The 63,675-nt window shown below is 37.3% G+C and overlaps 1 protein-coding gene across 3 annotated transcripts; it reads left to right on the top strand.

Annotated features, from left to right (window-relative positions):
• The first annotated feature begins 3,394 nt into the window (after positions 1-3,394).
• On the top strand, positions 3,395-60,910 carry st7l (suppression of tumorigenicity 7 like). Of its 3 annotated transcripts, none has more exons than XM_012961092.3 (15): positions 3,395-3,749; positions 7,632-7,714; positions 17,043-17,205; positions 19,215-19,269; positions 21,900-22,015; positions 22,861-22,939; positions 23,244-23,398; positions 24,758-24,855; positions 28,170-28,284; positions 29,285-29,357; positions 32,649-32,751; positions 42,904-43,054; positions 47,505-47,597; positions 50,334-50,473; positions 60,477-60,910. In XM_012961092.3, the coding sequence occupies exons 1-15, from the start codon at positions 3,581-3,583 to the stop codon at positions 60,570-60,572; spliced, it is 1,689 nt and encodes a 562-aa protein (XP_012816546.1). In that variant the 5' UTR covers positions 3,395-3,580; the 3' UTR covers positions 60,573-60,910. The 3 variants fall into 3 exon arrangements, with proteins under 3 accessions (XP_012816546.1, NP_001011286.1, XP_031751779.1); XM_031895919.1 differs by lacking the exon at positions 3,395-3,749 and adding an exon at positions 3,792-3,939; NM_001011286.1 differs by lacking the exon at positions 24,758-24,855 and having other exon boundaries at positions 3,571-3,749.
• The last annotated feature ends 2,765 nt before the right edge of the window (positions 60,911-63,675 follow it).

Here is a 63,675-nt window from a genome sequence, read left to right as displayed (position 1 = left end):
CATTAGCCCTCTTGTTTTGTCCAAGCTGTCCTAAGTTCCTTTCCTGTAAGTCAGTTCCTGCCCTTGTCCACCCTGGTTCTGACTGGTTTCAGACCCACAGCCTGTTATTGGGTTTCCAATTGTCTGCTGACTACCCTGATCTTGTGCCCATTTCATGCCTGCCCTGTCTCTGCTCCTAAACTTGGACTGTTTTCTGCCTGCATTATTAAAGGGATACTGTCATGCTTATTATGGTGTACTTTTTATTTCTAAATTACACTGTTTACATAGCTGTACTGTGACGGGTTTATCTTAAACAATGGCGGAATTGATTTAATTTCTCTCTGATGAGATTAGGGACTGATGCCCAAAGGCTCCAACACTTCTGCCCCAGCCTGATTGGAAACAACAGGCAGATAATCCAGTTACCTATACGTCTCCCCACTCCTGCATAGAAACAATAGGGGCTTGCTGGGAGGATGGGCCCACAGGGACATTAAAAGGGCCCCAGAGAGAGCTTGGAAGTCAGTCTTCAGAGAGAGAGAGAGAGGAAAGGATTCCTGCACTTCGGATCAACCGCTTCAGTGATTCTTCGGCCATTACTTTCTTCAGACTGTGGATATACTTCTGTGGGACTTTGGAACTGCCCCTTTGCTATTTTACAATTTGTCGCTGTGTGATGTCATTGGACAAAAATAAAGTGCTGGAATGCTACACGGTTTCTCTCCAGTGTTTGAGCATAAGGTCGTTAGGTCTTTTTCATGACATCTACCATTTAAAATTTTATTCTTGAACCAATAAATGTATTTTTTGTTGTAGTAATATTGGTGTGTAGGCAGCCAACTCAGAGCATTGTGCATGGATTTGAGCTTTTAGAAGGAGCCAGTGCTACACATTAGGGCTCTGGTACACGGGGAGATTAGTCGCCTGCGACAAAACTCCCTTGTTGCGGGCGACTAATCTCCCCGATATGACATCCCACCGGCGAAAATGTAAATCACTGGTGGGATGGCATACAAGGCGGCGCAACTTCAGCGATTTCCGCAAATCGTGCCGCCGCGTATGCCATCTCATTTCGCCGGTGGGATATCATATCGGGGAGTTTAGTCGCTTGCAACAAGGGGGATTTGTCGCGGGCGACTAAACTCCCTTGTGTGCCAGAGCCCTTAGAACTGCTTTCAGGTAACTAATTGTTTCTCCTACTCCCATGTAAGTGGAGGAGTCCCAAGCCAGACTTGGATTTCTTACTATTGAGTGCTATTCTGATATCTACTGGGAGCTGCTATCTTGCTACCTTCCTATTGTTCTGCTGATTGGCTGCTGGGGGGGAAAGGCAGGGGGTGATATCACTCCAACTTGAAGTACAGCAGTAAAATGCGACTGAAGTTTATCAGAGCACAGGTCACATTGTTGTAGCACCCTGGGAGATAAAGAATATGGCTAGCCCAATGAGAAATTTCAAAATTTGCGAAAGGTTACAAAGCTCTGTAGGCAAGAGACAAACTCATTGACTGAATGGAGGGGTGCCTTTTCATCATATGTGATTATCATTTGTGATTGCCATTCAAGTAAATATGGGATAATTATGACATTATAGGAGGCAAGAAGAGAGTCTTTTTTCTGCCAAGCAGCCTGGTTTATCAGCAGGTAATTTCATGTATTTATGTTTTTACCTTTCCAGGCAGAGAAGTGAAGCAGGAGAAAATGTCAAAATTAGGTAATGGGAGACTGATGCATGGGAAGTGGGAGAAAGGAGGACAGAATATCACAAAGGCAGTGAGGAAATTATGGGACAATAGCAAATGGGGGTGATAGAAAAAGAGTTGAAATTAACACAGGGTTCTGTACTGGGTCCACTTTTTTTTAATTTGTTCATAAATGACTTAGGGGAGGGTATTATAAGTAATGTATCAGTGTTTGCAGATGATACAAAACTCTGCAGACCAGTCAATTCTATCCAGGATGTGGCATCCTTGCAGCAGGATCTTGGCCAACTGGCAATCTGGGCGGCTAAGTGGCAGATGAGATTTAATGTGGATAAATGTAAGGTCATGCACCTGGGATGTAAAAATATGCAAGCCACTTATACCCTTAATGGGACTGCACTAGGCAAATCCATAATGGAGAAGGACCTTGGAGTCCTTGTAGATAATAAACTTGGCTGTAGCAAGCAATGCCAGGCAGCAGCTGCAAGGGCAAACAAGGTTTTGAGCTGTATTAAAAGGGGAATAGATTCACAGGAGGAGGGGGTTATTCTTCCCCTTTACAGAGCGCTGGTAAGGCCCCATCTAGAATATGCTGTTCAGTTCTGGTCTCCAGTGCGGGACATGATTGAGTTAGAGAGGGTCCAGAGAAGGGCAACTAAGCTGGTTAAGGGTATGGAAAGTCTCAGTTATGAAGAAAGACTGGCCAAGTTGGGTCTGTTTACGCTGGAGAAGAGGCACTTAAGGGGTGACATGATAACTATGTATAAATATATAAGGGGATCATTTAATAACCTTTCTAATGTTTTATTTACCAGTAGGTCCTTCCAACGGACACGAGGGCACCCACTCCGTTTAGAAGAAGGGAGGTTCCGTTTCAATATTCGGAAAGGATTTTTTACTGTGAGAGCTGTGAAGTTGTGGAATTCCCTCCCCGAATCAGTTGTACTGGCTGATACATTATATAGCTTTAAGAAGGGGCTGGATGGATTCTTAGCAAGTGAGGGAATACAGGGTTATGGGAAATAGCTCTCAGTACAAATGAGGGAATACAGGGTTATGAGAGATAGCTCTTAGTACAAGTTGATCCAGGGACTGGTCCGATTGCCATCTTGGAGTCAGGAAGGAATTTTTTCCCCTCTGCGGCAAATTAGAGAGGCTTCAGATGGGGTTTTTTTGCCTTCCTATGGATCAACTAGAAGTTAGGTAGGTTATTTATAGGCATTTTGGTTGAACGTGATGGACGTATGTAATTTTTCAACCCGACTTACTATGTAAGAAGAGGTAGTTGTGTGTGTGTGGGGGGGGTTAGTGGATAAGAGGATGGAGGGAGACAGGAAAAAATGGCTCATTTGGGAAAGGTGATTGAAAAAAGTCATGAGTGTTAATTTACTCCACAAATCACCATGTCTTTTGTGCCCTATACTGACACATGGGGCCCTAGCTTTCCTTTCATTGACACCCAACTAGGAAAAACCAGGGTGTAAGGGAGCCCTGTACATAGCACCTACAGTTTACTGTTGGGATTCCCTGTGCTGCACGCTTATTATATACTGTTTTTTCAGTCTGACAAAAACGCACACAAACCCTGGGAACAGTGTGCAAATGAAGATTTTATATCGGCTTGGGATGATAGAAAGGCAAGAGCATAATCTCTGATTCGCTTCGGACAAGGGGGAGCTTCATTTGAGGAGCCAATCGCATGCTTCGCCACGCTTCACCCGCGCCCAAATAAGCAAAAAGCCGCGCCTACCCACAACTTTCAGCAACAGCCAGACGAACTTCTACCAGTAAAAGAGCCTATTACTGTAGTCCCACCCACACACCAGCTCCGCTCCTTTGCAATGCGTCTGGCCACGCCTTTGGTATTGACTACCTTGAAAGGATAAACAATCAACATGGCCGACTCTGATATCTCTGGCTTTTCTAATACAAGATTTCTGAGCCGATTGAGAGGTTGGGTGTCTCGCTGCTGGGCATACGGTTGTTTAATCTTTATGGTATTTTCGGCAGTGACCCTCTATTATTTCAGAGTACCCCTCCGTCTCTATGACAACTTGGCGGCCGGTGAGTACAGTGTGGTACTAGGCCGCAATAAGGGAGTTGTTGCATAGCAACGGGAACTTCCTGCGTCCTTGCAGGAATTACGCGTTCCAGCTGGGGTCAGCACCGTTGCATAGCAGAATAACTTTTTTTTTTCATGCTTCAGATCATCTTGCATACACCTAATACTTGCACAATAGAAATTGCTATTTTGGTTAGTTTATCTGTGGTCAAATATGTTTAGTTATTTATTTTATTTTTAAATTGAGCAAATTGAGTGCTGTTTATCTACTTTTCCTTTACATAAAGTCTCAGGCAGATCTACCAGGTTGAACAGGTTGAAAGCTGGCGTGCAATTGCTGATTTACACAAGTAAACTGATGAGCATGTGCAAGGCCACCACCAGGAATAAGGAGAATTGGTCAACTGAATAGAGGGCCCTGCCAGCAATTAAAAAAAAAATCTGCAATATTATTCCTATTATACCAAAAACCCTGCTCACAATCCACAAACCAGACACTCTTGCTAATAGAGACATACTTGTTTGTGACTGTAAAGCAGTGTATCATTTCATATACAGATTTTACTATAAAACACCATCTTCCCCTAATTCCCCACCCCCAATTTATTAGGGGAGCTGCAATTGTGCCTGTTGCATAAAAACTAATGCAATTGCACATGCATATGGTAGCTAATCAATTACATCTTTTCAGAGTCAGGACTGCATCACTAAGTTTTTGCATAGTGAATAATGGGACATTTACTCTTTACTCTGAATTGTTACCAGTCTCTGTAAAAAAAAAACCCTGCCCCTCAAATACAGTATTCCTTATAATTAGTGTTAGGGTAATATTAATCTGCTGGGAGTTGCTTTTGCTGGATTTGTGTTTGAAATTATTACATTCATTTTGGAAGTGTGTCATTCTTTCAATTAATCCTTAGAATCTGAAACCAATGTAGAGATCAGTAGGCTGCTAAGTGGCACTGTTACACTTAGGGGCAGATTTTGCAAAACGCAAGTTTATAGGTAAATACATAAAGACTAACCCACATTCAGTTGATTCCTATGATATTTTTAGAAATGTATTTATCAAATGGTGAACTTTCATACACTGATAAATAAGTTTTTCAAAATCCCATAGAAATGAATAGAAAGTCTAATGGAAACTCATTTTTTAATGGAAGTCCTTGGTTTCATTCTTCACAAGAATTTTTTCAGGTTTAGGGATAATTTTTTTTCTGCAGATATGTAGGACCTCCATGGGTTCTAAGGTCGCCCCAGCCTATGCCAATTCTTTTATGAGTTGGTTTGAGGATGAACACGTGTATTCGAATGGGCTGTTCACCTTGCACTGTTGTGCGTGGTGGAGGTACATCGATGATGTGTTTCTCCTATGGCGGGGTGACCTGGAATCCCTGTCTGTCTTCCGTGACCAGATTAATAAGGTCCATCAAGATATCAAATTTACTATGACAGTGGACATCCAAAAAATTGTATTCTTAGATGTAGAAGTTACCAAAAGTGATGATAAGTTTCACACACGTATATACACAAAACCTGCTGATCATAATTAGTTACTTAAATTTGATAGTTTCCATCCCACTTCTGTAAAGAAATCAATTCCCATTAGCCAATTTTCTCAGGTTTGTAGGATAGCTAATGATCCAGAGGTTATTAGAGAGGATTTGGGTAAGACGGAAAAGAAACTATTGGATAGAGGTTACCCCAAACAGGTTCTCCAAAATAGCCTCTCTAAGGTATGGGGACACAAGGCTATAAATAAGTACAATACAGCAAATAAGAGACAACGTGTTACATTTGTTACTCAGTATCATGCACATAGTGACCGGATACAGCTTGTTCTGAATAGACATTGGCATTTGTTAAGGGAATCTTTTCCCTCTAATTCAGTGTTTCAACAACCTCCTATGATGTCATTTTGTAGAGGTGGGACCATTGCTAGTAGATTGGTAGGAGCTGAAGTTGCCCCTGTGTCTAGGAAATTCACCTTAAAAGATTCTTTAGATTACAATCATCCAGGAGAGGAATCCGCACTCACAGGTCTTATGTGCAAATAAAAAGTCTTTATTGAAGAACAAACACTGACTATGGCTCCACGGAGGAGATTTACATAAAGGCGTGCCAGGGTTTAATCATACCCGCTGTCTTTGGTGTATATATACACTAAGATATAAACTATCCGTGATTGACTGACGCACAGTTCCTAATATAGTTTTGTAATTTATAAACTAACCCGTGACTAACGGGTGCACGGTTCTTATTAAGCCTCAGTACCCCGCTTTCGTATTATCACTCTACCGAACTTCTTGCAACAAATAGATAATTACATTTCCTTACCGGTCTTCAAGGTTCCCAGACTCTGGTATGGACATGCAATGTAATACTTTTTCTTGCCTTGCTTCTCTACGGCACTGTTCAGGTACTTTCTTCTTGTACACGATTCTGATGACGGGTTCCCCCCAGCCTACCTCTTGACCCCTCTACTGAATACCCCTTCATGCATAGTCTGTATTTATGGTTATATTTTTTCTTTATTTCGACTTATTTTGTACTCTGTATTTTATTTTTTTTTCTTTCATTTTTTTTTTCATTTTTGAAGTTTTATGTTAGGTTTTCCTTCCGTTAACCATTATGTACGCTTATCTGTACTTAATGTATTTGCTCTACAATATAGACCTTGAACGAGGGTTCGTTGTCTTTTAGAACAAGCTGTCGAGGTCTTGAAATAACGGCAATTCACTGCATTTTTGATGTTTATACGGGTGGGATCTCTTATACTTGCGATACAAATGTTTTTCTGAATGAGGCAGTTGGTGATATATCAAACCTGCTACATACTTGAAACATTGTTTAGTGCAACGAAACAATCACATGAGTTACAAACGGAGATACATTGTCTAATGTTTGACTTCTGTGGTGCGAATTTTGGAACTTGTGGTGTATTGAATTCTTTATTCTTTCTCGTGTGTACCTGTTTATTTTTTATGTTACTTATGTCACTTATTAATTCACCTGCAGGGTTACGTCACTAACCGGTTTTCCTTCTGCTTTTGTGGGATGTTACATTTGGATTTGTTTCCCGCCATACACTGTATTTAAGGGTTTACATCACTTTGTATGTTTCACTTTGAGAAAGGCTGTAGCACCGGCCGCAACGTCAGTGTTTGTTCTTCAATAAAGACTTTTTATTTGCACATAAGACCTTTGAGTGTGGATTCCTCTCCTAGATGATTGTGTGTGTATGTGTGTGTGTGTGTATATATATATATGTATATGTATGTATATATATATAGAAAATAATCATCTGTGGCCAGCACACCCTTCAATGTTTCATCAAAATTTTTTTATTTTAAATATATTGTTAAAACCAACGTTTCGGTCCTTATTAGGACCTTTCTCAAGGATCCTAATAAGGACCGAAACGTTGGTTTTAACAATATATTTAAACTAAAAAATTTTTGATGAAACATTGAAGGGTGTGCTGGCCACAGATGATTATTTTCTATACAGACATAATTTTGGCTAGCACCCCGCAGAATATTGAGCCTTGGAGTGCGGACACCATTTGGATTGATATATATATATATATATATATATATATATATATATATATATATATATATACTGTACCTATGGTTTTGTCTTCCCAAGAGACAAGGGTAATGAATATGATGCATATCGAACCTGAATGTATAATTTTAGAAAGTAATGAAAAGTCCTATTGTATTGGCTTGAAACAGCTAGTGGTGGTTTTAAAACGGGGACGTTGTGTTTGGAAAACATGGCTATAATCTAAATGCAACTCTTTATGAAGTAATGTTAACATGTTTGGAGCTTATGTAAGTGCTGTCAGCTCTGCTTAACCGTTTTCTTTTTATTTTTAGTGGTGGTCTTCATCAACACGTTGACTCCAAAGTTCTACGTTGCTTTAACAGGAACCTCTTCTGTTATATCAGGACTGATACTTGTGAGTATGGAGCTAGTTGATCTCTTACCCTCCATTTGAATCATTTGCTGTGCTCTTGCACTGATGTATTAAATTGGATGTAAAGGCTAAAACCAATATTCATGTGCTGGTGGTAAACCTAAAAAGAAGCTTCTTTGCAATACACTTCAATTAGAAATTGAAGGAGGGAGAGGAGAGGAACAGCTTAACAGAATCGGTTACAAGCATTTCATGCAATATTGTTTTAGCCTTTACACCCCCTTTATAGGAAAAGGAAAGGTGATAATAATAAGTAAGTTTTACCAGAAAGGTAAATACAGCTATAAGCACTACACAGGCTGTCTTGTCTTTTTTTGTGTACTTTTGTATCAGATTTCCTCTTTTTGAAAAATCCTTCATTCCTGGGGCCTGAGTCTGTAGCTCTCTCCTCTCCCCCCCCCCCCAATAAGAATGCATAAGAATTCACTCCCCCTCACATCAGGGTGTGTGATCTATGCTACCAACAGCAGGAAGCTAATGAGACCAAGCTAAAATGGCAGCTGCTATCTTAAACAAACAGAGGGAGCTTCTAGCACACTATACACAGGTATGGTAAAGCTTTCTGCAGAATAAATAGAGTGTTCTAGCTTACACTGATGTGGCTAATTTATTGGCAGTAAAATGCCAAAATGACTTCCCTTCTCCTTTAAGCTGAAACATGCTTGTTCAGTATTAATGGAATTGTTCATTTAAATTCTTATTTCACATCTTGCTATTTTTACAGTATGTTTAAATTTTTTTTTTGTAAGGCACTTGGCTCTGCCCCCACCTCTCTTATAAATACAATGTACCTCAGAGCCTGACCTCAACTGCACCTGCACTAACTAAATACTTTTAACACTAGCTGATAACTTGCTTCTGAAAATTTACTGCAATGTGTTTGCAGTCCTACCGGCTCTTAAAAAAAAAATGATGGTGATATATAAGGCGGTTTTAGTGAGATGTTACAGGTGCAGCTCGCATTTTATACCTTTCCTTCTCCTTTAATGAGCTGTTATGCAGCCTTTCAGAGTAGCTGCATACACACAGGTACTCCATAAAGTCACTTTATACATACAAAGTCAAAACATTTGCCTATAGGTCACACCTTCGCTTTCCCGAAGTCGCCCGAAGTGGTCTCTCAATTTCGGGAAACTGAAGTGGCACATATGCCATCCCACCGGTGATTTACATTCTTGCCAGTGGGATGGCATTTTGGGGAGATTAGTCGCCCATGGCATCGAAGATTTATCGCTTGCGACTAATCTCCCTGTGTGCAACCGCCCTTAGGAAATTCCTTTTGAATATTTCTTTGATGCTTCTTGGATGATACCCATCTAACTATAGCCTGATTGAAGCTATGTTAGATATTAAAAGTCTACACATACCTGCAAAAAAAAAAAAAAAAACTGAGATAAATCCCGTCAGACCTTATTCCACATTAATTGCAAAATTGCCATGTGTACAAAGGAGTTGAAAACAAATCAGAAAAGTTTTAGTGAGGAAAGAAAAAGCAAAAATCTGGTTGTTACTTTGCACACCCTTTAATAATCAAGATGTGGCTGTATTTCAAATCAACCAATCGCATGCAGTTAAATCTCAAATAGTAGTTAGTATACACCTGACATCAATTAAGGTTGCTCTTATTAAGCTCAGATAAAGTTTGGCTGTTCCCGTAGGATTATTCCTTCTGGTTATACTCCAAAAGCCATGGTCTACAAAGAGCTTTCAAAACATGAAAAGGATCTCATCAATGAAAGGTATCAATCAGGAGAGGGATACAAAAAAGTATTCAGATCATTAAACCTCCCATGAAGCACAGTGAGGCCATCAACAAACGGAGAAAATATGACTCAACAGTGTCTGTACCAAGATCAGGACGTCCTTGATGAGAAGACAGGAAAAAATTGGTTAGGGAGGCCTACAGCAACATTAAAGGAGCTGCATGATTTCTTGGTAAGTACTGGTTGTTCCCTACATGTGACAACAATCAGTCATATTCTTCATATGGCTGGGTTGTGGGCTAGGGTAAAGCTGGCCACACACGTGGCGATTTTCGATCTTTGGTCGCACAAAAAATCGTTCCAACCCTCCACTGACATTCAGGGCTGAATCATTCGATATGGAGATAGAAACAATAGGATTTCTACCTCCTTCTGCTGATTCAGCCCTGAACATAGATTTTGCTTGCGTGCCTTCAATGGCGCCTGATCAACATTTTCTAACCTGCCCGATCTGTGAGTCGACCGATATCAGCAGCCTCCTTCAATATTGGCCGCCTCGCCAACTTGCCATACACGCACTGATACTGATATTATCGGTGCGTGTATGGCCAGCTTAACAAGATGAAATCCTTCACTTGCAAAGAAAAACTTCCAAGCCTGGTGAAACTTTTCAAAAAGGTTTAACCCTCCCACAGCCATGTATAAAAATAGATTATGGTCTGATGACACTTAGGGGCCCATTCATTAAAGCACGATTGACCACGAATAAGAAAAAATTGTATTTTTTCCAATTGTTAGAACTTTTCGTATTGACCACGATAATATTGTTAAAATCGTACGGTTTTCGTTAAATTCCATATAAAAGTCGTATTTTTAGCAAAGAATACGACCATTTCGTAATTCATTCAAGCTTTGGTATCGTGACTTTCTTTTGGCCAGGTTGGAGCTGTAGAGTGCCATTGAGTGCTATGGAAGGCTTCCAAAATCATGCAGTGAAGTTTCAAAGCCAGAAAGGTTTTCGTGCTGTTTCCGATCGTTCGAATACGAAAATACGGATACGTTCGGATCACAACCACAACATTTTCGTACAACCAAGAGAATAAAAACCTTTAAAACCTTCAAGCATCTGCTAAAAAGCTGGACATGAACTTCACCCTTTAGCATAACAACAACCCAAAACATAAATCTAAATCAACTAAGTAATGGTTTCACCAATGAGGATCAATGTTCTGGAATGGCCCAGCCAGAGACCAGACCTTAATTTGACAAATTATTGAAAATCTGTGATTTGACCTGAAGAGAGCTTTGCACAGGAGATGCCCTCGCAATTTGATAGCAAAATCACAAAGTCTAGATGTGCCAAATTATTAAGTGTTGTAATAAAATCAGAAGGTGCTTCAACCAAGTATTAGTTTAGGGTGTGTGCACACTAATGCAACTAGGTTTTTGTATGATATGATGATCATTGGAAGTCTCCAATAACAGTGCAGGGATAGAAGACTTAAAACAGTCCTGCACAATTATCTTTTCCCCCATGGTCACACAGTTATTTCAAAATAGAATTGCAAAAGAAAGCAATATACGGTATGTATGTCTATTTACATTCACTGCACTGTTGCCTCTGACTCCTGATACATGTTTCAAGTCAGCTGATTAACAGACATGGGCAACAAGTAACTCCTGTTAAATTGTTAATTTATTTAGACCCACAGAACAGAAAGGGATGAACAAACACTGCTTGCAGTAGCAATAACTAGTGATGAGCGAATCTGTTGTGTCTTGCTTCGCTGAAAAATTCACGAAAAACGCAGGTGCCGTGCATCATTTTTTGACTCAACTGTACATTTTTTACCTCTTTTTTTTTTTTTTTTTATCAACTGTGCCTTTTTTTTTGATGCAACCTCAAATTTTTGCTGCAAAAATGTGTTAAAGTTTTGCGAAGTTATTTGGCAATGCTGGAATGCTAAAATTCGCTGCAAATCCATGCCTGCCAAAAAAATTTGCTCATTACTAGCAATAACATTACAGTAGACCCCCATTTAATGTATTTCAAAGGACCAGAAAAAAAAATGGTGTCAGGCAAAATGGGAACAGGCAAAATTAAGGAAATACATTATATATTGGTGGGAACAAAATAATCTGTAAAATGATGGAAAACAAAAAATCAGGGTATGTAAAATTTAGGTTTCACTGTAGTTTTAAACTGTAAAAATCCTTTAATGAATACAAAAATTTTTGGGTGGAGGACCCCTTTAATAATGTTTGTAAATAGAAACAACTAAAAAGCAAACCTCCCATTGGTGAGCACAACTTTCCCTTTTTTTGCCTGTAGCATAATGCCATGATAAAGGCCATAACTAAGCTTGTGTATAACAAAAGCTATATGATTAAGGTGGCAAATCATTATAGGTTACCTGCCATATGCCAGGAAGGCTCTAGAGTTGAAAGTAGCCTGTTAGGGCTTGCTGTTTTTGGTTGCGGAAATCACTGTGATGCCAGAGGCAATTTTTGTAGTTGTTGTAAAAATGTACAGAATTCAGTTACTGGGGAAAAGGCAAATCAGTACTTCTTTGTTGCTGTCAGGTAAGCTACATGCACTATGTGGTGCTTAAGAACAAAACTAAGAGGTATTCTTATGACATTTTCTTTGTTTAATATTTTTACATTGTACCTCTAGGTGGAGCCATTTCTCCATAAATATTAACAATACATATAGATTTTTCAACAGTAACAAGAAACAAACCTTTGAGAAATAGTTAGTTTGCCCTTTTAAATTAATAAGTGAACTGTTAAATAGGGTTAGTGGTATAGAAATAACAGAGCCTATTCTATTCTAATGTGGTACTACACTTAACCACCAAATGCAGGTAAGATGCAGCATTTTACTTTTCACCTGGATTTGGCAGTTCCTCAAGGTGCCATGGCTGCTGGGACAGAAGACAAGAATGGGCTCTGTGTTTCTGTTGTTAGCTTTTTTTATTCATTCCACTGAACAGGAATGTGTAAGGGTCCTAAAAAGTACGACTAATTTAGTCCAGTCCCTCTTAGGATTCATGTGTGGAATATAAGATTTTGTACATTTTTTCCAACATATTTGTGGTGTTCCACTAAAAAACAAAATAAATACAAATGGGAATACCATAGTATTGTTACCTTTTAACAGTTTTCTGGCAGAACTAGTTTGTTACTTAAAATGTTCAAAGGTGGCCACTTCTGTATTTAGAAGCTTGTTTTACCTTCTCTTCCAAAGTGTGATGCTGCAGCTGTTACTTAGGAAGAGCAATCTAAAATTACTTTGTGGGGGTCTCAGATGTTGGACCGTGGGTGGGAATGGCATAGGCTAATGGACAGCCCAAATGACTGATGACATGTCTCCTGATGCCCCATGTACTTCCATAGACTGGCTAAACCTGACTCCAAGAAAATATCCCTGTTTTCCATGTTCATTTATCTCTTTGTTTGCAACTTAGATTGCATTCTCAGAATCCTTCCAGTGATAGAAAACTATTAGGAAAACTAATAATATTGTATTTAAGTATTAACATCTAGTATCCCTATAGGGCGCTAGGAGTCTGGATCTAGGAAACTCTTAACTTATGATTAAAGACTTCATGCAGGTCAGCCACTTCTCTTGTTGCCACTGAATTATGTGCATCCATGGCCAAATTATATTTCTACTTTTACAGATATTCATTTTTCATTACAGCTTAAATGTCATTTTTAATTTCTAGTAAAATTACAATGTATCTATGACAGGTCTGTCATTTCTTCTTGCTGTATGTATGACAGGTACATTTAAGTGCTGTCCAACATTTAATTAATTAGAGCAATGCTGAAAAAAGCTTCTCTGTCTTGGACAGAAGAGTAGTTTGTTACCCTGTTATTTAAAGCTCTTGCTGGTGAGCAAAATATTTGTTTCATAATAATCAAAATAATCAAAAAATGAGAGATTAAGGGTTTATTATGTAATATTGAACTATTTGTATTGTGAACTCATGTACATGGAATAAATGCCTATGTGTGCTACACTTATTGCCCATTAGCTCTATTCTCAGTTATAGGTACATGTTTACTAAAGGGTGAAAGTTGAAATTTGGCGTATAGCACGAAAAATAACATTTACTAAAAAATGAGCAGATTTATGTGAATATTTACATCTCTTCAACAGGCAACATTTCTCCAGTGAATTTTTGCCAATTTACTTTGTACAGGTATAGGACCCATTATCCAGAATGCTCGGGACCAAGGGTATTCTGGATAAGGGGTCTTTCCGTAATTTGGATCTTAATACCTTAAATCTACTAAAAAATCAATAAAACATTAATTAAACCCAATAGGATTGTTTTGCATCCAATAAGGATTAATTATATCTTATTTGGAATCAATTACAAGGTTCTGTTTTATTTCTACATAGAAAAAGGAAATCAGTTTTAAAATTCTGAATTATTTGATTAAAATGGAGTCTATGGGAGACAGGCATTCCGTAATTCGGAGCTTTCTGGATAACGGGTTTCCGGATAAGGGGTCCGATACCTGTACTAAGAGCACAAGAATTAATTTTCACCAAAAAAATGTCTCCAGGTTCAGCATGGTAAAGATGCCATAATAAGGATAGACTAGGCAGTTTTGCATCTCATTATCTATATCACCTCTTTCTGCATTCATCATTCTCTAGAAAATTTTCTCTACTATAATTGTGTGGGAAAAATACACTGACAACATTTTGGGCAAATGAATCTAGTAATCGGGGAAGGGCTTCTGTGTAATCTACTAAAATGTTAGGGGAAAGACTTTTCTTGTCCTTTTAAACGTTTCCTTGAAGTTATGTGACCTGTAAGTGCTCTCAGTCAATGTATGTGCCTATGGTCCTAGAAGTTACAAAGGAGTTCTAACATCCTTATGTTTTAGAAAAAACTTTTATCCCATACATATGTTTGATTGTGTTTGCATTTCTATACACAAACAAAGCAAACATAAGCAAAGATTTCACATTTCTTTTTGCTATGACCACAAATTTATCTTGACTATCTTATATCAGTTAATGTATCCTTTGTTTTGTACTGTATATAACAGATCTCATGGAACGTTACAAATTATGTTTAGCCATCCTTTAACACTTTCCATACCTCAGGAGGACACAAAAGCAAATTCCTAAAACTTGGTGAAGTACCTAGGGTTTCTTAAGGGTTGTTTCCCTTTTATTTTATTTATTGTTTGCAGTTCTATATTTTTTATGTATGTCTTCTTTGCAATATAATTTTTGTATATAAATGCACAGTTTACTTTTGTAATAATAAATATAACCATTTAGTACGTTTTGGCCTTGTTGCTATAAGAAGAACCCTTAGGCCATGGATCCCCAACCTTTTTTACCTGTGAGCCACACTCAAATGTAAAATAAGTTTGGGAGCAAAACAAGCATGAAAAATGTTCATGAGGGTGGCAAAGAAGGGCTGTGATTGGCTATTTGGTAGCTCCTATGTGGACTGACAGCATAAATGAGGCTCTGTTTGGCAGTACAACTGGTTTTTATGCAACCAAAACTTGCCACCAAGCCAGGAATTCAAAAATAAGCATGTGCTTTGAGGCTATTGGGAGCAACATCCAAGGGATTGGGGAGCAACATGTTGCCCATAAACCATTGGTTGGGGATCACTGCCTTAGGCTAATGCCAGGGTGTAGGCACACAGAGCAGATTTTGGCACTGAAATGCATACTTGTATGTTTCGATGTTAAAATACGCTCCTAGTGCCTGCCCCCGGGCCGATCCAGTGGCTCTGGGTGCAGGCACAGGGAAAGGCTGATGCTAGCGCATGGGCTGATTCTCCATCTACATTTATGCACAGGCCACAAATAAACCCTATGTGGCATTAGCCTTAGACTGTATGACAGTTTGTATCATTATGCAGGTGTACTGAAAGAAAAAGTTATCTATTGATGTGTTAATTAACTAGTGGTGATTTAATGTAACTCTTTGGCTGCTGGAGTGCCTGTTGAATTAGTAGAATTTAATCTTGACTGGTATAAGACCAGTTATCCAGGTTGCTTGGGACCAAGGGTATTCCGGATAAGGGATCTTTCCGTAATTTGTATCTCCATACCTTAAGTCTACTAAAAAAAACCGAAACAAAACATTAATTAAACCCAACAGGGTTGTTTTGCATCGAATAAGGATTATTTATATCTAAGTTGGGATCAATTACAAGGTACTGTTTTAATATTACAGAGAAAAAGAAAATCAGTTTTAAAATTCTGAATTATTTGATTAAAATGGAGTCTATGGGAGGTGGGCTTTCCGTAATTCAGAGCTTTCTGGATAACAGGTTTCCGGATAAAGGATCCCATACCTGTATTTGATACCTGTTCTAGAGAGCAGGAAAATAATCATATTAGGTTTCTGTCCACCTATATGTTAAGGATAGATGGTGGCATTGAGTAAATTTTGAAGGTTGGAGTAAAAATCGTGGTCATACTGGTGTAAAGCATTTTCTTCATATTCACAAACCGAAATCTACTTAAATTTTGACTCAACTGCCACTTTTCAGTTTTTGGTGAAAGAAAGACCGTTTGCAGGCAAATTTGTGAATCTGTATTTAAACAAAATTCCCAGTCTTCATTTCATACCTCTTGTAGAGGCACCATTGGGGATAAATAGCATACTAATAAAGATTAGCAGCCTATTGTCAGGAGACGAGTTTCTGTCGAACCCTAGAACCCTATAAACAAGTAAAACATTGATTAAACAAAAAAGTGTAATTTATACAGTCTCGTATATAAACGGTTTTTACCTCATATTTGCTTTTTTATGATAGTTTTTAGTTTAATGAATGAGGCAATAACGTTTTGAGTGAATATATTGTATAAATCTTTATTTAAAGGAAACGTAAAGCCTCTCGGGCACATTTTTAGTTTGAGCAGCGGTTCCCCCTGTTTAATCACTTCACTGACACTTGTCCCAAATTATCTGTGCCCCCATAGCATTTCCAGAACTACAGAGATGCTTGGCAGCATTGGCTAGCAGCTTTATGTCACTCTTAATAACAGGAGCCATCTTGGTCATCAGCAAGTAGGACATGCACACTTAATTTCCCTTAAATCTTGTTACAGAAGTGGAATTACACAAAAATTTAGAAAAAATAAGAGTTTCTATGCGAACCAGTAATGCCATGTCTTCATTGGCTGCTAGACTGGAGGGTGTGTTTAGTAATCTAAACTAGAAAAACTAAGCATGCCCAGGAGCCAACAGCCAAAGTAAACTACTGAGGGAGGAGGGTGGAGTGGTTTAGAGGAGGAGAAGGAAATCTAAGTGATTATTTGTGCTGTGTATTAGTGACTATAGAGAGTACAGACCTTGCCACTTGACAGGCAGGACTAGGGATGTATGGGACCCACAAGAGAGGCCAAAAGGCGGTGGGATCCCGGTGACCATAACTTAAGAAACTGGGAGGGATTTCAACAGGGGATACATTTTTTTGTTATACCCACGGTTAAGTGACACAAATGACAACACTAATAATGGAGTTACAAGAATTTATGTTTAATGATATTCTTGCATAATTAATCATTAAATCCTAAAAGCTACATGTTTTTTTCTTCTTTCCATTAAGGTTTTTGAATGGTGCTATTTCAAGAAGTACGGCACATCATTCATTGAACAGGTTTCTGTAAACCATTTACGTCCGCTGATGGGAGGGACTGAACCCGCATCATCCTCAGTGGGTTTCTTCCCTAGCATTGGAGAAAATGAGCCAAGCAGACAGCCTTTATCAGGTGATTACCAGTAGCCTATTCATTCCCATCTGAATACAGAACAGATGCTGCGTGTGAATGGAACATTTAATGACACCATCAATGTCATATGAGATTATTGAACAAACTGATAAATCTCACCAGTTCTAAACGAAAAGATCCAAAAAAGAAGTTCCTCAGTTCTGTTTCCATTGTTCGTCTTTTTAAGCATCACGAGTTTGTAGTGAAGAGCAGTGATTCACTGTATTACTTACAGAACACCAGTGATCTTTTTAATTTTGTAAACTGCCAGCAATTTGTAAGAGCTGATTCATGTCACAAGAGCATATTAAGTAAGCTGTATGGTCTAGTTTCATGTTATTTTCTATTATGTTTTGTTCTGCTGTTTGAAAGATGATGTTGTTTTTACTAGAATATCATTACTAAAAATGTAAATGCCATATTTGAGACCTATGCTCTGTTTATTAAAAAAAAAAAAAAAAAAAAAAAGTTGGCTTTCGGCTTATTCTATGGGGCTGATTTACTAATCCCGAATGGGAAAAAATCAGATTGGAAACGAATATTTTGCGATTTTTCGTAAATTGTCGCAACTTTTTCGTAGCCATTACGACTTGCTCGTAAATTGTCACAACTTTTTCGTAGCCATTACGACTTGCTCGTATATTGTCGCGACTTTTTCATAGCTATTACGGCTTGCTCGTATATTGTCGTGACTTTTTCATAGCTATTACGGCTTGCTCGTATATTGTCGTGACTTTTTCATAGCCATTACGACTTTGCATGATTTTGGAAGCCTCCCATGGCACTCTGCAGCTCCAACCTGGCCCAAGGAAAGTCACGATACTGAAGCTTGAATGAATCCGAAACTTTCGTACTCAGCACAACGGCTACGAAAAAGTCGCTACAATTTATGAGCAAGTAGTAATGGCTACGAAAAAGTTGCGACAATTTACGAGCAAGACGTAATGGCTACGAAAAAGTCGCGACAATTTACGAGCTAGTCGTAATGGCTACGGAAAAGTCGCAAAATACCGATCATTACGAAAAAAATGCATTTGGATGCTTTTCAGACGTTCGTGGATTAGTAAATGTGCCCCTATGAGTGTGCCAATTCCAGCTTTTGGTTTTCAACCAAATCCCTGTGCTGTTTGCTGGATTTTAATTTGGCTGAATTGTTATTGCTTATCTGAGCCAAATCCAAACACTTAAAAGGAGATATAAATACTTTTTTAACACCTCTCCTACCAATTCTCCTAAACTTCTATGTGGGCCACCATTCTCTGCAAAGGTGCCTATATTTTTGGCTACAACTGTAGATGCACTGCTGTATCCCACCTTAATGGTAGTGGAGGCACCCACAATAAATCTTTGCTACCACAGGCAAGTATCTCCCAGAAATGCTTTACCACCAGCAATATTGTAAATTGCTGGTGGTAAAACATATACAGCTCTTCGTTTTTTCAAAGTTGCCTTTTGATGGAACATGAGCAACCTTGGACTAAAGAAGCTGGCGACTTATCTGGGAGACCATCCCTGAATCCGTATGTAGAGAATGCTCTCTAACTTTTCAAAACTACCTCTTGGAAGACTGATATGATATCTAATTCAGTCTTGGCACTTATATGGCAGTTCTTCAACCACTGCACTTGTTACCCTTTTATTTGTTTGTGCCACACAGGGCTGATTCTCGGCTTGCGTATAGCTCAGGTCGAGAATCCGTCGATCCACAGGCTTCCACTCATTTATGTGTCCCCAATCAAAGGTACTGTGTCATCCGCACCAAAATCCTCTCCTTAACTCTGCACCTACGACAATGCAGTGCACGTGTCTGCAGCACGCACGAATAAGTAAAGGTCAGCAGGTTGACTGATTCTCGGCTTGTGTTTATATGCAGGCCTAGAATCAGCCCTAGACTACCCTAAAAAGTTGTTTGAAAAGTTTAAACATCACTGTATCATTTACAAAAGGCAGACCTTAACTTATATACAATTATTACTTGTGCCTTATTAGCATTTCATTTTCTTTTACAGATTGTAAGGTGTGGAGAAATCCATTAAATTTATTCAGAGGAGCAGAATACAACAGGTAAATATGATTAAAGGTTGGGAAGCACTGAATCCAGGATTCAGTTTTGTATTTGGCCTTTTTCCACAGGAAAAATCATGTGACTTTTTATCACATAAACACAGAAGTTGACATTTTTTCACCACACATTATGCGGTTCTCCTTAAAGGACAATGAAAGCTTAATATAAATTAAAAGTAAGACTAAAGGCATTCTTTTTAAGTGCTTACTGCATATCTAAATTCCCAGATCCCTGCTTGCTTCTCTGAGATATGGTGCTGGCAGCCTACAGCAGTGTGAAGACTACAGTGACATCACTGAAATCTCCCTTCCCTTCCTGAAGGGCGGCAGCCTTCCTAATCTCTGAGCATGTGTGTAACTTGATCCTGTCTCCTGTGATCCTGTCTCTCTTCCAATCAGAAGCGGATCTGGCAGAGGGGAGGGGGGGGGGGAGGGAATGAAACACATGTGCAGTATGAAGCAAGGAGGGAAAGGAAGGGAGAATACCTTTTTAGATATGGCTGCCTGTTCTAGAAAATGTGAAGTAAGTGTGACTGAGTAAATATTTGATTAGGTGAGCCAAAAGTGTGGCGTTTTTACTAAACAATAGGAGGACCATTGGGCAGTATGCTTTTTAATTTTTGACTTGCATTTTCCTTTAAACCTTTCCGTATCCTAATTTGCACGTGCAAATTCAGTTCAGTATTCGGACGAATCTTTAGCAAAGGATTTGTGGTTTGTGTGGATCCTAAAATAATGGATTCGGTGCATCCCTAATTAAAGGGTTCTGTGACGTATTAAAAATCGCCCACATATATGGTTAACGTTTTCCTGACAAAAAAAAAATAAAACGCTAGGCACCTAAAACCTTGCAGGCTTTTTATTTTTTTTGTCCTGAAAACCCGATCTGCACGAATCGTGGTACAGGTATTTATTATATGTGTCAATTATTAAATAGGTTGCATTTGTTACCCTTTTTAGTAATTGTCCTTGTACATTGAATGTTATTTCATCTGTTCTCAAGTATCCTGACCTAAGCTAACCTAAAATAACCTTCTGAAAATTATTATAGGATGCTTTGCCTGGTTGAGTGGAGTCAGGATAAACAAGAAACTAGGCGTTCAGTGTAGGCATAAACATTTAAAATTGGGAACCCTGTGGGAAATAAAATATTGCCTGGTTAGTCTTTTTTAAAATTCACTGCATGATCTAAAATTTTAAATGAGGCAATATGTTGTGGATCTTCATTGTTTGGTCATGTGTCATTTCCCGAATGAGAAGATTCTGTGAAATACTCTAAAACTTTTGATTTTTGTTTAATTTTATTGGCTTCAAAAATCTTTGTCCTGGCAGTGGTTTCTTAGCCAGATGTGTTTTGGACCAGGTTTGAGAACGCCTTTGACGTTCGTTTTACGCATTATGCCCTTTGGTAATTTAAAAGCCGGAGCAGCCTTTCATTTTTACAAATAATAGCACTTGATGAATCTGCTATGTGCCTTTTTAATCCTGATTAATTAAGTGCCTTTTTTGTCTTTACAGCTGTTAATCAGTAGGTGTGTGTGTTTTTCCTCTTAAAAAAATACATTCCTTGGTAGAAATGAGCAAGCAGCTGTAATCTTAACATTTAATGCCAGGTGCAGAGTTAACATTTCAGCAAGTTTTTTAGGTGATTTTTTAGCTGGCTGATAAGCACCTGGAATTCAACATTTAGCCAAAGCTTAGTTTTCATTATATTAGAAGAGACACTTGTACGCTAACACAGATGGGATGTGAAATTCATCTTTATATGTTACTAAGTGTTGACGAACATATAGAATTCCCCGCAGACACACTTGGGAGATGTCAGATACTGGAGAACAATGGGCAGTGGTGAAATTAGTTTTCCATGGCAATCTGATAAGCATCTCATACAGGTGCAGGCAGGTAATCGGGAATAGAATTTTTGCTGGTAGACATTTTGATGTTTTCACAACAGTGCTCAAACTTTTTTTGTTAACATGATCAATGGCAATTGGTTGTCACATGGCTTAATCTGAACACAACTTCATCCATATATAGTAAATATCCCTTCACTAATTTATCATTTTGCCTTCTTTTATCTGTCCAATTAGAGTGTTTTTCCCTTCTGGTTAGATAAAGTGCTGTAAAAATGCTGCATACTGCAACAATTTAAGAAACCTTATAAAATAATATCACAGATGCAGTGGTGCTGCTGCTTTAATAATCCCCTCATGATATTTTGGAGGCAAACAAAGAAATTAGTTGAGAGTTAGGAGAGTGTGAGTCCTGTGTCTAAAGTCACAAGCGGCATTTCTAAGCAGTGACTTGACAGAGAGACAGAGTCTCCTCTGCTCTCTCCCCAGCCACATCACACCCACTATGCCCAACTAAACTGTTCCTCTGGAAAGGCTGAAGAATTCCAGGCCAGCAAAGTGGTGTGGTGGCCACCATATTTGGTGTTTTTACTTCCATTCCCAGGTTGCTTGCAGTTTTGAGCAAGTAGGATTTGGCATGTTGCATGTTGGCTTGTGCACGGGTTCTTCCTCAACAATCACAGCATTCAGTAATGTATGTAAAGGAATATATTAGGATTTACTGTATCCGCTGAATTTCATTTTTAACATATATATGTGGTTTATGTACTATTAAAGGTACACATGGGTCACCGGCAGAGAACCTCTAACTTACTATGATATGAACCTCTCCGCTCAAGATCATCAAACATTTTTTACATGTGACACTGATTCTTTACGGCCATCAGATTCTGGTATATGCATTTTCTTCATTCTCTGTAAAGCTTTCTTTAACTAAAATATATGGTGCTGTCATTTGTCTTAAAAAAATGTTATAACAGGATAGAACACTGTCATGCCAATATATGTATGGAAAGTGGAATTATAGCGATGAATATTGCTAAGCTATTAAATTATGACAATGCATGTATGATAAGAGGAATGGTAAAAGCCATACATTTAAAACAATGGGAACTTTGAAGTTCACAGCTTGCATTTAATGGGAGGTCTGAAATCTTTTGACTTATTCAGTCATTCAGTTGATGCGTATGATCACTGCCTTCATTTTTATAGAACAATTCTTTTCTTTCATTTTAATGTTAAGGTTTTCATTGATAGCAATTTCCTTACTTTGCTAGCTATTATGGAAGTTCTGGGGACTTGTTAGGGAGCAGATGGCATAAGTTAGTTTGTTTGGAGTTTGCAGTGTCCTGTCTCTTAGTAGAATTAGTGTTAAGACCCCACAACTATCACACCCACTACTGCACACAGACTAAAGAAACAGGCATATATATTTAATAATGCAAAATAGCTATTTTCAACCCTATGTCCTGTCTATTAGTGGTGGGAACGTACCACTAATTCCTCTGTCACACCCAGTACTTCACACAGACCAAAGAGAGGTATACTTAATTAATATTACAGAATGGCTGCTTTCATAGACCAGATGACAAATGCAAACAAGCAATTTGATTTCCTAATAAGAGTGCCTGGGGCTGTACTAGCTACTTCTAATTCTTGTTGCATATATGTTGTGTGTATTCATATTAGTCTGATATTTTTCACTACCTTCTGCTGTATATTTTTGTGTGTTCCACAGTTATGCAGAAAGCTTGGCGTGAGAGAAGCCCTCAAGCACGAATCAAAGCAGCATATCAGGCTCTGAATGTATACAATGAGTAAGGCTATTTTCAGACATTGTTACTATTTAAGCTGTAGTCCAGCACCCCCTTTTAACACTATTGCTTTTAATAAAATATACAAAGCAAAAATAAGCAACGCGAATGAACTTGTCTGTGTATATCTGAAACTTATACAAAGTCACAATGATATATATAAGGAGGTTTTGGTTTGGGCACATGAACACGAACTTGTTCTATGAAGCTGTTGTAATTGCAAATACAAAAAAAAGTTCAGAATTTTATAAATTCTATACAAAGTAAAACTGTTTTTGCTGCCTTTCTGTCTTGTTTGTCTTTACAGCTGTGCTACAGCATATGTTCTCTTGGCTGAAGAAGAAGCAGCTACAATTTCAGATGCAGAAATTTTTTTTCAGCAGGCACTGAAAGCTGGAGAATCCGCCTACAGAAAGTCTCAACAGCAACAGCATTTGAGTTCCCAGCATGAAGCTCAACACAGTAAGTGGCAGCTTAGAAGAAGCTTACTCATAGTAGATAATAAACACCATAAATTGCTTAAATGATAACTTTTGGAGAAGGTAAAGTAACAAGGGAACATCTAATTCTAATATTATTTAGAAAAGTTCTAACCTTTACAGAAAATGTTTAGGGTGCTTCTAAACACAGGCAAATAAGCTGCAGACTCTGCTCTGGAAGGGCCAAATTGGCACATTGACCACCTTTACATTGTTATATATATAACACACAAGGCTCAGCAAACAGCTGGCATAAGGGCAAAGTCAGACCTGGCGTACGTTCCGCTTTGTAGCGTGTCCACTCTTATCAGCAGCTCCTGGTAGCTGCACTGACGGGTACAGCTTAGGCCCAAAAAATGCAAAAACATTAATTTTCGAGCCATTCTCCACTCTACTCTGTGTAGCTGCACTGAGGCTAAAGCTGTGTCTTTAAGTGCAGCTTGATGGAGCTGCTGATGATCTGTTTCTCTCTACCTACATACAATACCTTGGTAGTGTCTGAGTACTTAAAGTTTCCCATCTATTTTCTATCTTTAAAAGTTGATACAGATGTTCATTTGCACAAAACGCAATCACAAAAAGTATTTTTTTTCCACATGTTCAACCCCCCATTCAATAAATGTGCTTTAAAGAAGAAGGAAAGTCATTTTGGCATTTTACTGCCAATAGATTATCCACAATAGTGCAAGCTAGAACGCTATATATATTCTGCACAAAGCTTTACCATACTTGAGTAAAGAACCCTAGAATCTCCACCCCCCCCCGTGTTTCTTTTGATAGAGGACACAGTGCAGCTTTTCTGTGAGTGCTTATGGCTGTATTTACATAAACCTTTTTTGATAAGGCGTACTTAGTTTTTACCTTTCCTTCTCCTTTAAAATACTGATTTTTCTTTTAAACATATGAGTAAAAGTTACATTTTAAATAAGTGCACTAAACCTTTTTTATGGCTTTGTAGTTTGGATATGGGCTGTTAGCCCTGTGCACAGGATACTTGAGCAATCCTCTGTTCTAATTCTTTTAAAGGGGCACTCCACAAAACATGTTTTGCATAATGAAATAATGTAAAATTCATAGTAACAGTCTAGTGTTAATTAACTTATATATATATAATTAAAAACGTTTAATTATTTGTAAATTTCATTGTCCCTTTCTGTACTACTGGTTTTGACTCTGTACAGTGTAGCAGAAATCCGTTCAGAGTGCAGAAAATCGGAAGAGACAGACAAATACTACTTTCAATACCAGCTAGATCTGGAAAAAATGCTAAATCACTGGTGTTCCCCTTTACTTATATAGTAATTCTTAATTAATTAATTTATTGATTTTATTTATTTTTTAGGGAGAGACACTAATGTGCTGATATATACAAAGAGAAGACTGGCAATGTGTGCAAGAAGATTAGGAAGAGTAAGGGAAGCTGTAAAAATAATGAGAGATGTAAGTGGGTTGAGGTTTTTCAAAACGCATTAATTAATCAGAGCTTCTCCAGCAGAATCCTGCATTCATAAACTTCAGTCACACTTTATTGCTGAGCTGCAAGTTGGAGTGATATCCCCCGCTCCGAGCAGCTGAGCAGCAGAACAATGGGCAGGTAGCAAGATAGCAGCTCCCAGTAGATAGCACTCAATAGTAAGAAATCCAAGTCCGGCAATAGGCTAACCTGAAAGCAGTTCTAATGTGTAGCACTGGTTCTTTCTGAAAGCTCAGAATCAGGCACAATGCTCTGAGATGGTTGCCTACACACCAATATTACAACTTAAAAACAAAAACATTTGTTGGTTCAAGAATACAATTTTAAGTGGTAGAGTGAATTGTTTGCTATGTAAACAGTGTAATTTAAAAATAAGAAGTACTCTATAAAAATCATGACTGTATACCTTTAACAATAAAATGGATTATCTTTGTTAACATACAGAGGAACAGTCACATATTTTTTTGGGGGGATGGCATATAACACTAAAATTGTAAATATACACTGGATATATAAAGTCACACCCCTGCTAAATGGCAGGTTTTTGTTTATTAATAATAATAATAATAATAATAATAATAATAAAATGAGATAAATCTTGTCAGAACTTATTTCAACTTTATTGCAAAATTGCAATTTATACAAAAAAAAACAAATAAAAAAGCAGTTTATTTTAAAAAGGAAAAAATCATACAACAACCAGGTTGCATTAGTGATCATAAGTGATGTGCGGGCTGACATCCACCCACCTTTTGTGGGTCAGTTTGCCACATCTGACCATTTTTGACTACTCGTCCTTGCAAAAATTGCTCAGATCTGTGAATTTGCAAGAGCATCTCCAGTGCAAAACCCTCTTCAGGTCACCCCACAGATTTTCAATTGCATTGAGGTCTGGGCTCTGGCTGGGCCATTACAGAACATTGATCCTCCTTTGGTGAAGCCATTACTTTGTTGATTTAGATGTATGCTTTAAGTTGTTGTGAAGTTCATCTTCAGCTTCCTAGCAGATGCTTAAAGATTTTGTGACAAAATAGACTGATACTTGGAGCTATTCATGATTTTATCCACCTTGAATAAAGCACCAGTTCCAGCTGACGAAAAACAACCTCAAAGCGTGGTGCTGCTTCCTCCCTGCTTTTCTGTGGGCATAGTGTTTCTGTGATGATATGCTGTATTATTTTTGTGTCAAACATACCTTTTGCAATTATGTCCATATAGTTTCATCTTGGTCTCATCAGACCATAATACATTTTTCCACATGGTTGTAGAGTAAAGACTTTCGTCTTCCTACCCCACAAACTAGACATATGAAGAATACAATTGATTGTTGTTACATGTAGGGAACAACCAGTACTTCCAAGAAACGCTGCAGCTATTTAATGTTGCCGTAGGCCTCTTGGTGGCCGCCCTGGCCAGTTTTCTCCTTGTCTCCTTATCAGAAGGGACATCCTGATCTTGGTACAGTCATTGTGAGCCATATTTTTTCCACTTGGTGATGACTGTTTTCACCATGCTCCATGGAATGTTTAATCATTTACTTTTTTTTTTTTTCTCCTCTCTTGATTGATCTGGAAAACCCTAGGATCCAAGCGTTTTGGATAATAGATCCCATAACTGTGTTACATACAACTTATGTGTTATAACCATCCTTTACAACATACTAAAACATTTGCTAAATGGTAAAATACATATTTTAATTTAAGATTACAATTAAAGATATCTACTGTTCCTGTAATTTGCTCATAAATGATTGGTGGGCTAGTCCCAGAGCAAGCTTATTGCTGACAGTTATAAATGTGTGTCTCTATACATTTACATACGCATAATGATATTATTTCTGTCTGATCAGGGCTTTTAATCAAACCAAGGGAATGGTCATTAATGTTATATTTGTAAATAGTAAGGAGTTCTAGTACAACATGGACATGTGCCTCTTTGTATGACATGCAGTCCCTATTTTCTGTCATTTGGCACTGTTGACTAAGGCTAAGTTTGTTTGCCTTAATCATGGTAATATGTATTTTTAATCAGTAATAACATAACTGTATTTCTGTCTTAAATAAAAGTGTGTGTGTATTTCTCACAGAAAAGTATTGCAGTAACACATCTTTTGCTATACACATGTTTATTCCCTTAGTGTGTATTGGAGGAGGAAAAAAAGCAAATTGGACATAATGTCACACTGGCTGGATTTTACACAGGAGAATTTGCTTGGCCTGTACTGTAGGTGGTGATGAGGAGCAGGTTGTCAGAATCTATGACTTATAGTCACTGACAAGCAGTTTAAGAGTATGAGAAATTTAACTGCTTTATTGAGATGGATCTAGGGATATTTGTAGATAACAGCTTGTCTAATCCAGGCAATGACATTTAGTGGCAACTAAATGTAATTGAGTTCTGTCTTGAATAAAAAAGGGCATTAACTTAAGGGATGAGACATGCAACTAAACTGGTAAGGGGGTTGAACGATTTAAGCAAAGAAGTTACTGTCAAGGTTTGGTTAGTTTTCTATGGAAAAAGACGCTTTCAAGGGGATGTGATTACTCTGTACAAGTACACTAGAGGGAATTATAGACAGATAGGGGATGTTCTTTTTTTCCCATAAAACAATCAACGCACCGCAGGCCATCCCTTCGAGGAATGGAACTTTCATTTGAAGCAGCTTAGGTGGTTTTTCATGGTGAGGGCGGTGAGGTTGTGGAATGCTCCTCCAAGTGATGATGTGATGGCACATTCTGTTAATGCCTTTAAATTCGGATCAGTGTTGGTATGTAGATAGATAGGTCAGGATAGGATTGTGTGCTGGGGTTTATTTGGAGAGGTCGAACTTGATAGACTTTGGTCTTTTTTCAACCCAACTTAAATATGTAAATCAGCCTCAAAATAGATTAAGTTGAACAGGCTGCTGTTTATATATATATATATATATATATATATATATATATATATATATATATATATGTATAACTAACACTATGGTATTACATGAAGAATTAAGACAACCCCGAAGAAATGTGTAATGTAGCTGTAAGCTTAAAAGCAATGTTTAATGCTTTACAATTAGTTTGTTATACTCAAGACTTATGACTGATCATTTACATAAAGATTATATGGTTGGGTTGACTTGGGCAGTGTACTTTTTCTTTACTATTACAAAAACTCCTCTTAATTAACTTAAATTTACTTGAATGCACTGCAGAAATTGCACTTCATCATTAAGGGCACATGAATGGTATATTAATTCTATATTTATTTAAACTAATGATGTATTTACTTACAGTTAATGAAAGAGTTTCCTATTCTGAGCATGGTGAATATCCATGAAAACCTTCTGGAAGCCTTGCTAGAATTGCAGGCATATGCGGATGTTCATGCAGTGCTTTCGAAATATGATGGTGAGTTGTTTGTATGCTTGTATAGGTAGCAACAGCCTGTTTGTATAGTTTTATATTTTTTATATTGTCAGAATTCCTATAAGCAGCATGTTTAAAGAATTGTACATTTTCCTTTAAACTCATTCAGATATTGGATCTATTTTCCAGAATGCTTAGGACCTAGGGTTTTACCATAGGTCTGCTAAAAATCATTTAAATATTATTTAAACCCAATTGGATTGTTTTGCCACAAATATGGATAAATACAGCTTTGTAAGAATTGGGTTGAAAAACCCAACATACTGTTCTTCAACTTCAGCTTATTCTTCCGCTTTTTCTTATTATTATTATTCTTAGCACTCCTCATTTTCTAAACGCTATTCATCCTACAGTTCTAGGGGTACAACTTGAATCACATAGTCGTGGGGTCAGCCTGAATGAAAATATGATGATTGTTGGATGCCCAAAAGTGGGCGGAGCTGTGTGTTAACACCAGGGTCACTAGAGGACTGCATTTTTAGGATTTAACTCTTCACCTATTGAATTTTTTTGGTTTAAGTTTAAAATGCTGCCTTTATCACACTATTTATGTCAGGGTTCCGAAACTTTGCACAATCAGTCACTGGCTGACCATGTATTCAGGGTTAGAAAAAGTACATGGAGCCACCAACAGCCAATCCATTTCCACCCACTAAGTTTCATTGCATATAGCATAGGTAATTTTTTTTTAAACTTTCACTGATTGGGAGATGCAAAACTCTTTTGCTCAAGAGTATCATTGGGTGGCTCCAAAAATGGAACTGCGTCGAGGTTAAATAAATCTATCTTCTCTTTGGTAGTTTTTATATTTTTGCTATTGTAAGTTTATCAGAACAGTAAAGAATGTAGAAAAGTCAATATTTAATTTCCTCTAGTTTAAAATTCATTTTTTTTCCAGAAGAAAAATAAGAATAGGGAGAAAGAAAAAAAAAAAATAACCCTCCTTTTTTTTTTTTTTTTTTTTTTTTTGCCCTCCCTGCAGATATCAGTCTTCCAAAGTCAGCAACAATATGTTACACAGCAGCTTTGCTAAAAGCCAGGGCTGTTTCTGAAAGGTGTGTAGACTGTTTATGAATTACTGGATTATATTTTTATGACTTGATGTTCAATTATTTCTATTGTATTTAAAGGATATTAATATGTGATGTCACTAAGTTTAACGATTGACAAATGTAACAAGAACACTTTGTGTTGTCTAAACTTCACACATACACTCCCATATTCTGATTGGCAAGGCTTTGCTGATATAAACCTTTGTGACATGGAAAAAAAAATACTTTTGCAAGCATAACAGTAGCTTGTAACAAATGAAGAGCTGTGGAGGTTGCCCAAAAGTATCTGCAGAACAGTAAAATAAATATACTGTGGCTTGCAAAAGTATTCGGCCCCCTTGAACTTTTCCACATTTTGTCACATTACAGCCACAAACATGAATCAATTTTATTGGAATTCCACGTGAAAGACCAATACAAAGTGGTGTACACGTGGGAAGTGGAACGAAAATCATACATGATTCCAAACATTTTTTACAAATAAATAACTGCAAAGTGGGGTGTGCGTAATTATTCAGCCCCCTGAGTCAATACTTTGTAGAACCACCTTTTGCTGCAATTACAGCTGCCAGTCTTTTAGGGCAGTGCTGTCCAACTGGCGGCCCGCGACCCCCCTCTGTGTGGCCCCCCACCTGTCTGGCTGCTTTGATGGCTTACCTTTATGTAAGATTTAAATGGTATCAGTACTGTGATTAACTGCCCCCCCTGCATGGTTCTCACCTCAGATTCAGGCTGTAATCAGGCTGTATTGTTTAAATATGTAATCCCCTGTGTTGTTCACACCTTTTAATCTCTGCATTGTTCACCCCCTGCAGTGTTCACACCTCAGGCTCAGACTGTAATCACCCACATTGTTCCCCTGTTCACACCTCAGGAGCAGTAGAAACCCACAAATAATCCCTGCATACTACAAAAAGAACATATACTGAGGTGGTACTGCAATTAAAAAGTTAATATAATAGTTTAATATATAGTTATTGTGCAGACTGTAGGAGCAGTGCCAGCATTGTGTCACTGTAGGCTGCTTGTGTGTGCCATACACACAGGCAGCATAGGGCAAGCAGAGTATGGCACACACAGGCAGGGTAGGGAAGGCAGAGTATGGCACACACAGGCAGAGTAGGGCAGGCAGAGTATGGCACACACAGGCCAAGTTTGGCACAAACCAGCCAAGAATGGCGCACACAGTGAAAGTATGGCACACGCAGGCAGGGTAGGGAAGGCAGAGTATGGCACACACAGGCAGGGTAGGGAAGGCAGAGTATGGCACACACAGGCAGGGTAGGGCAGGCAGAGTATGGCACACACAGGCAGGGTAGGGAAGGCAGAGTATGGCACACACACAGGCAGGGTGGGGCAGGCAGAGTATGGCAGGTAGAGTATGGCAGGTTTTTGCTCTACTACAACCATTAATATGGGTATGGTCATGTGATAACATGGGTGTGGTTTCAAGTGGGTGCAGTTTCAAAAAGGGGAGTGGTCAAAACTGGCTTCCATTATCGGCCCTCCACCACGTTGGTCGGAAAAATTCCGGCCCTCGGTACAACAGAAGTTGGACAGCACTGTTTTAGGGTATGTCTCTACCAGCTTTGCACATCTAGAGACTGAAATCCTTGCCCATTCTTCTTTGCAAAACAGCTCCAGCTCAGTCAGATTAGATGGACAGCGTTTGTGAACAGCAGTTTTCAGATCTTGCCACAGATTCTCAATTGGATTTAGATCTGGACTTTGACTGGGCCATTCTAACACATGGATATGTTTTGTTTTAAACCATTTCATTGTTGCCCTGGCTTTATGTTTAGGGTCATTGTCCTGCCGGAAGGTGAACCTCCGCACAAGTCTCAAGTCTTTTGCAGACTCCAAGAGGTTTTCTTCCAAGATTGCCCTGTATTTGGCTCCATCCATCTTCCCATCAACTCTGACCAGCTTCCCTGTCCCTGCTGAAGAGAAGCACCCCCAGAGCATGATGCTGCCACCACCATATTTGACAGTGGGGATGGTGTGTTCAGAGTGACGTGCAGTGTTAGTTTTCCGCCACACATAGCGTTTTGCATTTTGGCCAAAAAGTTCCATTTTGGTCTCATCTGACCAGAGCACCTTCTTCCACATGTTTGCTGTGTCCCCCACAAGGCTTGTGGCAAACTGCAAACAGGACTTCTTATGCTTTTCTGTTAACAATGGCTTTCTTCTTGCCACTCTTCCATAAAGGCCAACTTTGTGCAGTGCACGACTCATAGTTGTCCTATGGACAGATTCCCCCACCTGAGCTGTAGATCTCTGCAGCTCGTCCAGAGTCACCATGGGCCTCTTGGCTGCATTTCTGATCAGCGCTCTCCTTGTTCGGCCTGTGAGTTTAGGTGGACGACCTTGTCTTGGTAGGTTTACAGTTGTGCCATACTCCTTCCATTTCTGAATGATCGCTTGAACAGTGCTCCGTGGGATGGTCAAGGCTTTGGAAATCTTTTTGTAGCCTAAGCCTGCTTTAAATTTTTCAATAACTTTATCCCTGACCTGTCTGGTGTGTTCTTTGGACTTAATGGTGTTGTTGCTCCCAATATTCTCTTAGACAACCTCTGAGGCCATCACAGAGCAGCTGTATTTGTACTGACATTAGATTACACACAGGTGCACTCTTTTAGTCATTAGCACTCATCAGGCAATGTCTATGGGCAACTGACTGCACTCAGACCAAAGGGGGCTGAATAATTACACACACCCCACTTTGCAGTTATTTATTTGTAAAAAATGTTTGGAATCATGTATGATTTTCTTTCCATTTCTCACGTGTACACCATTTTGTATTGGTCTTTCACGTGGAATTCCAATAAAATTGATTCATGTTTGTGGCTGTAATGTGACAAAATGTGGAAAAGTTCAAGGGGGCCGAATACTTTTGCAAGCCACAGTATCTTCTGTATAATTTTTAGGGATGAACCGAATCCAGGATTCGGTTCGGGATTGGGGCAAGATTTTGCCTTTTTTAGCAGTATTCGGATTCAGCTGAATCCATGCCTCTGGCTGGACCGATTCCTTAAAATCATATGACAATAGTGGATTCGGTGTATACACCTAATAATTTTAGGCTCATCAATAGTATCCTTCACTGATGCAGGTGCTTAGCTTGTTAAACGTCCACTAACGCTTGGGCATTTACAAGCAAAGGGTGCGCCCACTAGTTGATGTGGCATGTGTTGTTGTGATGACACACTTTAAGTGACACGTGATGTATCTGCATTGATCAATTTGTCCGTTTTCAATAAATCTTTCCATTTATGAATCTAGTTATGTTTTTAGATTTTCTCCAGAATCAGCCTCCAGAAGAGGGCTCAGTACATCGGAAATGAATGCAGTTGAAGCAATTCACAGAGCTGTTGAGTTTAATCCTCATGTACCAAAGGTAAAAAATATCTTGCATCCCTTTTATTATTAGTGGAGCATAAGTTATATTACATACTATACTTCCATTTATGGGTCAACCACATAACAAGGTGCTTGGCATTTTTATTAATAGCAGGACAAAGCAACGCACTCATCACTCAATGGTGATCTTCCTCAGGGAAAGCAAACTTTTTTTTTCCTGAGAAGGATGACCATGAAGTGATCGAAATTTTGGATTTTCTTCAATAAATGTTTTTACTCAATATACTGACGATTGTGGTAACCTGTCCTGCAATTACATGAAGTTTTTTACCTGCACCCAGGCAAGCTGTTGGACCTGTTATGTAAGTGGTCCTCATTATTGATTATATTTATTTTAGGCCTTTTTATTAGAACATTGAGGTATGATAATGAATAACCTGCCTAAATGGAATAGTACAATCTTCCTTTCAGAATCAGTGCTCTTTTATTACTTTATTTGATTATCATTATGTAGTGAGATTTAAGCTGCCCAACCACTATGCATTGCTATATGTTTGTGGCGGAGAGAAGTGAGCATGTATAATAAAAATAAGAGTTTAAAAACATTGTTTTATTCCACTGTCTTGAGTTTGAATGTATGCAGTGGGGCATGTTTATCAAAGGATAAATTATTTTAATTGCACAGAAATTAATAGAGAGCGGCAGAATTTGATGGCCTATGGGTGCTAGGGTTCAGTTTACTCTGCAAACCAGGCAGTGGTTTAGTTGAGAGCCTGGGAGATAAATGTGGATAAAAAGTAATAACAATTTGTAACCCCCACTTGCAGACTGAAAAAGGCAAAAGAGGAGACCAGTTATTAAAAAACTATGTAAAATGATAGTTTAAAAGATGATAAAAATAGGCCATTTTATAATGTGCTTAACTTAATGGTGAACTACACCATTCTTTACACCTGCCATAGCATTAACCAAAATTTGCATTATTGTGGGGGATGTATAAATATACACAGGATGCCACCAGCCGGAGCTTATGGCAGACAAAGTATTTTTATCACAACATCTCACCCTAGTAAAGCCAACAGCGGCATAGTCCTCAGGTTCAAAATTAAATGCAGGTCCCCTACTTTACTATACCCAAACACCAGTGTCTTAAATTACCCATTTATAACTCCTGTTCTGGTGAATGTTGACTTGTTGTGAAATACTGTGCATTATATTAAAAGGGGCTTACTGTAAGTGATGACATTCTGGTGGCTCTGGTGTGATTACAGTCTGGGGAAATTTTATCCTGAAATTTCTCCTATTTCCATTTTCAGGCAGTAAACTCCCTTTCCTGTGTGTGTGTATAGTAGTTTTAATAATAATACAAGATTAGCTTACAAAATTTAAAAAAAATCAGGAGCATAAGTTTGAATATGATCAGCCATACAAAGGGGATAAAATAGATCAGCAAGATTTAAGTGTTGCTCATTTCTAATATGAACAAAGTGAAAATGAAGTTACTAATTTTATTTTATTTATGTGGTAACATTTTTTTAAAAAATTGTGTGTGTTGCCTAGTGTTCTTTCTTTTACAATAAACTTTGTATATTCTGTTGTCCTGTAGACAAAAGGGCCAGCATAATTTACAGCACAGAAGTATTTTCCTGTTCGCCACATCAAACAGATTTGGCCCTTCCATGTCTTCTAAAAATAACTTCTCAAATTTCACGGCAGCAGTGGCAGAAAGTTTTAAGTTAGTCTCACCAGCCCAATTGATTATCTCTGTCCAGACTTGTTCAGAAATTTGTTTTTGAAACAGACATAGACAGAGACTTTGTAAAATTTTGGAACCTAATTGTCAATCATTGTAACATTGCTTTATTCTTTGTTTTTTAATTTTTAGGAATAAGTGGTTAAATCTGGATTATTTGTTTTTAATGTTCTCGTTCGGCTTACAATATTTTAGCAACAAAAGTGTTATGAAACATACTTGAATGCAGCATGCTGGAAGTATAATTACCCAGAAAGGTAGGCGAAACAGAACCTTATCAGGGAACTGGGTGTCTGGGTTTTAATCCAATTTTGGGATGCAGTCTGCAACACAAATTGTTTGTCACCAAGGAGCTAAATCCATAAATCTTAGATTGGAACAAAAACTAAATCCTTCACAAGAGATTTGCCGAATAATTAACCAGATCCTAAGTTTTATATTCTCATTCAATCAACACAGCTGCTGTTTGTAAACAAAAATGTATTGCTTTTGTTTTCTAGCACTTTAAAGTATTGTAGTTTTATTTTATTTTTTTATATTTATCTATTTATTTTATTTATAATATTTTATTATGGTGTGCTAAAAACACCCAACACTTCAATGGTATGATTGTAGAATTCATGCATATTTCAAGTGAATACAAAGGATCAAACGGAATCTTAAACCTAAATCTCCATGCCGTGCCTCCCAAGGCAGTACCCCAAAGGAATTGTGCTGAAAAATTATAAAACTACATTTTAGTCATGAATTTAATGCGTGTGAAGGTTCCCGATAACTTTTGAGACTTATCCCCAAAACACAGTACACCTTTCATTTGAAAGGTTTAAGGTTATTCCACATTAGGCCACAGGTACATGTAGATTTGCCTTTGGCAACTGTAGGACTCTGTGGCTTTCTATTCCAAAACATACAAACCGGATTCCAAAAAAGTTGGGACACTAAACAAATTGTGAATAAAAACTGAACGCAATGATGTGGAGGTGCCAACTTCTAATATTTTATTCAGAATAGAACATAAATCACGGAACAAAAGTTTAAACTGAGAAAATGTACCATTTTAAGGAAAAAATATGTTGATTCAGAATTTCATGGTGTCAACAAATCCCAAAAAAGTTGGGACAAGGCCATTTTCACCACTGTGTGGCATCTCCCCTTCTTCTTACAACACTCAACAGACGTCTGGGGACTGAGGAGACCAGTTTCTCAAGTTTAGGAATAGGAATGCTCTCCCATTCTTTTCTAATACAGGCCTCTAACTGTTCAGTCGTCTTGGGCCTTCTTTGTCGCACCTTCCTCTTTATGATGCGCCAAATGTTCTCTATAGGTGAAAGATCTGGACTGCAGACTGGCCATTTCAGTACCCGGATCCTTCTCCTACGCAGCCATGATGTTGTGATTGATGCAGAATGTGGTCTGGCATTATCTTGTTGAAAAATGCAGGGTCTTCCCTGAAAGAGATGACGTCTGGATGGGAGCATATGTTGTTCTAGAACCTGAATATATTTTTCTGCATTGATGCTGCCTTTCCAGACATGCAAGCTGCCCATGCCACATGCACTCATGCAACCCCATACCATCAGAGATGCAGGCTTCTGAACTGAGCGTTGATAACAACTTGGGTTGTCCTTGTCCTCTTTGGTCCGGATGACATGCACAGGCGTCCCAGATTTCCAAAAAGAACTTCGAATCGTGACTCGTCTGACCACAGAACAGTCTTCCATTTTGCCACACTCCATTTTAAATGATCCCTGGCCCAGTGAAAACGCCTGAGCTTGTGGATCTTGCTTAGAAATGGCTTCTTCTTTGCACTGTAGAGTTTCAGCTGGCAACGGCGGATGGCACGGTGGATTGTGTTCACTGACAATGGTTTCTGGAAGTATTCCTGAGCCCATTCTGTGATTTCCTTTACAGTAGCATTCCTGTTTGTGGTGCAGTGTCGTTTAAGGGCCCGGAGATCAAGTGCATCCAGTATGGTTTTACGGCCTTGACCCTTAACGCACAGAGATTGTTCCAGATTCTCTGAATCTTTGGATGAAGTTATGCACAGTTGATGATGATAGATGCAAAATCTTTGCAATTTTTCGCTGGGTAACACCTTTCTGATATTGCTCCACTATCTTTCTGTGCAACATTGTGGGAATTGGTGATCCTCTACCCATCTTGGCTTCTGAGAGACACTGCCACTCTGAGAAGCTCTTTTTATACCCAATCATGCTGCCAATTGACTTAATTAGTGTTATTTGGTCTTCCAGCTCTTCGCTCAAATTTACTTTTTCCAGCCTCTTATTGCTACTTGTCCCAACTTTTTGGGGATTTGTTGACACCATGAAATTCTGAATCAACATATTTTTCCCTTAAAATGGTACATTTTCTCAGTTTAAACTTTTGTTCCGTGATTTATGTTCTATTTTGAATAAAATATTAGAAGTTGGCACCTCCACATCATTGTGTTCAGTTTTTATTCACAATTTGTTTAGTGTCCCAACTTTTTTGGAATCCGGTTTGTACATTTAATTGGCAGTCTGAAAAGTTAAAACAGTTATGTAACAGAAAGATATAGAAACATCATGAATTTGTATTGCAAGGAAATGTCTGAAACATACAAATGAAACATACAAATCCTCCTTGGTGCTCTATAGTTATGCTGGTTTAAAGACATGGTTGTTAAGCTTTCAACCAATTTTGTTTTGTTTTTAATTTGGGCAGTCAATAAATTGCAGTTGCACCGACCAGTACAAGATGCAGAAGGCCCTATTCATTAGAGCTTTTACAGAAATAACTCAAATGTTTATATATTGTCTATTAACCCAGGTTTGTAGGAGAATCATAACTCTATTATGTTATTACCTATGTAAACAAACCACATCAAATATATTACGGTAGTATAGTGAATATATATATATTTTTTTTTTATTTCTTCAGCTATTCTACTATATAAGTCTCCTGGACTTCTACATCTGGTTGTAGCTGCCACCATGTGGCCCTATGTGTATAATGATGCTTTGGCAATAATGATGGACTTTTATAAATGTAACCCTTTCTTGGCCTAAAACAAGGTTTCTAGCTATTGTAAAGCAGAGCATGGTTGATCTATGAAAGAAAGTGGTGGTGTTGAGCTATACCGCATGTGTTGCAAAATCATTATATTAGCATGTAAAAAGGTAGTAAACAAGAAGCAAATGTTAATTAGACAAGGTAGATTTTTAGTAGTAATTTTCATAAGTTCAGCAGATATACACTGGCACCACTGTGGAGACAGAGGTTAGGTAGGTTTTAAGTTCACCTATTGGAATATCTGCAGGTGGTTCAGATCCCCTTCAGCAGAAACCTTAACGAGATTTTCTAGCCTTAGTTCCTTTCCTTTCTGTTGTCCCTTGAGTTTGAGGCAGAAATTTACCCAGCTAGGCTGCCTTTAATCTGTCTATCCTTAATTGGAGCTCAGTGCTATTCTTGCTACCTAAATCTGTCTCTATCTTACACTCCTGTAGTGTGCTAGACAGTTGCTAATCTAGTCACTTCTATTAGTTTATGGGGTCCCTGTTCCCCAACTTTCATGAAAGGGAATTCTTCTTTACATGGCATCCACATGTTCAGCAAGTGGAGGCCAAAGATGAAGAGCCATATGCTACTAACTACTTCATTAAATTACAACATGAAGTAGTCCTTTGCATAGGTTACCCAGGGACATAGGTAACATGGACCGGGGATCCCTTTGCCATTAGGTGATAACCCAAACCAGTCAGGTAATTTAACCCCATGGTTTCCTACACAAACATGTCCAGTAGAAATTTGCATGCTTCCATGCATGTTGTAATATTTTATCCTAATTATATTGCCTGCAATTTCCGGTATCTGCAAATGTGTACTCAGGTTGAGGCACTTATCTATCATTTTTGCTTTAGTGTCTCTCAGCTTTGCTAATTCATAAAAAAACTGCTTAGTATTCATAGAACAAGAATTTTTTGCTCTGGTTACAAATGTTGATGCAGGTAGGTGTCTGGGACAGCCAGGAGAGAGATGCCTGGTCCAGAGTCACACAAATGGTTTTCAGTAAAACATTATTAAAGTAAAATTGCCACAAGCATGACTCCTGGCAACTGATTTATGTGTGGTTTCATGTCATGCAGTATGAGAGACATTGAATTGTTTTCTTAGCTTTTTTTTGTCTGCCTGTCGAATTTAATAAACCATGCAGGAAGATAGCTAATTGCTGGAAGAAATTGGTGTTTGCTTGCATCAGTGATCAAGAGACGGGTAATTTTGTATCAGACAGTCTCAGACAGATTGTCTTTATCCTTTACTGTTCAAGGCCACTGTGAATACAGATCCTTATAGTGCAAGCTTAAGACCTGATATAGTTGAGGTATACTTAATCCAAAAGTGATGCCATATTGATACGTTTCTGATTACTTATTGTGAATGCACCAAATCATTTTTTTTTTGCAGGTGAGCCTAATCCCTCCCCAAATATGCCAACAAATGTGCAACCAGTGCATACAGAGCACCCTTAGCACTTATATAGGGTATCTGCAACCCTGTTTTTCAGGCATCTGCAAATACTATTCATTTTTATGTAAAGATGTGTAGAGAACAGTGAATGACATTTGACCCCACTTTATCTCCATTAAAAAAATACTATTCTAAACCACTTATCTGCTATGTAAATGTAGGATCTACAGCACTTTTTAAGATACTTTTATTAATCATAAATTGTCATAGCTTTTAAATAAAGCTTACAGTTGACATGTTTAAAATGTCATTTAAATTTTTGGTGTTGTTGGGTCTTTCATTTTATTGAACACACACAAAATTTTGCTCGCAGACAGTGAACAAAACTCCCAGAAATATCTTTATATTAAATAGCATTTTAATTTCTGTATGCCTGCTGATGCACATGCTTCAAAATTCAGAAGTGAGTGTTGCAAACTTAAGGGTTAATTCATCAAACTTTAAGAACCCATTCTTTGTTTTTCTCAAACTATGTGAAAATCCCTGTGTTTAGGAATTTACTACAATAATTTTTTTTTCTTGCGTAAAAGCAGTGTAGAAAATGTCTCTTCCCCAAGCACAAATTTCCCTTTATTCACTGTGACAATTTATCATGCACCTTTCAACTTAGTCTGCTGTTTTTTTATGCTTGCAGCAGTTTTGCCCAGGGGTTAAAATGGTTTTCACCATCTTAATTGTGTCTACTTTGCATTTACGATGTTGCGTTTGGGGTTTATCCATGGGGTTGTCTGCATTTGAGGTTATCCATGTGGGGTACCTTAAGTTGAAATGAAATGTTTCAATTACAGCAACTCTCTGTGAAGTGCATACGTTTTTTAGCCTTTGTTAGATGACAAATGACTTTTCTTTATTACAGACACAGGGTCGGTTTCTGTCTCATTTAGCTTTGGGTGTTTAATAGGCCAGCTTCCATAGGAGCAAATGTTTAAGCAATGGTGAAGTATGAGAACTGGAAGATTAATTCTAAAAGATTACATTATCTGCTGGTAATTATGGCAACCTAATACAGGGGAGAGGTGTTTTTTTTTTTTATGGAATCATGAAAAAGAATCCGTGTGGGAAGACATTTTGCCCTACCACAGCAATTCTAATTATTTTCTGGGAACTAGGCACTAGCTCTTCAGCTAAATTCTCTATAATAAGCTTGATGTATTAAGGGGTGGAAGGTTAGCAAATCTTCTTATCTATACTGTAAAGGGTATTTTATTTTCTTTTAAGATTTGCAGTTTTCTTTACAGCTCCCAAGTTGATCACATATGAAAGGTTTTTTTTTGGTGGGAGAGCTGCTTTGCTTGCCACTGTAATACGCAAGGAACCTACAGTAATCTTTTCCACCTTGGTGGTGTCATCATCTCCCTTTTAAAACCCCTCTGGGTTGCAATAAGATGATATCACTAGAAGTTTAAATCCTAGAAAATGGATGATAATATCTTGAGGAATCTGCACCTCTTCTGTCTAGGGAAAAAACACTGTAATTTTGAACATAAAATATCGTTTTTGTGCAGTAAATCAGGAAAAGTAACATGAACTTTTGAACTTCAGACATATTCTCCATCTTTCAACCTTTATTTTATTGAGTGCATTGTGTGTCAGAAAGCATATGTCAGTGAACTATGTAATGTTACCTATTATTTTCCTAGCTGGTTATTAAAAAGGGGAATCAAAACCATGTAATATTGTACAGCGACATGTTTCTTTTTACTGTGGTGATTAAACATAATCCAGGATACTAATTTAATCCCAAACTAAAGCCCTGACAGATATATCATTTATCTGTTGTTTATACAGAACCAATGCCTTTACATTGTATGGAACAGAGAGAGACTTAAAACAATTCGACAAAAGTAGGAGCAAACTGAAATTTTATAGGAGCAGACAGTGACTTGTATTAGACAAATGAAAAAGTGGAAAGACACAGAGAAACAGGTTCCTTATATTGTTATACTCGAAAAAAAGATTTTACTATCACATAGGAGTGTGATTTGTGGAGAAAAACAAGATGGAGGAGGTAGAATATAATATAAGATATCTAAAAGTTAGCAGATATCAGGAGGAGAAGGAGCCATAAATAGATCTATAATGAAAGAGAATATTGGACTATTTTTACTACCACATTGAAGATTTTACATACTTAATTTGAATAAGATTTTGAGGCTTTTAGTACAACATGCAGGACACAAGTTTTATTTTCACTTCCTTTTTTCAAACACTAAAAGACATATATAATATATTTGTGACTGTGAAGTGCGTTGGTTATTTTTTAGATCTACAGTAAAATTTACATTTGCAGTTTCACCTGCACTAGCCGGTTATATATTAAATTAATTTTCAGAGAAAAAACTTTTTATTTTTGTATTATTGTAAATGTCCCTGTTCTCTGTTTTTATCCCTTTTTTAAAAATTTGTCAAAAATTTGTCAAACATTATTGCCAGCACACTTGGACTTTAAATAGTGTTTTCTATATTTCTTTATATACATTTATTATCTGAATTGGTATATATATATATATATATATATATTTTTTTTTTATTTTTTTTTTTTTTTTTAATATGGGTGTGTGATAGCTAGAAGAAAGTTGTATGTTCCATGGTTTTTACAGTTTTAAAGCCAACAAGAATCAATTATATGTTCTTTAAAGGTGCAGTCTCACATATCCCACAATCTATATTATTGCTGATGGATATTATATGATATTAGAGGAAGCTGCATCTGCTAATTATTTTTTTTAAAAAACCATTCACGGCTGTTAAGTAAATTACTTCAAATTGTTACTTTTGAAGGACTTTATAAAGTAACCCTTGAATACAAGTAGGTTTTTTATTTTGTTGCATGGAACATTTTCCCACAGAGGATCCATGAAGACCATCATTGGTGTGTTTGAACAAAGAGGATTAAAAAGGATTAACTAACATATAGTCCTCTGACGTGATAGCCTAGGGCAAGAACAGAGAAAGCTGCTCATGCAGTTAACAAGCTTTGCTTGACCAGAGCCCAACCTTATAAGTGTGGTTAAAAGAATGAAGGAACTTTTGCCACCCCAAATAATTGACTAAACCAGAGATTCAAACACATACACAGCAAATGGCAAACCTAATTAACATGTTTTTGTACTGATTCGGTTTATTTACATTTTTTCTCTTCAAAGTAAAATTACAAAGAGGTGTTTAACAACAAAATGTCACCTTCTATTTAACTGTCACAAGGCATTGTGAAGTGGCAAATTTTGTGAAGTAGTCATTTACTATTGGTATAGGCATATGTACACCTCTTAGGAACCATAATTTAAGCATATGCATTCCATGCATGGCCTGCATAGAGCCCTGGGGCATCTCTCAGGTACATTTTGGCTGGAATCATGTTCTTGCCAAACCTTGGAGCATGTTACGTAGCTGTTCTGATATGATGAACCTGGAGGTTGTTTTGTATGCGTAAATTGTGTTTTTGACCTTGCTGGGTAATATTGAGTTAGGGTTGCAAACTTAACGTGTAGGTGTTAAAAAGCCTTTAAAATCACTAAGCCATACAAAAATGGTTAACATTAGAGGGTGAGGTGCAAATAGAGGGCCATTTTCTAGGGTCCAGCATAAAAGGGATTCATGCTGAACCCAGCAGCATCAGTGTAAGGAACCTGTGGCTCTTAAGGTGGTGCAGTTTAACAACACCTGGTTTTAATTTACTTTGTCATGTTTCTGTTTTCAAAAGGTTTTCCAACCTTCCTTCATTGCTGGGTCTCCCTTAGTTCTGTGTATCAGTATTTTCTATTTAAACACCAACATGCATCTTAGTTCTGTTGGCCACAAACATAATCGCCAAACCTTGGCTACAGTGGAAGCACTTTAAAGTAGTCATATTTCTCACAGGAATGCACAATGGTGTCTTATATTTCTGTGCTGATCATAATCTTTGTATTTTCTTTATTTTTTTAGTACTTACTTGAAATGAAGAGCTTGGTCATGCCCCCAGAACACATATTGAAACGGGGGGACAGTGAAGCTGTAGCATATGCTTTCTTTCACCTCCAACATTGGAAACGAGTTGAAGGTGCACTAAACTTGCTGCAGTGTACATGGGAAGGCAGTAAGTATGTGTTATTACTAGCTTGCATCATTGCCTAGGTTCACAACCTGTCAATCTTAATTACATTGTCAGCACCCCTGGAATGTTTTGCTGCCTGTATTAGTTTCAAAGAGAGCTTGTAGCAATTGTGTTATGGTTTAAAGTGGCAGTACTAATTTAGTGATCTGAATGAGCTATTCAGAAGACATCAAAGACATCGGCATATCTCTCTCAAGCGCAGTGTGAGCTTGGCATTAAAGATGTGTTTAAATAAATCAAGACATGCACATACCTTTTATCTTTTATTTGCAAATAGGCATGTATAATTTTTTTTAAAGAAAAATTATTAGTGTGAAATAAGCTAGTGTAGACTTTTGTAAAAGTAAGAATAGCAAACAAATAATATGTATTATCAGTAACCCAAAGTAACAGTGATTCATTGTAGAAATGATTTAAATGTTTAAATGTTTTTGCTTCCAATAAGGATTAATTATATCTTAGTTGAGATCAGGCACAAGGTACAAGGTTTTATTATTATAGAAAAAGGAAATAATTTTAAAAAATTAGAATTATTTTCTTATAATGGAGTCTATTGGAGATGGCCCTTTCTGGATAACTAATTTCTGGATTACTAATTTCTGGATAACAAACCCCATACTTGTGTGTGTTTATTAACACTCTGGTCTTAATTAACCCTTTCCCTGCCAAGCACGTAGGTACTACGGTGTTTTAAAAAAGGCAGTTTCCTGCCGACACCATAGTACCTACGTTTTCTTTCCCTATCTCACTCTCTCTGCATCGGCGGCAAAAGCCAAACCCCTTCCGCAACGAGCGGAGGGGGTTGGGGGGGATGGTCCTGCGATGCGATTATCGCAGGACCATCCTACAAGCAGCAGATGCGATCGCATCGCATCTGCTGCTTGTACTGCTTCCTGCTTCCCCCCTGAGCCGCCTCCCACTTACTTCCTTTCGACGACTGCAGCATGGAGGAGCAGGGACCCGATCTGATCTTCAGGACAGGTAAGTGTGAGTTCATTTTTGTTTATACACACTTTTACACACACTTACATACATTTATATACATTTATACACACATACAACACAATTTAGCACAGGTTGGTTTTTTTTTTTCTCCCCACTTTGCACACTTATATACACTCATATACACTCATATACACTCATATACACACTGTCACACAACTTTTGTGCACATGTATACATAAACTTTTTAAAAAAATTTTTTTTTTTTTCATTTTACTTCTTTTTTTTTTTTTTTATTTCCCCCAAAAACTGTTTATTTTGACAGCGTGACTATTGGATCAGATATTCTGACCACTAATTACACTGTCATGTGACTTATTTTCTTGTTTCACTGATTTGCACATTTTTATCCCTATATTAGTATTCCTGATCTGTTTTAGCATAGCTTTGCCATGTGTAACTTTGGTGTACAAAAATAACTTTACCTATTTTGAATTCATCAGAATGTGTACTTTCCAAAAATATATGGTTTTCTGGGGGTCCCTGTGTAGTTTGGGGGTCTTACTGCATATAATAGGCCGTCAGGGGGCTCTGTGTGCAAAAGCTGAGTTGGCAGGCGAGAAATCCTTATGCGCTATTTTCATTTTGGGGTCAGTACATACCGCAGACTTTGGTATATCTATGCATATTGGGCATCAAACTGTTCAGTAGGCCTCTGGTGTTCCTATTTGGGGTGACTTGCCTTTGTACGCAAGAAATTGTGTGAGATAAATGCGGCAAACTGCAACATTTTTATGCGATTTTCTCAAATGTCATAAAAACCACTAACTTTAGGAAAGCTTTGCAGATAGGTACTTTGGTGTAGAAAGGACTCTTTACCCTTTTTGGATTTTTCAGAATGTGTACTTTCTAAAAATATATGGTTTTCTGGGGGTCCCTGTGTAGTTTGGGGGTCTTACTGCATATAATAGGCTGTCAGGGGGCTCTGTGTGCAAAAGCTGAGCTGGCAGGCGAGAAATCCTTATGCGCTATTTTCATTTTAGGGTCAGTACATACCGCAGACTTTGGTATATCTATGCATATTGGGCATCAATCTGTTCAGTAGACCTCTGGTGTTCCTATTTGGGGTGTGTTGCCTTTGTACGCAAGAAATTGTGTGAGATAAATGCGGCAAACTGCAACATTTTTATGCGATTTTCTCAAATGTCATAAAAACCACTAACTTTAGGAAAGCTTAGCAGATAGGTACTTTGTTGTAGAAAGGACTCTTTACCCTTGTTGGATTTGTCAGAATGTGACTTTCCAAAAATATAGGGATTTTAGGGGTCACCCTACATTTCTGCAGCTTCTACCCCTCATAAAACTGCCATGTGTTTATGAATTAGGTAAAGATAAGCCATGAAATTAGTGTGCACAAGGTATATTTGGGGGTCTCTAAGTGCCATGTGCTTTGATAAACCTATGTACAGTGGGCACCAAACTGTTCGGTACACCTCTGGGGTTCATATTTAGGGTGTTTTATCTTGGTAGCTAATGACCTGTAGAAAATAGGATGCTGTATAGTGGAAGTTTTGAGGTGATTTTTGGAAATGCCATAAAAATCATCAAACTTAGGAAAGCTTTATGGCTTGGTACTTTGGAGTAGAAAGACATGGGTACCCATTTTAGATTCGGGGGGATGTGTACTTTCCAAAAATATATGACTTTCTGGGGTGAATGTACTTTTTACTAGCATTATCCCACATATAATGATGTAAATGTATTGATTTTGCAGAAGCTGAAATGACAGAAATGACGGTACATATGGGTATATGTTCTCATTGGGGCCCCTACATGCCACATACTTAGGTAAACCTATACATATTGGGCATCAAACTGTTCAGTGGGCCCCTGGCGTTCATATTTAGGGTGTTTTATTTGGTTACTTTATGACCTTTAGGAGTTAAGATACTATAGACTGGAAGCTTTGAAGCGATTTTAAAAAATTTCACAAATTTTGATAAAAACCAATAACTTTAGGAAAGCATTGCGACTTGATAGTTTACAGTAGACAGACAGTTGTGCCTATTCTGGATTCCCCAGAATCTCTTCTTTCTAAAAATGTTAAATTTCTGGGATAAACTTTCTGTTAGCGGAATTTTTGGCCTTAAAATCTAAAGTATGCAGCTTTCTGGAGCAGTGCTTTGGAAATTTGGTAGTGTACTGCTGGGAGTTTGTGACCTATACAAGTGAGAAATCTCCATAAAACTATATATATTTGGTATTGGCACGTTCAGGAGACATGGGACTTTCCATCAGGTGTATTTTCATGCATAAAATATTTTTTGTTTCTGGTATGTGTGTTTATATTATGGAAAATATAATTTTTTTTCATTTTTTAGACATTTAGAAGCCTATATCTTGTTACAAAATGGGAATTACACAAAAATTCTACCATATTTTAAAAGCTTAGGTTGTCCTGAAAAAAACAATATATTGTTTTCCTGGGTAAACTAAAAGTTCCCCCAAGGAAAGGCCCCTAAAGTGAAACAGTGCAAAATGTTAAAAAACTGTCTGGCAAAATAAAGAATTAAAGGGAAATAAAGGTATAAGCTACTAACCTCCCTCCCACTAGAATAAAGATATTATAGATATACTACCAAGTGTTCAGAAGTGACTTGTTGTCAGTTTTTGCTGATAATTGTATATATTTTAAGTGTAATTTGTTGACTGCTTTAATCCCTTCCCTTTCCTCCCCTTTTTCTTTTTCTGTACCCATTTCTTATGAAAAATTGATAATAAAAAAATTAAAAAAAAAAACTGTCTGGCAGTAGAAGTTCCGCTTTGTTCAAAACGGCTGGCAGTGAAAGGGTTAAAGGAAAACTATACCCCAAACAATGTAGGTCTGTATGTATATTGTAATGTATATTGCATAAACCAGCTCATATTTAAACCCTACTTCATATAAATAAACCATTTTCATAAAAATTATACTTTTTAGTTGTGCTATTGGGTAATTCTAAATAGAAAATTGCCATTTTAAGAATTAAGGCCCCCACCCTGGGATCATAGGATTCACAGTGCACACAAACAAGCCATGGCACACATACTTGCTAGGCCACATCAGCCAATGAATGGACAGAGTTCTGCCTTTTGCTTCCACACTTCTTCCGGTTACAGTTAGAGCTGCATTATTTCACAGCCCATCACTAAATGGTGGATCAAGGTAAAGGATGTAAAAGGACAATATTTACTGATATATATATTCCAGTTTGGCAATATTTTTTAATAGGTCATTTAATATAATTCTGGGGGTATAGTTTTCCTTTAATACAAATGTTGAGCTTGTCTCCAATGTTGTCGAAAATGACAGTAAAAGTGACTGTCACTTTTTCTGCTGTCATGTACAAAATATTTGCTAATGTGTGTGACGTTGTTATTGTTCAATTTGGCTGTTTTTTGTAAAGGCTTAAGTAATTAAAAATTTTAATGTCTGTCTCTTTTTCAACAGCATTTAGGATAATTCCATACCCTTTAGAAAAGGGCCATCTCTTCTATCCCTACCCTGGATGCACTGAAAATGTTGACAGAGAGTTATTGCCTGGTGAGTGTATTGTGCACCTGTACATCAGAATATCCTTAAATGTCTATAATGAAAATAATCTGTGACTGTGCCATTAACCTTTGTGAATACACAATATAATTTTTGTGCTTTTACTCTTATATAAAAAATTAACTTTAAATCACCGTGTAAGCTGTCTTGCTCTACAAGACTCCAGCAAGAGAAAATATCTGATTAATGGTTTGTGACAATTCTATTACTGGTCATACATGAATGAGCAGGATTACTTGCTAAATTTACTGATAAAATTGTCTGGCACCGTGTCCAACAGTTACATTTTAATTAAATGTTTTGAATTGCAAAAGCTAAAAGGGAGAATGTAGTAAAAGTTGTAAACTGAAAAAAAAAAATCACACACGAATAAAAATTTGCATTTGTAATGTAATATTCTTTATTAGACTGTTACTGCCTTGTGAATTTTAATTGTACATTGCACACTTGTAAGACATGCCTGAAGGTGGAGTAATCTTTTGTAGCAAACATAACTTTTTCAGTAAAAATTTTTATTACATACAATGTGGACTGGAGGAAATCGTCGCTAAACAGTTTCCAGTTCCACAAAAGCTATATTAAATACAAGCAAAGGTAAAAATTTCTTTACGCAGAGGCATACATTTTCACATTGACAATATTTTTCCATTACCAACTTTTATTGTATTCCACCGAAAATATTTATTTCAATTATAAGGGTATTGTGTTTAAGTAGTAATACCTAAAAATACGTGCTTGTTCTAGTTAGATAAATATAAAGAAAAATTCTAATTTATCAAACTCATAGCCATGTATTTTTAAGTAGGCAATACTACCTTATACTAGAAAAGTTGAACTGCAGTATATAAATCCTTCCACCCTAGTGCTGTTTTTTTTTTATGCCAGTTTCACAATGTAAGCATGTAATCTGACAATATGACTAAAATCTATAGCTCTCCTGCCTCGCGGGACACATCCGTCTTCAGTAACCATCAGAAACATTTCAAACTTGTTTGTGAAAAGAAAAAACTTCATGGGCAGATTTAATCTCAACATGCATCTGAGGACACCACATTTTGGGGAAAAATACCTAAGAATCATTTTGTACTTTGGCCTCTACACTGTGTTGTTTTTTGTATGTTTAATATAGTTATATTATCGTATCCTATAATAATTCAGCTGTATTAACCTATGAGGTGCTTGATTATGTATGGGGTTAAACAGTCTCTTTAAGGTTTGTGTGGCTTCAAAGCAAATATGCCATTGATTGCCTCTCCCTACTACCCCCATCAAATTTGTGCTAGTGCTAACCCCTATTCTTCTTATGATATAGCTTTTTTATCAGTGATTAAATGCCTACTACTTGCACCATTGGTCTGTGCAAACTAGAGATAATAACCCTTTTATGATGGTGTGTTTTTTCAAGAAAAAATAGCCTGTGTAAGGTACCCTACGACATGTAAAAGGGATGTGATCTGTAACTGGCACTTTTATCACAACGTGCCTTGTGTGACATTTGCTTTATAGACACACACTTTTAATGCTGTGGCTGATGTTTCCTTGATATTTCACACAATCTTGTAACCTTACCCTGGGTTAAACAGAAAAAAAAACTATATATATAAATTCAAACAGTAAGCATTCTATTACATGAGTTGTGAATGGTAGCCAGAAGGGGCAAGAGTACTAAGGGTCACAAGAACACAGTCCTTAGTGCTCATGCAGAGTACATATCTATTCTGGATCTGCCTGTGCTCTGTACTTTGCACTTGATGGCAATATGTATGTATGTATGTATGTATGTATGTATAACTTTATTTATAAAGCGCCACAAGGGTACGCAGCTATGTACAGTCTTACAGAATACAAAATTACACACAGGGAGGACGAGTGATATAATAAATAAATACAATAAATACATATATGTATATATATATAAGTGCCATGTGGTATGAGACACAGTAGGAAGGAGGTCCCTGCCCCGTAGAGCTTACGATCTGAGTGGTTGGGTAACATACAGGTACAAACTGGAAGGTAAGAGTGCATCAGGTATGGGCATTTGCCCTTAAGCGCAGGACTGGGCAAATATTGCACATTGTCTGTCCAAGGGACAAAATTAATTTGTGTTTTTTATTTTTAGGGTAAATTCTCTTGCATTATGAACAACTACACATTTTTTTCTCAGTATTCAATGGTTGAATAAAGTAATTCACTTTTTTCTGATGGAGACATTACATTAACCACTTAATCTTGCTTGGGGTGTTTCTTTCCAACAGTTAATGAGTTTTGACTATGCCTGGTTTCAGAGTCATGTGTTGGAAATTCCTTTAAGAGCAAAGACACCACCCAGACCCACCCAGCAAAGACCAACCCTATATGCCACCCATTGAAGTCATGGCTCTGTGCCAAGCCCCTTGTTTTACTTTTGCGTCATGCCGCTTCTGTAGCATTTTCTATAGACTTTCACAGAACAGTTACATTTGTTTACGACTGCTATGTGCGGTGTTGCTAATGAAGTTTATAGAAAACTGATGTTTTTTATATGAAGTTTCCATATGTAAGATTGTCACATTACTGGTACAGTTTTGAACTATGGCGTCAGGCCCTATACAATATTTACATGTAACATGTACACAGTACAAATTCTTCATATATGTAAGACAAAAAGGAGGAAAATTCTTCCCTCTGTAAGTGAGCTAAATGTATTTTGTAAGCGTGTTCACTATTTTTCTCCCTTAAATATTGCAGCTTTCCATGATGTGTCTGTTTACCCAAAGAAGGAGCTTCCTTTCTTTATTCACTTCACTGCTGGACTGAGTTCATTTACAGCAATGCTGGCTCTTCTTACACATCAGTTTCCAGAGCTAATGGGTGCTTTTGCAAAGACTGTAAGTAAAATTTAGTTAGTAACTATTACTACGTAACTATGCATAACTTCCCATTATGGAGAAATAGCAGAAGGTTGTATTTTATCCATTGATTGGCTTAATCAAGTATGTGTGTTGACATTTCCACTGTAATTCAAGGGTGCCACTAATTCTTTGGGGTTAACATGGCCAGACAAAGATGGTTTTTTAAATGTACTAAAATTTGTATGTTTTGGTAAGTCAGGATTTCCACACATCCATGGACATTCTAGAAATACATTTAAGTGAATTTGCCAGTTATATGAAGCAATGAAGTCTTACCATAAAAAGAGCAAAGTTAACAAACTGAACAGAACATTGAATCCCAAAAAGAAACAATCCTGTACTTTGGAAGGTTAAAAATACCCATCACTATTATTATTGTTACTAATGTGTATTTATAAAGCAACATATTCCACAGGCCTATAAAATAGATGGGTATATAGATACAGATTACACTCAAATATTGACTGATACAAGAGCTCTGCTTAATAGGGCTTATACTTTAAAAGGGGAAGGAGAGAAAAGATGTAGGGGTTGAACAAAATCAAGAGTCGACCCCCAATAACTGCCTGTAGATGCTTAAATGACAAGTATAAACACAATACAGTTAAAACAACTTAAAACATTTTTTCGATCTGTAGATAAATCAGGATAACTGCAGTTAGAGAAGCCAATGTGTTGCTATTCCTAGAATTAAATATGTACATAATAAGTGATCTGACGTTGGAGCACTGAGACCTCTTCAATTATAGCATCTTCAAAAATGCTGCATTTCATAAAATCTGCATTTTCTGGAGATTGACTTCCATTCTATTTTGGTTACAATAAGTATGTTTTGGTTTTTGTAAGTATATTGAATTAGCATTGCAATGCTCTGTACGTGTGCTGTGTGCATGCTGCAAACACCATGGTCTGCTTTCTGGGGCTGGTAGAATAGCTTCCAAAGTTTGTGATGTATGTTCTGTCCTGTGTGTAAATCCATTACTTCTTCACGTCACAACAGAGGAACAATTTATTCTGATATAATAGAAATAATAGAATTGTACCATTAGATGTATAGGTACAAGCATGCTTTGTATTCAACCTAACTGCAATACATGGTGCATAGAGAACAAATATACTACAAAAAACATAAAAACCTCAATAAAGATTAACCATAACTTTAAAAGATTGCTTTGTAGCCAGAGGGGTTAAGTTAACAAAGCATATTTCTTCCTGGATCTGTATACTAATTTTTGTCAAAGCAGTTGCAGGCCTGGCGGTGGGGCCTCCTTTCTGCTAACTTCTGCTATGCGTTAAGTGAAAAAATGCAGTTGGACATGGCTGTGATTAATTTCTCTGCAGTCCCTAGCTGGCTGTACTGTAAGCATGAGCTTGGATATCTGGATCATTGATTCCTCTAGGACGTTGTTAGCTAAACTGTATGGTTTGCAAATGGACATAAACAAGGGCTTACATTTGCAAGCATATGCAGTCTTCTACTCTGATGCCTGTACCCTCCAAAAATGCTGAATAAACGGTGGGATTCGTCATGGGATGCTGATGTCCCCAGTTGGGTGTGAATTGTTGAATGGTTTAATCTACTGAATAAGTTGATGCTTGTTATGTAATTGGTGAAATAGGAGCACTGATATGAGCAGGTCTAACTTTAATGCGAAGGAATTTAGTCTCATAAATACATTTTCTTAAAAGTAAACAGGTTTTTATAGAATGCAATCATTTAACAGGAAGTAATATTCAGTTATGTGGTACATATACAGTGAAGGAAAATAAACCTGGCACTTTGCTTCAGAAGTTAACAAAGAAATAAAATCTATGGCATACATGGTTAAGACTGCACAGATAGATTTCAGTAAAAGCCTTGAGAAATAGGTAGCAGAGGATGTAAACATGTATCAGACAGAGCAAAATTCCTCACATATACCTTAGCCAAGATAAATGGGTAGTTTTCAAGCCCCCCAAACAAACCTGCTTACAATCAATTTCATTTTCTTTATAAACACTGTCTTTTGTGTGTTGGAGGCAGAAGCACACATACACTGCCGCACAGCTCAAGTGATATCTATATTTACCATGATTAGCTGTCTGTCTTCTCTCAGCTTTTCCATGGCTTAAATAACTAACAGTCATGTGACACCAACATGTTTGGAAGCATTTTATCAATAGCATTAGCATTTACCCTTTTATGGCGAAATCAATTTAGGAATATCGTAACATTGCACTGATAGTTTTCAGGCTGCATCTTTACAAATGAAGTTAATTCCCAGGTGTGTGTTGTTATGTGTTAGATGGCATTTTTTAATGCATATATACCATTTTAACTGAAATCTGCACTCATCACGTTAATTTGAGCATAGTAAAAAGTCTTTTTAACGTGTTTTGCACATATACTGGTACAGATACTATAGATTTATAGATCTGAGATTAAATGTGAAGAAAATAAGAATGTCCAAAACAGGGCACTGATTGTTGAAAGGTCTTATATCTTTTCTTCAGAGATGAGGTGAACATTTAATAGTCCCATATGAATCTGTCTTTCTGGTTGCTAGGGTCACTTACCCAAGCAACCAGTAAGAAGTTTTCATTCCAGGTCTGAAAAAGACAAAGAATTAACAAAACACTAAAAAAATATTCCTTGTTCCTTATTTGCTAATGAGTGTTTAATAAAATTGAACCTACAAACCTGACTGCATGTAAGACCCTCTTTCATTTGGAGCAGAGAATTTTCTCAGGAAAGTTTTGTGTCGAGATATGAGACCACACACTTTGGCTAGATAACAGGGACAGGCAGAAGGTGTTTTCACATTGTTTCAAAAAGATTTTTTTTATTCCATGAAAGAAAAGCAATTGAAACAATTGAATGCATGTTCCTTTTTTAATAAAGACATCTTTTTACAGAGAACGTTTTATTATGCATTTTTTTTTATGCTCATTTTACCACATGCAGGGAAGGATACAAAGTGCAAAAAATGGCACAAGCCTCCACGTTTTTGCACACTTTTCCCTCATCTGCACTTTGCTGAATGGCTGCCAGTCTCTGCTCTCCAAACTGGAGCACAGACCCCTATATCAGCCCCCTACATATAGCCCTGCCTGTGTTTAGCATTACTGTATTCGTTCCTATGGCAGGCCCCATCCTTGTTGCAGAGCACAGATATGTTCCTACTGAAAGTTCTCTGAGAATAAGCTCTAAGGGATTCATAATAATATAAATATAAAAGTATTCATTCTCGAGGTATAGTTCTCCTAGCTAAGTACTGCCCACGCAGTCACTGTTTGCTTTAATGTACATTGTCTCTATGAGATTAGGATACCTGAATGATTAATATGATAACATTAACTTTTCCCATAATTAACACATACACCTACTCAGAGGGAAATTACAAATCATATTCACTAAGTAGCATAAAGTTTAGACCCCGTTTACAGGTGCTGAAATCTCCTGCAAAAAAACACAAAAGCATGCATGCTAAACAAAATAATATTAACCACTGGCCTGATGTAGAGAAGTACTTTTATATTTATTTCGAAAAGTTCATATAGTATTTATGTACCTTTTCTACATAAGCCCAACAGAAGGAGCTCATGTTAAAAAGGAAGGGGGGGGGGGGGGCATGGAGGTGTGTTAACTCTTATCTTATTAAAGATGCCCCATTATTTTACACCGTATGAGCTGTGTTCAGTACATATTGTAAGTCATTAGAATAAATAAGGGCTTATTTGCAAATGCAACCGTATTTGCAGTCATGCTAAAATTGGCACAAATTATGTATATTAATGGCATTTGTTAAAGGTACTTACACCCAAACATGCTCCTTCGCTTCCACATACTGTAGTTGTGCTCACCACCAGTGTGTACCCCTTGCCTCCTGTGCTGGGGAACCCTGCAGCTGCCACCACCTTTTACGTGGAGTGCTGTGCCAAAAGGCATGTCAGGCCTGCACAATAAAAATCAAACTGTTTAAATGCTGAGAGCAGCAACAAAATGAGACCGCAGTTGTGTTTGGTTTAATGCATTGGATGAAACTTTTGTTACGGCCACAATAAAGATAGATTTGTGTGAAAAAAATGCAGCATTGTGGGCAAAAATCATGTGTCCAAAATTGCACGCTGCACTTGTGACTGTCAATGATCACTAAAGTTTCATGGTCCATGTTGACATTAACAGTCACCTTGACACTACAGAGCTTAGGTTTTGCAGCCTTTGCTTAGAAAGAGAATACGGATCAGCTTCAGGTTGTGCCAAAAACAGACATATACAGTTGAGCATAGAGAACAGGAGATCATTTGCTTGCAAGGGGCAGACTGTGATCTCATCCTGTCTGACTGTGTGATTGCATTAGGAGAGGATATATTGGGATTTAAAAAACCTGTGATAAAGATCAAAGCGTAAGCAGATGTATCCTTACTCGGATTTGTCTAAAAGGCATTAGGGTGACATTCTGAAAATGTAACACGTCTGCGTATGTTACGTCTGTGTCTCCATTCAAAGGGAGGACATTGAGGGAGTCACATAGAAAAACCTATAGCTATATTAGTGTGGAGTTATTTATATATTAACAAAGGTCGCCCTGCTCTTTACTTTATATTCTTGCAGAAGGTCTTATTAGCTTCTCTGTAGCATTAAAGTGGGACTAAATGCTTGTGATATTTACTGGTCCTGTTTTCTACCAATGCACTGGTCTGCTATGAATGCTGAGAATATGTAGTATTTTTGCAGGTGTTTGACTATACACTCCTATATGAATATTTATGTTCTGCATATTTATCCCTTTTTCTCCTTTAGACTTTTGAAAAATAAAAAAGCAATTTTATAGACCTTTGATACTAGTAAGCAGTGATAAATGTTTTGTTCACCTATAAATCGCTTAATCCAAAGCAGGTCTACTTTAATTCTACCAGAAGAGTTTTATATCACTACAACATAATTCACAATGTTTCAGTTTTAGTTTTGTGTATTCAATAGATATAACATTTGCCTATATATTAACATGTAAAATGCAGTTTACACTTTTAGCCTATTATAATACTTCTTGTGGAAAAGTTTTCTTACAGCTTACTAACATTTATTGACAACAGTCTTTGATCAGCGGTTTTATTCTTTGTTCCGTTTCAGGCTCCCCAATCCCCCTTAAACCTTCCTTTTAGTTTCCTTAGGACAACCTTGCATGTACTCCACACAACTCACTCCAAACTGATGTCTACGATACACGTCTTCCTTTCCCACAAGTCTAAAAAAGTCAGAAATGTGAAAGCATTTGGGTAATTGCATGCAGGGTGGTATGCCAGGAAATATCTCTGAGAAAAGAGTATGACAATCACTATGGTTATAGCACAGAGATGTAATAATATTGTCACAATCTGTTCCAAATTTTTTTTTGAGCTCTCAATTGGGCTGAAAGTGTAGCTTGCCTCAGCATATTTAAGACCACTTGGTGAAACATAAAGTGCTTGGTTATTGAGAGCATCTCTGCCTGCGGTCTAGTTAAAATCTTCACCTCAATATCTCAGCTTCAGATCAGACCTCAATGTTATGACCTATCTTTCTTTGAAACTGCCCCTAAATTTGACTCTGATTGTTCATTTGTTTAGTGCCTTAACCTGTTCAGACTACTTTGCAGCTTCCTAAGTCAGCCCCTGTCCATTCCCTGGGTTTAGATCTACTTGGCTTTGTTTATATCAGAATCTGACAAGTCTTTTAGGTGGCATGTCTTTTCCCTCTTGCACCTCAAGTGTATGCTAGCATCTCTGTGGCCCACCCACTATTACTTAAAGGAAGAGCAACAACAAAAAATGAAAGTGTATCAAAGTAATTCAATTTTAATGTACTGTTGCCCTGCACTTGAGAGTGTTTGCTTCAAAAAGACTTCTAAAACGCACAGGTTACATAACCAATATAAAAAAAGAAATAAAACTGAATAAATAAGCTCTGTAAAACACCACTGTATTCTACAGTGCTTATCTGTTATTTAATATGTAACCTGTTCCTTATCCCCTTTTTCCAGCTTGAATGCCTTCCCCCGTGGCTACACAGCAGCGTTGTTTATATAAAATATAAAAGTCTTTCTGAAGCAGAAACACAAACTTTTACCAGTGCAGTGCAACACTCTATTATATTTTAATTACGTTATAACACTTTTATTTTTTGGTTAATGTTCTTTTAAACCTCTTCAATTGTTTTTTAATCTCAACCCTGCATTCTGGCTGTGAGACAAGTTTAACTTGTTGACACTTTTGTTTTCTGAAAACTTACTTATGCTTGCAATTTCCCAGTGTTTGTTCCTTTAGCTGTTACCTTTGCTGCAAAACCTAGAAATATAGAAAATAATCTTTCTTTAGAAAATGCCTATATCTTACTGACCTCTGCTTGCTTTTCCCTTCAGCTATTGTCCGTCCAGTTGCTGCTCTTTTCTGCTAAAAGTATAACTTGTCTTTCTTTTTAAAATCGTGTCTGGACACCACTCCTGCATCTAAAGTGCCTGCTGTGCCAGAGCTCCATACCTGTCTACACAACGGCCAGCACAGGGCTCCTCTTGGCAATTGTTGCAAATGGATGAATGCATCACCTGCACATGCCATAATCATGCTATCGATATATATTCTGTAGTAAGAAAACATTCAAATCATGCAAACTTTAAACAGGGTCTGAACTGAAGCCTTCAGTGTTATAAGGCAGCATTACTAACTTCTGTGCCAATCAAAAATGTTTTTTTTACTAGGTACAAATAAATTCAGGCAGAACATAATCATATTGTCATTGCCATTGAATGTGTCCTAGTAAGTTTAGTTAGTGTGTTTGTCATGTATTTACTTTTGGGACCAACATTCTGATATTCCCCGCACATTGGTGTATTATTAAATGTGTTGCCAAAGATGAGAGAGTTAGATAAGGAGAGGTAATATTTTACTGTTTTATTTGCATAAAATGTTATAAAAATCCAGCCACAGTCCAGATGCATATGAGACATTAGACTTTTTATTGTCCCTAATTACATACTACACCCTGTGTTACTGTTTTATGGCTTCTTCATAAGATGAAGGCATCACCCCACCTCTGTACAGATGAAGGAGATTTAAGAAGCTTTATCCACTTTGATACTGGCAAGAAACATCACAGGCAAAAAAGCTTTAGCTTAGTTAAGACATGGCTTCAGTTTTTGATTCTCTGATCCCTCTGGTGTATGGAAGTTCAGGATTTTCTTTCAATAAATCCCTTACTGTGAAGGATTTTATTATATATTCCGTGTCTGATGTATTTGTTCCAACAATTGTCTGTACTCTTTTGTAAGATATCTTTTGAAAAGCTTGGCAGTTTAGTATGAGTTTTTTTTCTTAAAACTTCTTCCCTACTTTAATCTTTTAGCAATTGAGAAAGAATGTAGGAAAATATGGGTCGACATTTAGTTATGTATGGTTTTAGTAATGTAGATTTTATTCCATATAATTTGTATAATGAATGTTAAGAGGATCTATCATATGAATTGGGAATTATTACCATTTTCGTGCGAATATTCAAATTCTTATTTGCAGATTTAGAAGACACCTAGAGATACCTGAACATTTATTAGAGTAAGCACTTACTGGGGGAAGTTTTCTGCTTTCAGAACAACTAACCTAACCATTTTAGTGTCATTTTAGTAAGTGCTTACTGTTATTGCCAGATGTACTGTTATAGGGTACAGTCAGTTGTTCTGCAAAAGGAAGACTGTTAGTGCAGAGCCAAATCATACAGCCTACATAGCTTTGGAACTTTTCTCTCGACAGCCTATTTACCTCATATTACTTTTTATACAGAGGCAGTGCCTTTTCTACCAAGTAGAAAGCAGTACAAGATTCTTTCAGGTGTAAAATAAAACGATTTCAAGCAGTATTCCACTACTCCTAACAGACACACCAAAGAAGCAAATCTTCGTGGAATTTTATTTTTTTCAATATATGTTTTTTTTTAAATAAATGATTACAGAGTCAATTTTCCAAGTTTCTTATCCAATTATGTCCACATATATTAAAAAATACATTTTTTGCATGGGGTATACTTATTATTTCACAGTAGATTTAGTGACATCCAGTATGTCTGTCTGTAGATACATAGATAAGAGCATGGTGGTAGTTGGACATTTTTGATGTAGACCATTGTCATTTGATCATGTGGGCTGTTCCCTAAGCTTACTCTGTAAATACACTTTGGTTCCAATTATAACTACGTCATGTTTTTAATGTTCACTTTTTTTCCTCTGCTGCAAATTAGAGAGGCTTCAGATGGGGTTTTTTTGCCTTCCTCTGGATCAACTAGCAGTTAAAGGGGAAGGAAAGGCTAAGTCACCTGGGGGTGCTAAAACGTTAAGCACCCCCAAGTGACTTGAATCGCTTACCCAGGCTGGTGCCCCTATTAGGAGAAAACCGCACCAGCCCGGGGCACCTGAGGCGATGCGCTTCCGCCTTCGTTAAGCCTTGACTGTGAGTCAGGCGCATGCGCAGTAGAGTGATAAAGCCGACTTCTCTGTTAAAGTTCGGCTTTTCACTCTACTGCAGGCAAAGAAGGAAGGAGGAAGCGCTGCAGGTACCCCGAGCTGGTGCTGTTCTCTCCGTACAGGGGAACCAGCCCGGGGTAAAAGGTAAGCGATTCAAGTCACTTGGGGGTGCCTAACATTTTGGCACCCCCAAGTGACTTAGCTTTTCCTTCTCCTTTAAGCAAGTTATATATCTAGGCATTATGGTTGAACGTGATGGACGTACATCTTTTTTTCAAACTAACTTACTGTGTTACTTTTGAGACAGTATATTTTAATTATAACTTTTCTGGTGGCCTGTGCCTGGTCTATTTAAAAGCACCAAAAATACCGGGAGAGATAAACATTAAAAACACCATAATAATATGGGAAAAGGCAGTAAGGAACAAATATATTTATAATTTCTCCCTAAATAATGTTTCCAAGCTACATTTGAATTCAAGGGAAAAAGTTACTAAGAATATTTAGGTTTTTATAATGAAAAGTATAAATCATGCCGATCAAACTCATTACATGTGTTGACTTTATTGGTTTCTTTGGTCTCTAAAGAATTCTCCTATTTAAGACTTTGTATATGAAGTCAGACGCATTTTGAAAGATTGCTGTCGTCGCTGAAAACTAAATTAAAATCAAAGAAGGGATGAATGGGTTTAATGGCCAGAGTTTAAAAAACATTGGGCTAAGCAGGTGCCAATGTATTTTGAGTGCTGTTGCATTCCCGTAGCTTAGGAAGAGAAGTCAAAACTTTGGCAAAGCAGATCCACAGAATGGCAAATCTTAATGGCCATAAGGGATTGTTCATTTGGCTGTATATCAGGAATCTGCTATTTCTAAATCAACAGTTTATCACAGTATCAGGGCCCTTGTAATGTGCTATTCTTCCAGGAAAGAACACAGTTACAGTTAAACACGTAAACTGTTAGTTTCCCTTTTCCTTAAAGTCATCTAGTCCCATTCAGCATGGTCTGGGCTGAAGCAGAGTGCAATGCTCTGTGGAAAGGTTGTGTATACCGTAAATTTGCTATATAGGCAACCTCTACTGCTCTTTATGACCACCAGAAAGTTAGGTACTGATGTTTCCCTTCTCAGTTGTGGTTTTACTGCCAGCTTATGTTATCTAAAAAGCTGAGCAGTAGAACTGATTGTCAGCAGATGCTACCTCCATTAGTAACTTTACCATCTGGTGGCCAGCCAAAAAGTACAGCAGGGGTTGCCCTTTTACTAATTCATGATATAAACTGTTTGTCAAGAAAACTTAAAAAAATAAGTGCTTATAATAATTCTACATGTATTTGTTTGTGGTCTTTACTCCACCTTTAATATGCATCTGAATAGAATAAAACACACAAAGTACTTTTTGACCAGTGTAAAAACTATATTTAATATACACTTTTGTATACACTAGTCTGAAGTCCTTGTAGAAGAAATATTGTACAGGTATTTGGCTTATTATCTGTTTTTCTCTTTTTCAGTTCTTAGTGACCTTGCTTACTCCCTTGAGCTTCGTTGTGGAAAAGATTGAGAGCATCATACCATATAACTTCTGGCACCAACTGACTCGACTTTAACTGCCTCGCATATTCCCATGCCTGTAAAACCAGCAAGAGAGGTGCATTGTTATTTTTAGGCTTCTCTTAATTAACATGCTGCAGAGCAAGATTACTTTGATCTATATTACTTCTAAACAGTATCTTCTTTGTATTAACCTAAAAAAATGAAATAGCTTAGCCTATATCCCCACCCATTCTATTGCTCTGTAACTGCCTTGCATCACATAAAGAGAGGGGCTTAAAGACTAGTAAAAGTCTCTCTTTCTTGGAATGAGGTTGGGAATGAACTCTCAGGAACATGTCATTTTTCTGCACTGGTTCAGCCGTCATTAAATTATATATATTTAAATGCAAAATATTTGTACTTATGTATTTCTTGCAAAAAAAATATGTATATCTTCTTCTCCATTCAGAGATGCCATCTCAAGTCAGACATGCCAAGCATGCGGCCCTCTGGCAGTCGGTTCCTGTAATTCCCTACCTATGAATGCTGGAATTTGTGGTTTATCATAGACAACTTGTGCCTCTATATTTAAGGTGTGGGGGTAATGTTAGACATGAGTCTGTTTATTTCAATTGGTTTCACCAATTGTAGTGTTGTGAGGTCTACGCCTTTCTTGAAATGTATTTTGACAAAAACTTTACACAGCTTTAAAAAATAGACCTCCATATGTTTCAATAATTAAAAAAATATAGTGGTATAAATTGTTTTTCTCACGAACAGTCATATTAGCACTATATCAAATAAGGAGAATGCAAAGTTTAGAGTTCTTTAGTAACCTCTGAACTTTATCCATTCTTTCCAGGAGTTGATCAGCAGCCAGACAAATATTTTTACCAGTAGTCAAAGATTCATTGTTTCCTGGAGCATAACCAGTTACCACCCATAAAAAGCAGAAGTAGATTTGGGAGGTTAAAGGAACAGTAACACTAAAAAATAAAAATGTTTTAAAATAATTAAAATATAATGTACTGTTGCCCTGCACTGGTAAAAGTTGCGTGTTTGCTTCAGAAAGACTACTACAGTTAATAGAAATAGCTGCTGTGTAGCCATGGGGGCAGCCATTTAAATTGAAAAAAGGAGAAAAGGCACAGGTTACATAAGAAGATACCAGATAAACTGTGTAGAATACAATGGGAATCTGCTACTTATCAGTTATCTGCTTAGTAACCTGTGCCTTTTCTCCTTTTTTCAATTTAAATGGCTGCCCCCATGGCTACACAGCAGGGTATTTATATAAACTGTAGTAGTGTTTATGAAGAAAACACACAACTTTTACCAGTGCAGAGCAATAGTATATAATATATTAATTATTTTTATACACTTTCATTTTTTGGTGTTACTGTTCCTTTAAATGTGAAAAGTGAAACCGATATATATATATATATATATATATACTATAATCATGTATATATATACATACATTAATATATGTATACATAATATAATATATATTAATAGACAAATGTGGAGATAAACTTAACCAATACGGAATGTGCAAAACTGCTAAGTCTACAAACACTTTTGAGCTGTGAATATGTATAAAAAGGCTTTTCAGAATAATTTTTATTGCCTTACAGCATTTATTCACTGTTGGAAAAAAAGCTGTAGCTTTGACGGAAACATTCTGCTTCAGGTAAATTAAATGGTAATGTTTGGGTACTCAAGGTTGTATTCACCCAAAAGATTGTGCATTTTTAATGTCATAAATAAGTAACAATAATAAAATAATAAAATAATGCACAGAAGGTTAGCTACCCACAGAGCAGAATGTGTACTACTCTCATATTTTTTTTCTCCCGTGGAATGTACTGGCATGGAGCAGCCAAGGAGTTAATTGCACAGGCAACTATGCAGAACTAACTTGTGTGCTGAGGTTCCTGATTATTCTTTTCAAATGTGAATTTTTGATTTCCTTTAAGTCTTGTTTGGTGTTTAAGTGTAAATCGTTGTTGGTAATATCTAATACCTACAAAATATATATGTACCTACTGACTAGTGACATGGGGACTTGAGCCTTGGAAACATACCTGAACTACTGTTCACATTTAAGTTAACTTTTAGTATGTTATAGAATGTCCTTTCTGTTTTTTTGTTGGACTTCATTTTTTAATTATTCATAGTTTTTTATTATTTGCAGTAATCTTTGCATTTTTACAGCTTTAAAATGAGGGTCACAGGTGGTGGCAGCCAAAAAACTGTTCTGTGACACCACAATGTTATGGTTATTGTTTCTTATTATTACTTATTATCTTTATATTCATGTCCTCTCCTATTCATCTTCCAGTTTCTCATTTAAACCACTTCATTGCTAGGGTAAAGTAAAAATATCTTGAAATACTCTCTAAAATGTTAAACTTCATTAGAGAACTTGTAAAAACAACCTAACTCAGCAGGAGTTGTCCTAAAAAAATGTAAGCAAATAAAAATCAGTATTAAAGATTCAGGTAAGGGTGGCTCCATAGTGGTAATGAACACAACAGATTATTACCAAAAATGCATTAGTCAGATAAATGGGATACATATGAGCCTTTGAATTGAAAATACCCCACAGTTGGATATTGTTCCATCATACAGGACATTTTCTGTTTTGGGATTATAGCTACGTGTCAACACGAAGAGACTGTTAAACCTTAACCCAAATTACTCATCGTCCTTATATTGCCTAAAGAGCACAAGGATTTGAAAAATGTGAAAGGTAGACTTATCATCTCAGGCATAGAAAGCCTTAATGAAAACTTTTCTTACATAACAGATACTTTATTGCAACCTTATGTTACACTCCTGCCCTCTTTGTTGAGCATTACAAGGCCCTATCTAAAAAGTGAGACAAATATCCGAGATGGCTTACCGTGGATGTAACTACTTTATATATAAGAACACACATTGGGTTTAAGACCAGTAGAAATATGGCTGCAATATATATGGGCCTAAATTATGATCTAGTACAGAAGTTTATATTTTTGAGTGCTAAGTATTTATTTACATAACTGCTTTATGTTTGATGGGCAGTTCTTTAGTCAGAAACCTGGGACCGCTACCCATGTACACCAACCTATTCACGGGTTGCTAGGTAATGTATATACAAAGAATTCCAGCACTCAGAGCTGCAAGAGAGCA

Source organism: Xenopus tropicalis, chromosome 2 (genome assembly GCF_000004195.4).
Source record: "Xenopus tropicalis strain Nigerian chromosome 2, UCB_Xtro_10.0, whole genome shotgun sequence".
Classification (NCBI taxonomy): domain Eukaryota; kingdom Metazoa; phylum Chordata; class Amphibia; order Anura; family Pipidae; genus Xenopus; species Xenopus tropicalis.
The sequence above is the reverse complement of the archived record's forward strand: the minus strand, read 5'-3'. Positions and strand labels throughout refer to the sequence as shown.

Bases quoted from the DNA above. Each gene is read 5' to 3' on its own strand.
- st7l (XM_012961092.3), top strand. From the start codon at position 3,581: ATGGCCGACTCTGATATCTCTGGCTTTTCTAATACAAGATTTCTGAGC. The intron at 22,940-23,243 runs GTAAGGCTATTT...TTGTCTTTACAG, and splicing joins GCTCTGAATGTATACAATGA to CTGTGCTACAGCATATGTTC. The intron at 24,856-28,169 runs GTAAGTGGGTTG...ATTTACTTACAG, and splicing joins CTGTAAAAATAATGAGAGAT to TTAATGAAAGAGTTTCCTAT.